This window comes from Budorcas taxicolor, chromosome 5 (genome assembly GCF_023091745.1).
Source record: "Budorcas taxicolor isolate Tak-1 chromosome 5, Takin1.1, whole genome shotgun sequence".
Taxonomy (NCBI): Eukaryota; Metazoa; Chordata; class Mammalia; order Artiodactyla; family Bovidae; genus Budorcas; species Budorcas taxicolor.
In genome coordinates, this window is record NC_068914.1 from 143346570 (window position 1) to 143418658 (window position 72089).

Below are 72089 nucleotides of genomic sequence, written 5' to 3' on the forward strand. Positions count from 1 at the left end.
TAGAGATTGATTGTTACATAAATTACCTCTTTTTGAAAAGTCTTTATTGAATTTGTTACAATATTGCTTCTGGTTTGTTTTGGTAATGATGGATAGAGGATGTGTAAAAAAGAAAGAAGGAGAAGCCAGAAGAGGAAGAGGGAGTCAGAAAAGTTATGGCAGAAAGTGAAGAGGAACTAAAAAGCCTCTTGATGAAAGTGAAAGAGGAGAGTGAAAAAGTTGGCTTAAAGCTCAACTTTCAGAAAAACGAAGATCATGGCAACCGGTCCCATCACTTCATGGGAAATAGATGGGGAAACAGTGGAAACGGTGTCAGACTTTATTTTTTGGGCTCCAAAATCACTGCAGATGGTGACTGCAGCCATGAAATTAAAAGACGCTTACTCCTTGGAAGAAAAGTTATGACCAACCTAGATAGCGTATTCAAAAGCAGAGACATTACTTTGCCAACTAAGGTCCGTCTCATCAAGGCTATGGTTTTTCCCAGTGGTCATGTATGGATGTGAAAGTTGGACTGTGAAGAAGGCTGAGCGCCAAAGAATTGATGCTTTTGAACTGTGGTGTTGGAGAAGACTCTTGAGAGTCCCTTGGACTTCAAGGAGATCCAACCTGTCCATTCTGAAGGACATCAGCCCTGGGATTTCTTTGGAAGGAATGATGCTAAAGCTGAAATTCCAGTACTTTGGCCACCTCACGCGAAGAGTTGACTCATTGGAAAAGACTCTGATGCTGGGAGGGATTGGGGGCAGGAGAAGAAGGGGGCGACAGAGGATGAGATGGCTGGATGGCATCACTGACTCGATGGATGTGAGTCTGAGTGAACTCCGGGAGTTGGTGATGGACAGGGAGGCCTGGCGTGCTGCGATTCATGGGGTTGCAAAGAGTAGGACACGACTGAGCGACTGAACTGAACTGAAAGTGAATAAGTTAAGTAATGCGTAATTATCAGATGATAACTGTAACAGAGCTTTTGTTTACACACAACAGAGAAAATGAAAGGGGGAAAATGTATTAGATCACCTTCCCAACACTGACTGAGATGTTCATCACGCACGTGTGTGCAAAATCCCTGTAAGAACATTAGATAACCATCAAATGGAATGTACATGCTAAGGCACTTCAGTCATGTCCGACTCTTTCTGATCCCATGGACTGTAGACCATCATGCTCCTCTGTCTGTGGGATTCATCAGGCAAGAATACTGGAGAGGGTGGGCATGCCCTCCTCCACATCTTATCAAATGAAATAGATAAGATTTGAAGAAAAGGCACAGGTTGCATATGAAAAGATAAGGAAAGGGGAATGTTTATCCGAGGGGGCACACATCTGACGCAAAGCTAGTGAAATTTGGAGTATGCTGATTCTGTGTTTGAGGGATGTGAACTGATCAAGCATACTTGAACTGAAAATTCATGTCATAGTATATTGGGATACAAGGCATCCTATTAAAATCACTGTAAAACTTCACATTTCAAGGACAGTTAACCAGTCAGTTGAATGTGTACCCACTGATCACTGTGTGTATGTCTTAAGCACTGTTCTATTTTCTGGGGGATTAAGTGGTAAAAGACACATATGAGAGTTGTGCTCTTTTTGAGGTTATGTTCTAGTGGAGGGTGGTGAATGCAGATAGCAAAAGAGGAAAGAAAAGAAAGAGCTAGACTATTTCAGATATCATAGAGGCTATGAAAAAAGTCTTATAATAGAGCCTTACTGGTGAGGCTTCTGGCAAACTCTGGTTGTGCTCATTTGAACTGATTTGTTTAAACTTGACTAGAAGAGGGCTGGAGAATTGCACCACATTTTTCCATTTTTTAAAATGAAGTTCAGTTGATTTACAATATTATTTTTTAAGGTGTACAAAATGGAGATTCAACGTTTTTATAGATTATACTTATAATAAAGTTGTTACAAATTGATGTCTATATTTTCCTATGCTGTACAATATACCCTTGTGATTTATCTATCTTATACATAGAAGTTTGTATCTCTTAGTCCCATACCTGTAATGTGCCTCTCCTCTCTGGCTCCTCCCTACTGGTAACCGTTAGTTTGCTCTCTATATCTGCAGATGTGTTTCTATTTCATTATACACATTCATTTGAACTTTTAGATTGCACATACAAGCAATATCTTTTGATATTGGTCTCTCTCTGTCTGATTTATTTCACCAAGCATAAAACTTTCCAAGTCCATCCACAGTGTTGAAAATGGCAGAATTTTGTTCCTTTTTATGGCTGTAGTATTTCATTTTGTGTGTATATATACATGTATATATAATGTGGTATATATCATATGTACCTAAATTGAAATGTATATATATATATACACACACCACATCTTTGGGCTTCCCTGGTGGCCTAGTGGTAAAGAATCCACCTGCAGTGCTGGAGCCTTGAGAGGCGCGGGTTCAATCCCTGGGTTGGGAAGATCCTCTGGAGAGGGAAATGAGAGCCACTCTAGTATTCTTGCCTGGAGAATCACATGGACAGAGAAGCCTGGTGGGCTACTGACCACTGGGTTGCAAAGAGTTAGATATGACTGAAGCGACTTAGACACGCTCGAACCACATCTTTATCTATTCATCTGTTGATTGACTCTTAGGTTGCTTCTATATCTTGGCTATTGTAAATAGTACTGCTATGAACATTGGAATTCTGTGTCTTTCCAAATTAGTGTTTTTGCTTTCTTCGATATATTCCCGAGTGGAATTGTTGGATCCTGTGGTAGTTGTATTTTTTAGTTTTCTGAGAAACCTCTGTACTGTTAGTGGCTTCACCAATTTGCATTTACATTCCCACCACAGTGTAGGAGGGTTCCCTTCTCTCCACATCCTCACCGACATTTCCTATTTGTGGTCTCTTTGTTGATAGCCATTCTGACAGGTGTGAGGTGATATCTCACTGTGGTCTGATTTGTATTTCCCCTGGTGACTAGAGGTGTTGAGCGTTTTCATGTGCTTGTTGGCGATCACTGCATCTTCTTTGGAAAAATGTCTATTCAGGTCTATTCTGTCAATTTTTGAATCAAGTTGTCTCTTTTTAAATATTGAGTTGAAAAAATAAATAAATAAATAAATATTGAGTTGTATGAGCTCTTTATATACTTTGGCTATTAACCCCTTATCCATCACCAATATTTCTCAAGTATTTTCTCCCACTTAGTAGCCTGTCTTTGTGTTTTGTCACTGGTTTTCTTTGTTGTGCAAAAGCTTCCACTTTTAAGAGCATCCAGAATAATTTAAGGTTAATTCTGGTATAATAGTGATACCATTTGTTATTACTCCTATTTGCCTTACTTAATTACCCTCGTGGTAGATTTTATGCCAATTTTACTAATAAGAAAAATAAAGCACAGAGATTAAGGGACTTGCCAAAAGTCACTGGACTTTTGTAAATGTTGATCAAATGTTCTGGATTTGAATCAATCAGTCTGTCTTCATAGCCCTTTACTGCTGCTGCTGCTGCTGCTAAGCCGCTTCAGTCGTGTCCGACTCTGAGCGACCCCATAGACCGCAGCCCACCGTCCCTGGGATTCTCCAGGCAAGAACACTGGAGTGGGTTGCCATTTCCTTTTCCAATGCATTAAAGTGAAAAGTGAAAGTAAAGTCGCTCAGTCGTGCCCGACTCTTCGCGACCCCATGGACTGCAGCCTACCAGGCTCCTTGTCCATGGGCTTTTCCAGGCAAGAGTACTGGAGTGGGTTGCCATTGCCTTCTCCGCATAGCCCTTTAGTTTAAACAAAATATTTTATTACCTTGATTGGATAAATATACATTAAAATAAATTCTTTCCAATATTCATCCTTTGGCTCCACCCAGTGGTCATTTTTGTTACTGTTGCTTTTGCTTTATCTTTTCTTTAGGTCTGATACCTCCAGTTTAATTTTCACTTTAGTCCATTCCTTTTTGTAAATAATTTTGAATTAATTCCTATTCTACTCATTCTCTGGTCATTATCCAATATAGGCCCCTCTTTAAAAGCGTACTCTGAAAAAAGAATAATATATGGGAATGGAATGATCATGGAAGAATGAACACAATTTTCTGTCATGTAAACTCATTATTTCTTTTAATGTATTCCAAGTGAACAATACTTCTATGTTTAATGCCTATGTTCCCTTATTTTCTGCAATGAACAGTATTTTCTCATGGGTTTAATTCATCTGAAAGCCACAGGGGAAGTCAAAGGTGATTTTAAGTTTTTGGCTGAGAAACCGTTAAGTGTAAAGTTTTCATTTACTGAAATGGAGAAGTAGTGAAACAGCTGGGAAAGGGCTGTTCATTTTTTGTGTGTGTTCAGCCTGAAAATTCTATCTGAATTATAACTAGAATGACTAAGGAAATGAGTTTTTTATTTTAATTCACAGAAGTTTATACTGTCATATGTGGCTAGTAACTACAGTAAAGAAAAGCATAGCTTTAATGTATGATCACCATAATGAGTGACTAATTTGTGGGTGTGGTCAAGGTTATTGGAGGTAAATCCAGTATCTGAGCGCACAGGGTATTGGAATTTCACCTACAAGAGCCCTGAAATTACTGATGATCATGACAGGAATAGAGGTGAACGAAGAGATTTAAGACAGTCGAAAAATGGTAAAAAAAAATGAGGAGAGATGTCCTAGAAATTGTAGATGATTGCCACAAGCAGTGTTATTTGCTAGTATAATCTGGCACAAAGTGCTATTGAGAGGCAGGAATTTTTTTTCTGTTGTTGTTTAATCGTATTTATTTCATTTACTTATTTTTGGCTGTGCTGGTTCTTCGTTGCTGCATGGGCTTTCCTTTAGTCGTGGTGAGTGGGGGCAACTTTCTAGTTGCAGCGCACAGGTTTCTCAATACAGCGGCTTCTTTTCTTGTGGAACACAGGTTCTAGGGCACAAGGGCTTCAGTAGTTGCAGGACATGGACTCAGTGGTTTTGGCTCCCGGGCTCTAGAGCGCAGGCTCAACAGTTGAGGCCCAGGGTTTAGGACATGTGGAATCTTCTTAAATGAGGGATCTAACCCATGCCTCCTTCGTTGGCAGGTGTATTCTTTACAATTGAGCTACCAGGGAAGGCAGAGATGCTGGAAATTTTTAAGGGAGAAAAGTATAGGCAGTAATTTCTAAAATCAATGAATAATAGATAATATAGCATTTAAGGATCATAATAGTAGAAAGTGTGTAGGATCAATCTTCATTATAGAAATAATTCAGAACCAGGTGAGATTCTTCATCACTGTTTTACCAAACTATTGTTTCATATAAGATAGTAAAAAATTAATTACTTTTTAAGGGAACTTTAAGGCATATGAAAGAATTAGGGAAATGAAAACAAGAACTCCATCTTTGCAAAATTTAATGAAAGTCCAAAACAAAGAAAAACAACCTTGAGCTCTCCCTTTTTTTAAATTGGTCAGCTAGTATTTATTTATTATTATTTATTTATTTATGGCAATGCAGCTTGCAGAATTTTATTTCCCAGGATTTCAGTTCCCCAACCAAAGATGGAACCCAGGTGCACAGCAGTGAAAGTTCCAAGTTTTAACCTCTGGACCATCAGGGAATGCTCAAGTTCTCATTTTTGTAATCACTTGTTTGATTTAACTTTTGCTCATATTAATGGTCTGTGCCTTCACCTAATTTACCTAGAACAGAACACGAATGTAGATTTATTATTCATTTCCACATTCTTGGCAGTGGGATTTAGAGCTGCTGCATGTTTCCCGGGTGGCTCAGAGGTTAAAGCGTCTGCCTCCAATGTGGGAGACTCGGGTTTGATCCCTGGGTTGGGAAGATCCCCTGGAGAAGGAAATGGTAACCCACTCCAATATTCTTGCCTGGAGAATCCCATGGATGGAGAAGCCTGGTAGGCTACAGTCCATGGGGTCGCAAAGGGTCGGACAAAACTGAGCAACTTCACTTTCTTTCACTTTCATGTCTTTTAGTTTGTTAGCTTGCTTTGGACTGAGCACTGCATAAGTTTGAAAAAAAAAATAAACAAGAACTATATGTACATTTATGTATTTAGAGATCATGCCAAAGTGTTACTGAAGAATAATTGGTTGCATTTCTGCAGCCTGTTGGATATTAATTCACACCCCGAAAGTGGTTGCCGCTCATTCTGGAGACCTGTGACTAAGCTAATCTTCACACAGAGCTGAACCTTGAGAGCTTTCAAACCACTCCCCAAGTCATCTGAAAACAGAACCCTAACCCACATTCTCTTCCTGAGAACAGTTACCTAAACTCCTCCTTACCCCAAAGGAAGTCTTTAGAAATGATTTCTTTGTTTCCTTCCTCATGTATAGTCTCCAAATATTTTTAGAGTTTTGTATTTGCTGCTTTACCAAATTACACAGATACAACAGCTTAAACAATACAAGTTTATTGTCTCACAGTTCTGTAGGTTAGAAGGCCAACCCCGATCTCGGTAAAGTCAAGGCTGAACTGCACTCCTTCTGAATGTTCTGTGGGAAGAATCCATTTCCTCGAGTTTTCATCCTTTAGCTTCTTTGTATTCCTTGGCTCCTGGCCCCTTTTCTCAGTCTTCACCCAGAAACACTGTATCTCTCTGACCCGTCTTTGGGTCTCATGTCTCTCTGATTCCATCTAGGAATGATCCCCCACTTTCCTAGGATTAAATTGGGAGCACTCAGAATGTAAACTGGTTCAGCCACTATGGAGAACAGTATGGAGGTTCCTTAAAAAACTAAAACAGAGGTATCATATGGCTCTGCAATCCTACTCCTGAGCATGTATCCAGAAAAAAACATGATCTGAAAGGATCATGCACCCCAGTGTTCATTGCAGCACTGTTTACAATAGTCAAGACATGGAAGCAACCTAAATGTCTATCAACAGAGGAATGGTTAAAGAAGATGTGGTACATTTATATAATGGAATATTCAGTTCAGTTCAGTCGCTCAATCATGTCTGACTCTTTGCAACCCCATGAACCGAAGCACACCAGGCCTCCCTGTTCATCAACAATTCCCAGAAATTACCCAAGCCCATGTCCATTGAGTCAGTGATGCCATCCAACCATCTCATCCTCTGTCATCCCCTTCTCCTCCTGCCCTCAATCTTTCCCAACATCAGGGTCTTTCAAATGAGTCAGCTCTTCACATCAGGTGGCCAAACTATTGGAGTTTCAGTTTTAACATCAGTCCTTCAATGAACACCCAGACTGATCTCCTTTAGGATGGGCTGGTTGGATCTCTGTACAGTCCAAGGAACTCTTAAGAGTCTTCTCCAATATTACAGTTCAAAAGCATCAATTCTTCAGTGCTCGGTTTTCTTTATAGTCAAACTCTCACATCTATACATGACCACTGGAAAAACCATAGCCTTGACTAGACGTACCTTTGTTGGCAAAGTAACGTCTCTGCTTTTTAATATGCTGTCTAGGTTGGTCATAACTTTCCTTCCAAGGGGTAAGCGTCTTTTAATTTCATGGCTGTGATCACCATTTGCAGTGATTTTGGAGCCCAGAAAAGTAAAGTCAGCCACTGTTTCTGCTGTTTCCTCATCTATTTGCCATGAAGTGATGGGACCGGATGCCATGATCTTCGTTTTCTGAATGCTGAGTTTTAAGCCAACTTTTTTACTCTCCTCTTTCACTTTCATCAAGAGGCTCTTTAGTTCTTCTTCACTTTCTGCCAGAAAGGTGGTATCATCTGCATATCTGAGGTTATTGATATTTCTCCTGGCAATCTTGATTCCAGCTTGTGCTTCCTCTATCCCAGCGCTTCTCATGATGTACTCTGCATATAAGTTAAATAAGCAGGGTGACGATATACAGCCTTGACATACTCCTTTTCCTATTTGGAACCAGTCTGTTGTTCCATGTCCAGTTCTAACTGTTGCTTCCTGACCTGCATATAGGTTTCTCAGGAGGCAGGTTAGGTGGTCTGGTATTCCCATCTCTTTCAGAATTTTCCACAGTTTATTGTGATCCACACAGTCAAAGGCTTTGGCATAGTCAATAAAGCAGAAATCGATGTTTTTCTGGAACTCTCTTGCTTTTTCGATGATCCAGCGGATGTTGGCAATTTGATCTCTGATTCCTCTGCTTTTCTAAAACCAGCTTGAACATCTGGAAGTCCATGGTTCACATATTGCTGAAGCCTGGCTTGGAGAATTTTGAGCATTACTTTACTAGCGTGTGAGATGAGTGCAATTGTGCCGTAGTTTGAGCATTCTTTGGCATTGCCTTTCCTTGGGACTGGAATGAAAACTGACTTTTTCCAGTCCTGTGGCCACTGCTGAGTTTTCCAAATTTTCTGACATATTGAGTACAGCACTTTCACAGCATAGTCCTTTCTCTCAGAATGAAATAATGCTATTTTCAGCAACGTGGTTGGACCTAGACATTGTTATACTGAGTGAAGTAAGTCAGACAGAGAAGGAGAAATATCATGTGGCATTCTTGTATGCAGAATCTGAAAAGAAATGATACAAGTAAACTTAGTTACTAAACAGAAAGAGATTCACAGAGAATGAACTTATAGTTGCCTGTATACACTACTATATTCAAAATGGATAACCAACAAGGACCTACTGTGTAGCAAATGGGACTCTGCTCAATGTTATGTGGCAGCCTGGATGGGAGGAGAGTTTAGGGGAGAATGGATAGTGTATATATATATATCTGGCTGAATCCCTTCAATGTCCACCTGAAATTATCACAGCATTGTTAATTGATTATGCATGCATGCTAAGTTGCTTCAGTCATATCCGACTCTTTGTGATCCTATGGACTGTGGCTCACCAGACTCCTCTGTCCATGGGATTCTCCAGGTAAGAACACTGGAGTGGATTGCCATGCCCTCCTCCAAGGGATCTTACAGATTGATGGATTGAACCTATGTCTCCTAAGGCTCCTGCACTGCAGACAGGTTCTCTACTGCTGAGCCACTGGGGGGAGGGAAGTGGGGGATTTGGAATTCTCCAGGCTGGACTGGAGTGGGTTGTCATTCCCTTCTCCAGTGCATCTTCCTAACCCAGGAATTGAACCTGGTCTCTTGCATTGCAGGTAGATTCTTTACTGTCTGAGCCACCAGGGAAGCCCAATAGGCTATTCCCCAATACAAAATAAAAAGTTAAAATTAGGACCACCCAGATAATACAGGATAATTTCCTCTTTCAAAAATTCGTTATCTTAATCACATTTGAAATGTCCCTTTTACTATGTAAACTAGGCTATTAAAGGTCCTGGGGACGAGGACACAAACATCTTTTGGGGCTTTTCTTCTGCCTACCACAGGTTCTTAACAGCAATTTACTTCCTTGTATAAATGAGAATGTTTTAAAAAGTTCGATGAGATTGGAAAAATGCAGTCCTCTAAAAACTGTTAAGTCCAATGCTTGTTGTGACTAAATGACAAACCACACATGTGGTGTGCTATTTTTTCTCATATTCACCCCAAAAAAACAGCCAGAATGCTTTCTATATAAATTGTCAGCTCTTTATTTCTCACTGGGGTATTGCTGAAACCTGTAGTCCCAGCTGTGGGTTAACTCCAGTTTTTGTGCAGTGGGTTTATTTCAGTTTTATTGGAAACACCTTTTCAGAGCATTTTTAGGCCTAAGAAAAGATAGAGGTTGGTTATTTCATCAAGTTTTTTTTTTTAATGGAATGTAAGTAAATTGTAGCTGAAAGAGAAACCCGGGAGAGACATAAAAACACACTGACCATTTCCCCATTATCAGTGTTCCTTATGAATATCCAGCACTATCCATCCCTGTGGTTTCCCCAAACTCTATCTTCCGATTTTTCATACCTAGAAGACCACATGTTTTCCATAGGAATTTCACCTGTCCCTCAACAATGACTGTGGGCTGCCTTTGGGCTAAAAGCCAAGCAAACAAACACATTAAAAACAGAAACAAAAGCATTTTCCCATGTGCCAGCCTCATTCTCTCCCCAACCTGCCTGCTTTTTTTCACTCTCCTAAACATCAAGCAATCGTTTTTAAAATCTTGTTCTTAAGTGTTAGCTGTTATCTAAAGGAGCATTATTCCATTAAGAACATAGTCATGTAGAAAGGAAACTCCCATAATGTCCCATTTCAATAGCTGTTCATTTCTTCTCTGAGCCCATTGCCAACACCAGCTGTCGGTCTGTCTCTCACCAACATTTCTTTCTTTCTCTTTTTTAATCAGCAGCCATCTGTGGGTGGTTTTCAACTGTACAGCTCTTCCTGTTTCAGTATGTGTAACTACAGAGCTCTTGCTCTCTTATGTGTGTCTCCTTGATACCCCATATGAATGAGTGTAAACCAAGATCCAGGGCTTCCCTGATGGTTTAGTGGTCAAGACTCTGCAGTTCTACTGCAGGGGGACATGGGTTCAATTCCTGGTCAGGGAACTAAGATCTCACATGCACAAAGCACTTCCAAAATATATATTTTTTAAAGAGCATGTAAACCAGATTCACAGAATTAGCTGATCTTAGACACAGGAGAAGAGGACAACCTGTGTCATTATTAAGACACCCAGAGCAGCCTGAACTGGGAACACTCAGTCCCCAGCCTCTGTGCTGAGAATCATGGGAACTTACCCACAAAGCCATCATCCCTGCTCCACTTCCAAGTATCCCTTCTTTGCTTCAGCAAGAAACAATGCTGAAGGAACAGTCAGTTGAGATCTATAGTATTTTGATTGCTAAAGGCAACAGTTGCTTTCTCTCACTTTTTCTGCAGAAAAACTGGTCTTCATTCCCCCCTAATGAGGGGATGGCGGGATGTGTCTTGGGTCAGTTGGGTGTGGACATAAGAACTCCCATCCTTGCAAAGAACATTGTGTTCCTGGGTCTGATGATATTGAAACATTAATTACCCATAAAGCAGAGCTTACTTCTACAATGCCTGAAGACGTAACCTACGCAACACTCACCTTTCAGGATTCTGTTTCAGCAGGAAATAATCAGGATAGAAATAACCTAAGAAAAAGAGGTAAGGGTTCAGAGATGGCAAGATGTGATCTTGGGGGATGGACAGGTGTTAGATACCCTGAGGTGCTGGCTTTGACACTGATGCTGTTTGAGAGGTCTGCTGTGGAATTCTCAAAATGGAGACAAAGTTGGAGAAATTTTTGGTACAGTGGTGTGCTCTACATTGAGGAGGACATGTGTGGCTTCCAGGACTTTTTAAAATTAGGAGATATTGCTGTGTGTCACCAAGCTCTGTGTTATAATGAATTATTTCAGCTGAGGATGCCAGAGATTGAGTTTGGGGACTGAGATTTCTTTTTATAAATGTAGTCCTTGATATTTATACCTTGTGAGAGATGCCAAGGGAAATATCCTTTTAGAGTCCAGTTTGGAAACTTCTAAACTAGAGAAATCGGAGGGATTTTTTTTTTTTTTTTGTAGAGTTATCTGAACTTTATCTGAAAAGATAAACTGGAGGATGAGTGAGGTAAAAATAGACAAGAGCTTGCTTCTGTCTTATAAGTACTTACAAATTTTTCAAAGGGAAGTTGAATTAGTATAATTAGTATAATTATATATTATACTAATATTAGTATATTAGTATAATTGGACTAATTAGTATAATTAGTCATGCTGAATCAATATTGATATGTGTGTAGTATTTTGTATACATGATATCATGCCTTCATCAAACTAAAATTATGAAAGAAATGGAACAATAGTAGTACTTTCTCTGAAGTATTAATGAGAAAACTGAGCTGAAAAACATTAAATGACTTAACCAAATTCACACAGTTGCTACATGGTAGAGTTGAGACTCAGTTCTTATCCGCTGCTCATTCTTTTGTACCAAATTGAAAGAAATAGCTGTTTCTGTGATCAGGAATCCAATTTAATGAATCAGACTACATTCTTTACCTGCAGGAATCTGCTGATAGTTTAGGACAGTTTGTTGTCCTGAGTCATCCACAACTTTCTCCTGCTTTTTAGATTTGTTTTTATTTTAAGCATGTATGTGTATATAAGTGTATGTGTGCTTTGGGGGATGAGATACAAAAAGATGGTAGGATAGACTTTGCATGTGTCTAATAAAGGTGGTTATGCATTTCTGTTTTGTTGTTTAAAAAAAATCTAATACTTAAGAAAAAGGGAGTGGTGAATATGGTGCATATGTTAGGGCACCTGGAGATTGCATTAATCTATCTGAGACACTAAGCTAGATGCCCCTAGATCCAGAATTAAGGAATAGGAAGGTGAGGGAAGTATAAAAACTATATATATATAATATATATACATACATATACATATATATACATACATATATAGGTAAGTTATTACATTTTGAAGAGTTATCCTCTGGCTTTGTGGTCTGTTCTGCTGTTGGTAGGTTATCTTGTATATTCACTCATTCTCTCACTCAGTGTCAATTCATTATCTACTAGGTGAAAAATAGTATGCATAGTAGATATAAGCAGATTTCACAAAACACCTGCCTTGTGGAGGTTTGCGGTTCTAAGGGTTTCTTCCATTGTCTAAATCATCCAGGGAGTTTTCCACAATATCTCATTCATGAATTCAGTCATCTTGAAGAAGAAATATGTGTGGTGATGTAAAACAAAAACCTGAAAATTAGGAGACTCTTAAAGCAACGGAGGATGGTGAAGAAAAAAAATGGAGAACTGTGGCGGGGCCCTTGTTTTGTATCATTTTAGATATTTTGGAGATAGAGGATTTGAAGCAGCAAGAGAGAAATTTTAATACCTGGATGGTTGTTAAGTAGGAGAAGTAAACAACTCAATGTGTGACAACCACAAGGCAGTTCTGTTTGCTAATCTTTGTGTTGGCTTTTTTCAGGGTATCCAGCTCCATCCTCTATATGGCGTCAGGCTGCCCTGGGTCTGCTAACTCTTTGTCTGATGCTGCTGGTGACCTTGGGAATTATGTGTAAGTGTGCTTGCATCAAACTCAGAGCAGGGTGTTAGGAAATATAGCTGTAAACTATATAAATTTAGGTTAGATTATATTAATATGGTGGGTGCTAGCATCATAAACCCTCTAATACTTTCTGCCACCTCAGCTGTCTCTCGTTCTCTGTGTATCTAAGATAAACTTGAAAAAGATGTACTTCATTGTTACGAGGATTTTGCCCTGAATACATGGTTTTCTCTTGACAAACTAGACTATGAAGACGATTTTTGTTTTTTTTTATTCTTTTTCCTAAGAGTTGAAATAAAAAGGCATCAGTTGTGTTTTTCCATGATACCTGGATTATTAGAGACTACCAATAAGTATTAAACCTAAGCAATATTTCTGTGTTAAGAGAATTATCTACAGCTGTCATAAGGAATGGAAGGGTATATATGAGTTTGTCTTCTGTCTTGGAGTTTTGCAGATGTCCAGCGAAATTAACTCAGATTCAGACAAACTGACTCAACTCCAGAAAATCACCCACCAACAGCAGGACAATTTATCCCAGCAGCTGAGTGAGTACAGGACCTTTCCTATGGAGGAGGAGTCTCTCAAATCACAAATCTCCAGTCTATTGAACAGGCAGGGACAAATGGCCATCAAACTCTGTCAAGAACTAATCATTCACACTTCAGGTAACCAGGACTTGCTGACCAGTCAGATCAAATCTGTTGCTCTGGTTTAGATTGATGATGTGCACCACATCAGAATATGAGAGAGTGTTACCAATGACTTCTAATGATGCTGCCATAAATTTACAGAAGATAGTTTTTCTTTTTTTGTTTTTTTAAACATGGAGCTGAATTTGGGAAACATCTTGGGATGATATCAATCGGATATTTCAGGTCCTCATTTTATGAACTATTTTTAGGTGATCTTGTTGTTATAAGGAATTAAAAAATATAGCTGGTATTTCTGAGGCCAGAAGATTGAGTCCTGAAAAGAGTATTTCAGTCACCACTGTCCCAACACATAATCTTGGGTGACTACTTCCGGGGGCTCCTAAAGCGATTTGTTTTTAGTGTGCTGGTTTTGGAACCGTATTATCAATTTGAATGATTTATTTTCCAGGTCCCGGTCTCTTCAGAGTTGTCGAGTTTGTGTTACTGGGTGTAATTTCTTTTTCAGACCACAAATGCAATCCTTGTCCTAAGACCTGGAAATGGTACCAAACCAGCTGCTATTATTTTGCAATAAATGAGGAAAAAACCTGGCCTAATAGTAGAAAAAACTGCATGGACAAGAACTCCACATTGGTGAAGATAGACAGCCTAGAAGAAAAGGTCAGGTTGAATCTCCTTCCCTGGTTAGAGAAATTATTCATGTATTTGAAAGTAAATAGAATTCCTGAGTCACATGGTAGGAATTCAGTGCATTTTGAGTAAGAATTTGGCTTCCCTGGTAGCTCAGCTGGTAAAGAATACGCCTGCAATGCAGGAGACCCTCAGTTGATTCCTGGGTTGGGAAGATTGCCGGGATAATGGAATGGCAACCCACTCCAGTATTCTGGCCTGGAGAATTCCAGGTCACAAAAGAATCGGACACAACTGAGGGTCTCAAAGAGGGACACAATTGAGCAACTTTCACTTTCACTTTTCACGTGACTCTGATGACTGGTCCCATCTCTCTTACTCCAGCAAACAGGAATGTGCCCCTCACAGAACTTTTTCCTGCTTTCTCTTTCAGGATTTTCTGAGGTCACAACCATTCCCCGAGTTTCCTCTCTCCTGCTTGGGACTGTCTTGGGACCCATCTGGCAGAAGCTGGCTTTGGGAGGATAGCTCTAGGCCCTCTCCATCCTTGTAAGTCTCTGACTGTTGGGGAAAGAAACAAGCAAAAGATATTAAAAATGGAATATAAAGAAAATGAATGTGAATTATAAGAATTACACATCTAGATACAAAAAAGTACAACCTCCAACAAAAGAGAGCAAAAGATATTAAAAATGGAATATAAAGAAAATAAATGTGAATTATAAGAATTACACATCTAGATACAAAGAAGTACAACCTCCAACAAAAGAGAGCTTCATTAATGCAGATGGAAATGAGGAGGACCTCATTTCATGTGTGAGATAAATTCATGGCAGGACACTGAATTCCGTCTATTAGTTTAAGCTTATTTCTCTATTTAACAAACACAAGTAATACTTATGATGTTCAAAGTATTATTATCCCTATGATAAAAGCACTGTTATATTCCCATTTTATAGATTAAAAAATTGTCATGGAGTAAACAAAAGTGTATACATCGCAAGTACGATTTAGTGAGCTAAGCCTTGAAGCAAGAAAAGAATATGATAGTGTAGTGCAGATCATTTGAATAAAAGCAGTCCAGGGCACATGGAAGATTTAGACATGATCATCATTTTCTGATGACATGACTTAAGAGTTATCATCAGTTCTTTAGCAGAAGAACTAGGAACCAATATCAGAACTACATCTATGTTGTCATTCATTTCCTCTAACTTGTTTTATTCTTTTTTCACTCCCCACATATATATAATATACACAAAATGATATTTGTGCACAGTAAAATGTAACATATTTTTATACAGAATGTGATTGTATTTTTCTGTTTTTCTTCAGTTCCAGAGTAAAGGAATTCTAGTTCTTTTAATATATACTCTGCATTGCGTAGTTTCTATCATGTTATGAAGAGAATAGAAACTCTCAACTCCTGGTTTAAGCTTACTTCTTAGTTCTATCTGAGATCATGAGTAATTGGAAATTTTTAAAAACTGAAATATGCAAGCTTTAGGGATTTTGATGGTTGCTGGCCACAGAAGTCTTTCAACATTCACACACATGAGTGTCACTGTCAGGGAAGCTAAAAACACTGAATTGTGATTGTTTCAAATGTGATATTTGTAGTTAATTTAAAATTGATTCTCTTTTTCAGATTTAGTGCAAACGAATATGCTCAGATCAATGAATCCAAGGGATGTGCCTATTTTCAAAATGGGAATATTTATATACCCCGCTGCAGCGCTGAAATTTCTTGGATTTGCGAGAAGACAGCTGCATTAGTGAAGATTGAAGACTTGGATTAATATGCTTCCTCCAAGATGTAAGGGACTTATGATTAAGGTGATATGAGGAAGGAAAGAGCTTTACTATTAAAGGGGAAAAAAAAAGAGATTAAATAGTGACTGTCTGTATATTTAAACCATCAGGCAACAGGCAAATAAACTTGCTACACAGAACACATTCCACATCATTGTCTGATGCCTTCTGATCTGATGTTTTTGTTATTTCATCTCAAGGTCACTGGAAACCTACAGGAATAGCTGTCCTATGACCATCTTCAATCTCAGACTCATTTCACTGAATTTCCTTTCTCTCAAATAACAGACTTTCCTTGCTTTGTTGTTAAATAAGCCCAAGTGAACAGGGGCAATGTTGAGATGACCCAGAGGGATGGTACTAGGGGGGAGGAGGGAGGAGGGGTTCAGGATGGGGTACATGTGTATACCTGTGGTGGATTCATGTTGATGTATGGCAAAACCAATACAATATTGTAAAGTAATTAACCTCCAATTAAAATAAATAAATTTATATTAAAAAAAAATATTTAACAACCAGAACTGAGACAGGCCACAGCAGTGGAACAAGGTCCAGGAAACCCTGTTGTAACAGTTGCTGGATCATGTAGAAATCTGGGAGATCCTGGAGAAGGGGTATATGGGCTTCCTGGGTGGCTCAATGGTAAAGAATCCAGCTGCCAATGCAGGAGACACAGGTTCGATCCCTGGGTCGGAAAGATTCCCAGGAGAAGGAAATGGCAATCCACTCCAGTATTCTTGCCTCATAGTTCAAGTAAACAGGTTTACTATTCTCATATAGGACTGAAATGGGAGTCTCATATACACAGATTTAAAAAGCAACTTTATCATTCTTTTTAAAAGTAGCCTATTGTCACTGTCATTCCCAGAAAGATAAAATTATTCATTGAAGGTCAAAAACGCTGCACTTGACCCCCATACACTGGGTTTTTCTTTATTCTCATGGGAAAGCTAGTTTCTTCTATTGTTCCTCTCCAGAGAAATATCTGCTATTAATAATTTTGATATCTTTGTTGGCTATTTTGTTCACAAAAAGAGGTTACAGTTCTTTTCCTTGAAATCTTGTATCTTTTAATTTTTATTTCATGGACTCTCTTTCATATTCACTAAAAATGACTATTTTTGTCTCCTACCTTGGAGTGACTATGAAATTTGATCAAATTCTATTGCTCATAGTCCTCTCCCTGCTGCCCTGCTATCATCATGTTATCCCTGGCAGCCTCTAGAGCATAGGAGTAAATCCAAAGGTCTTCTTGAGGATATATTAGCTTCTTGTATCAGAATAGTTTATCCCCCATTGCTTTTTATGATAGCTTGGCATATGAGACACAGTGTATCTCAAGAATCTCAACCAGTCTCTCTCTGTCTGCTATCTCTTTTTCTCCTGCCCTGGTTAGAACTCCTGGGAGCTATTACACACACACACACACACACACACACACACACACACTGCCTTGGGAGAGCCCAATTTTGTATTTATTTTGGATAACTCTTTCCTCATTGAATAATTACATGATTTCCAAACCTGTCTTCACACCAGATTTATGTGGAGAGTCCCCTTAAAACTTTACATTTATTGATTTATTTGTTTCTCACAATAACCCTAGGGCTTCCTGGGTGCCACTAGCAGTAAAGAACCTGTCTGCCAACACAGGAGATGAGGATTTGATCCCTGGGTCTGGAAGATCCCCTGGAGTTGGCAATGGCAATCCACTCCAGTATTTTTGTCTGGGAAAATCCATAGACAGAGGAGCCTGATGGGCAACAGTCCATGGGGTTGCAGAAGAGTCAGACACAACTCAGCAACTAAATAACAACAACTCAGTGAAGGAAGTATCCCATGCAGAAATTGTTTTTGGGAAAATGTTTGACATAATTTAGTCTATTCATTGATCTTGTTTGGATGAGCTGTCATCATCTTTGCAGAACTTTTCTTTAACATTTTCCTCATAATTTTGTCAATTACAGTTTAGGTTTTCCTGCTCTGGTAGCAACTCTTATGTATTTTTCTACTCCTGGGCCTCTGCTCCAGGAGGCTATGATTCTACTTATCGGTCTCTTCAATTTTACAGTGTGGTGATTTGCCCTGTGACCTCAGTTCTCTGATGGAGAAAGGTTGCTTATTTTTAATTTTTTTTTTAAACTTGTTGGGTGAATGGGCATGATCATGTCTAGACTCCTTACATGACAGACTAAAAACCACAAATACATCATTTATTGTGTATCTTGAAAGATAAAGGCAAAAGGAGAAGCAGAGAGCAAAGGATGAGATGGTTAGATAACATCACTGACTCAGTGAACGTCAATTTGTGCAAACTCTGGGAAACAGTGAAGGACAGAGGAGCCTGGTATGCTACAGTCTATGGGGTTGCAAAGAGTTGGACATGACTGAGCGACTGAACAACAACAACTGTTTCTGTGATTAGAGCATGCTCATTGATTGACTGGCTGGATAATGAATAAGTAAGTGAATACAGTAAGAGTTAAGTAAAAAAGAAGCAGCTAGAGTCATATATGACAACATGTTTTTACTCCCTTAAAAATATAAAATGAATCCAGAAAATAATCACTTTAGCTTTTTTTTTTTTTTAAATATGTAGGATTCCTTAGCAAATAGTCTCTAAAATTCTGAGATTTCTATGTAGAAAATTTAATGCTATATGTTCTTGATAATAAAAGCTTAGAGGGTAAGACAAGCAACACTGGATAAGGTAAAAGTTCATCCATACAACACAGTTGAGGACTAGGCCTCAGCTAATCCTATAGGGAGGAGAAGGCAATCGCACCCCACTCCAGTACTCTTGCCTGGAAAATCCCATGGATGGAGGAGCCTGGTAGGCTGCAGCTGATGGGGTCGCGAAGAGTCGGACACGACTAAGTGACTTCATTTTCACTTTTCACTTTCATGCATTGGAGAAGGAAATGGCAACCCACTCCAGTGTTCTTGCCTGAAGAATCCCAGGGACAGGGGAGCCTGGTGGGCTTCTGCCGGGAGCCAGCGTGAGGAATCCCGCCCATGGCAATGGTCATGAGGAAGGAAGCCAGACAAAACGCAAAGGCGTGATCTAGCTTCAGGGGTTCCCCCTGAGTTTTCCTGAACATCTACCCCCAAAAAACCAGAGTTAGCCTGGTTTTATTGTTCTGTGCTTTCCACTCTTCTGACACTCTCTGGAAAGAGTTAACTCAGGGCTTCAGTTAAGAGTCTCCTGCAAGAGGAGTGCCTCAGTTCAAACCCCTCTGATGGCTCTCTAACTTGCCTGACAGTTAGAGACTTTTACAATCTGTGGATTGTTTACAGCCCCCCAACCACAAGAGGCACAAAGCTTAAAGCATCTTAAGATACAGAGGCTTTTCTAAAGAGCTATGCACTCATCTCACACGCTAGTAAAGTAATACTTAAAATTCTCCAAGCCAGGCTTCAGCAATACGTGAACCATGAACTTCCTGATGTTCAAGCTGGTTTTCGAAAAGGCAGAGGAACCAGAGATCAAATTGCCAACATCCGTTGAATCATGGAAAAAGCAAGAGAGTTCCAGAAAAACATCAATTTCTGCTTTATTGACTATGCCAAAGCCTTTGACTGTGTGGATCACAATAAACTGTGGAAAATTCTGAAAAAGATGGGAATGCCAGACCACCTGACCTGCCTCTTGAGAAATCTGTATGCAGGTCAGGAAGCAACAGTCAGAACTGGACATGGAACAACAGACTGGTTCCAAATAGGAAAAAGAGTACATCAAGGCTGTATATTGTCACCCTGCTTATTTAACTTATATGCAGAGTACATCATGAGAAACGCTGGACTGGAAGAAACACAAGCTGGAATCAAGATTGCCAGGAGAAATATCAATAACCTCAGATATGCAGATGACATCACCCTTATGGCAGAAAGTGAAGAGGAACTCAAAAGCCTCTTGATGAAAGTGAAAGAGGAGACTGAAAAAGTTGGCTTAAAGCTCAGCATTCAGAAAACTAAGGCCATGGCATCTGGTCCCATCACTTCATGGGAAATAGATGGGGAAACAGTGGAAACAGTGTCAGACTTTATTTTTCTGGGCTCCAAAATCACTACAGATGGTGATTGCAGCCATGAAATTAAAAGATGCTTACTCCTTGGAGGAAAAGTTATGAGCAACCTAGATAGCATATTCAAAACAGAGACATTATTTGCCGACTAAGGTCTGTCTAGTCAAGGCTATGGTTTTTCCAGTAGTCATGTATGGATGTAAGAGTTGGACTCTGAAGAAGGCTGAGTGCCAAAGAATTGATGCTTTTGAACTGTGGTGTTGGAGAAGACTCTTGAGAGTCCCTTGGACTGCAAGGAGATTCAACCAGTCCATTCTGAAGGAGATCAGCCCTGGGAAATCCTTGGAAGGGATGATGCTGATGCTGGAACTCCAGTACTTTGGCCACCTCATGCGAAGAGTTGACTCATTGGAGAAGACTTCGATGCTGGGAGGGATTGGGGCAGGAGAAGGGGACGACTGAGGATGAGATGGCTGGATGGCATCACTGACTCGATGGATGTGACTCTGAGTGAACTGCGGGAGTTGGTGATGGACAGGGAGGCCTGGCGTGCTGCAATTCATGGGGTCGCAAAGAGTTGGATACGACTGAGCAACTGAACTGAACTGAACTGAAAAATCATATTGGTGATGAGTTTTCACTGTTGACTCAATGACTGCTGCCAGGCCTCCATATTCTTTATCTTTTAGGCACCTGAAGGATATTAATCAATGTAATTGGGATCTAGAAATAGGAATATAGTAGTTTTGATGTTAACAACACTAGACTTTTGAGTTAATTACTTTTCTTTTGGTATAAATCACTGTACTCCTTTTGCCTGTTGTAAATTGTTGTATCTTTGCTATGTATGAATGTAACTTTATTTAGTGCTTTCTGAGAGTGGCACCAGACTTTGGGAAGAACAACATAAATAAGTCTTCTGGTTGACAAACCCTTATCAGAAAAAATGCTATAAAATGCTAATTGGCTCTCTGGCCAGAAGATGATGTAAATCACCTAAGACTTGTGTATACAACTAGGTATGCAGAGAGAAAAGCCTGGTTTTGATAAGAGGCAGGGCTGCTGATGCTGCATAATTTTATATTATCCATTGATGTCTATGTACAAAAAAGGTATAAAAGGCCCTTCTGAACAATAGGGGAGTGGCCAGTCACTGGACTGGTTTCCCCCGTGTCTTCTCTTTACTCTATTTTCTGGCTGAATTCCCATCTGGGGCTTGGAGGCTCACCATGTCTACTTACTTGCCCTGGCTTCTGAGATCCACGTGAGAGGGAGCCCAAGATGGGGCACCCCCCACTATTCAAGAGGATGCCAGTGGCCTAACGTAGATGGTGCAAGCTCCTTGTCTGGAACTTTATTGGCTTTCCACATAAACCAAGTCATTCAGCCTCTTTTCTCACTAAATTTTCCTACTACACTATTTCTTCCTAATCTAATCTTGTATCTCTAAGTAAATAAATAAACTTTCCTTGCCTTTGCCGTCCACGCTTCAAATTCCCTGGATCCACCGGGGCTGGACCCCGGCAGGCTTCCATCTGTGGGGTCACACAGAGTCAGACACGACTGAAGTGACGCAGCAGCAGCAGCAATCCTATAGGGAACTCTGGAGCTAGGCTGGTCCTTCAGATTTGCATCTCTGGAGGTCAGAAGTCTGAACCTTTATACCCCCCACCTGTTACCTTGTCCACTCATTTGATGTAGGCTGTCCCTGAGAAGGGTGACTCACTTTAGCAGACAGCAATTCCAAGAAAAAGACTCAGTAGAGAATTCAGTTGCCAACATTCTCAGTAGCTTGGGAAATACATCAGTCTTGATGGGAGAATCTTGGTAGCAAACTAGAGTACTTGCTATACGCTGTACAAAGTACTTGCTATACTCACTGCTTGATTTGCTTGATTAGTATGTGACTTTCCTTTACCAGCCCCTCCAGCGTTCTTTTCAGTCTCTTTTCTTGGTGAAACTCACAAAAATGTTAGTGGGACTAACTACACTTCCAATCGTTGCAATCTGTCCTGAAACTGCAACTAATATTCATCATCTTCCTATCCCACTACAATTCTAGTTCCATGACCATTGACAACACCTTGAACTAGACTAGACGTTTCACCTGATAAGGTGACCAAGGTACTCATCACTAAGGGGTCTAAGCCCCTGGATATAATGCCCCATTTCTACTGAACTTACCTATTTGCTGTCAAAACTTAATAGGGGACTATCAAGAGATATCTAGTGGATCAGCTTGGGGTCAAATATATGCTTCACTTCCTGTCTTAGACAACAGCCCTACATTCTCCTGATAAACAGGTTTAATGAGCCCTGTTACGACTGTGACTCATTTTCTTTCCTGCTGGGCTCCTGGCATAAGAAGTCCAGAGGAGCAGACATAGCTTAAAATTTAATGAGATTCTCACCATGTTGCCTGAGAAAAGAATTTGCACTCAGGAAACCAGAGCTTCTGACAAATCCTAAAATGGTGAGGACATAAGCACAAATTCCCCTTTTACTAACATAATCATGCATTTCAGAAAAGGAAATAATCAGACCTTTCAGAAAATACTAGTCTCTGGCTCTGAACCTATACTAATGCCAGGAGACCCATAACATCATTGTGACCCACCAGGCAGAGTAAGAGCTTAGGGAGGTCAGGTGATCAGTGGAGTTTTAGTTTAGTTTAGTTTAGTTTTAGTTTAGGTCCATCTCATTGTGGGCCCAGTGTTTCCCCAAACACTGGTTTGTGGTTATTTTCCATTTCCAGATTGTACAATTGGAATAGATTAGCTGGCAGAATTCCCCCTTACCAGGCATTTGGTCCTGTCCAAAACATCCATAAGACCCATACTGAAAGGTCTTTGATACTTGGTCATATTTGGTCTTGTCTAAAACCATTTGGCATGAACCAAATATGTTCATGGGCTTTTTGGATAGATCATCTGGTAAAGAATCCATTTGCGATGCAAGAGACCTCAGTTCCATTCCTGGATCCAGAAGTTCCTCTGGAGAAGGGATAGTTTACCCACTCCAGTATTCATGGGCTTTCCTAGTAAAGGATCCACCCACAATATGGGAGACCTGGGTTTGATCCCTGGGTTAGGAAGATCCCCTGGAGGAGTGCATGGAAACCCACTCCAGTGTTCTTGTCTGGAGACTCCCCAAGGACAGAGGAGCCTGGTGGGCTACACATGGGGTCACAAAGAGTTGGACATTACTAAGCACATGAAAAACAAAGGAGAAAAGGAAAGATATAAACATCTGAATGCAGAGTTCCAAAGAATAGCAAGAAGAGATAAGAAAGCCTTCTTCAGCGATCAATGCAAAGAAAGAGAGGGAAAGAACAGAATGGGAAAGACTAGAGATCTCTTCAAGAAAATTAGAGATACCAAGGGAACACTTCATGCAAAGATGGGCTTGATAAAGGACAGAAATGGTATGGACCTAACAGAAGCAGAAGATATTAAGAAGAGGTGGCAAGAATACATAGAAGAACTGTACAAAAAAGAGCTTCACGACCCGGATAATCACAATGGTGTGATCACTCATCTAGAGCCAGACATTCTGGAATGTGAAGTCAAGTGGGCCTTAGAAAGCATCACTACGAACAAAGCTAGTGGAGGTGATGGAATTCCAGTTCAAATCCTGAAAGATGATGCTGTGAAACTGCTGCACTCAATATGCCAGCAAATTTGGAAAACTCAGCAGTGGCCACAGGACTGGAAAAGGTTAGTTTTCATTCCAATTCCAAAGAAAGACAATGCCAAAGAATGCTAAAACTACCGCACAATTGCACTCATCTCACATGCTAGTAAAGTAATGCTCAAAATTCTCCAAGCCAGGCTTCAGGAATACATGAACTGTGAACTTCCTGATGTTCAAGACGGTTTTAGAAAAGGCAGAGGAACCAGAGATCAAATTGCCAACATCTGCTGGATTATGGAAAAAGCAAGAGAGTTCCAGAAAAACATCGATTTCTGCTTTATTGACTATGCCAAAGCCTTTGACTGTGTGGATCACAATAAACTGTGGAAAATTCTGAGATAGATGGGAATACCAGACCACCTGACCTGCCTCTTGAGAAATCTGTATGCAGGTCAGGAAGCAACAGTCAGAACTGGACATGGAACAACAGACTGGTTCCAAATAGGAAAAGGAGTACATCAAAGCTGTATATTGTCACCCTGCTCATTTAACTTATATGCAGAGTACATCATGAGAAACGCTGGACTGGAAGAAACACAAGCTGGAATCAAGATTGCCGGGAGAAATATCAATAACCTCAGATATGCAGATGACATCACCCGTATGGCAGAAAGTGAAGAGGAACTCAAAAGGCTCTTGATGAAAGTGAAAGAGGAGACTGAAAAAGTTGGCTTAAACTCAACATTCAGAAAACGAAGATCATGGCATCTGGTCCCATCACTTCATGGGAAATAGATGGGGAAACAGTGGAAACAGTGTCAGACTTTATTTTTCTGGGCTCCAAAATCACTGCAGATGATGAGTGCAGCCATGAAATTAAAAGACACTTACTCCTTGGAAGGAAAGTTATGACCAACCTAGATAGCATATTCAAAAGCAGAGATATTACTTTGCCAACTAAGGTCTGTCTAGTCAATGGTATGGTTTTTCCAGTAGTCATGTATGGATTTGAGAGTTGGACTGTGAAGAAGGTTGAGCACCGAAGAATTGATGCTTTTGAACTGTGGTGTTGGAGAAGGCTCTTGAGAGTCCCTTGGACTGCAAGGAGATCCAACCAGTCCATTCTGAAGGAGATCAGCCCTGGGTATTCTTTGGAAGGAATGATGCTAAAGCTGAAACTCCAGTACTTTGGCCACCTCATGTGAAGAGTTGGCTCATTGGAAAAGACTTTGATGCTGGGAGGGATTGAGGGTAGGAGGAGAAGGGGACGACTGAGGATGAGATGTCTGGATGGCATCACTGACTCGATGGACATGAGTCTGAGTGAACTGCGGGAGTTGGTGATGGACAGGGAGGCCTGGCGTGCTGTGATTCATGGGGTCGCAAAAAGTCGGACATGACTGAGCAACTGAACTGAACTGAAGCACAGCACAGCGCAAATATAGTCATGGACAGTTTGGATAGAAGGAAAATGTCAAGAATCTTTTGGCATGGACCAAATGTCTCATGGACCTTTTGTCAAGGATCCAAAGTCTGCTAATCTCCTAACCTGCAAAGCTATTTCTGGGACTTTTGGTATACTGACCGTAGCCATCAATATGCATACTCCCTGGTATGGTTTTATTTTAGATCCCTTAGTATATTTTTTGTTATTAGGGAAACTAGGCACTCCTTGGCCCTTTTAGGCTATTCTGTACCTGGGTATCAGGGTGTAGAGGTGAGGCTTTCCTTTTTTTTTTTTTTTTTTAAATTATTCATCTATTTGTATGGGCTCTCAGTCACCTCACATGGGATCCTCATTATATCATGCGGAGTCTTTCCTGGCAGTGCACGGACTATCTAGTTATGGCACATGGGCTTCTCTCTAGCTGTGGTGCATGGCTCCAGAGCATGCAGGTTCAGTAGCTGTGGTGCGTGGGCTTAATTTTTCTGCAGCATGTGGAATGGGTGGCTCAATGGTGAAGAATCCATCTGCCATACCAGAGACGCAGGTTAGAGCCCCTGGAGGAGGAAATGGCAATCCACTTCAACATTCTTGCCTGGGAAATTCCCATGGACAGAGGAGCCTGGCAGGCTACAGTTCGTGGGGTTGTAAAAGAGTCAGACATGACTTTGGCAACTAAACAAATGTGGGATTTTAGTTCTCTGACCAGGTATTGAACCCATGTCGCCTGTGTTGGAAGGTGGATTCTTAACCACTGGACTACCAGGGAAGTCCTGGGGTAGGGCTTTTGCTCTCCCTCTCTCTGCACATGTGTGATCTGCCAGCTAAGCAAATCTATTAAGACCCTTGCCAAGACACATATAGAATATCTATGCCAAGTCACTGCTGTACACTAGTGAGAGTTTGAGGGTCGTGTCCTTTCTGTTATTTTTTTCCTTGAGAGTTTTTCTCCAAGAAACTCCATGTTATATTTACACCATGCTGATCTGTGCCCCTTTGCACAATGCTAGTAATACCCAAACACAATTTTAAAAACCACTTTCTGTGGTCCGTAGATTCAGAGAAATGAGAAAGGGAAGAGATAAGAGGAAGAAAGATGCTCTCTGTTCTTCTCTGAGGTCATGTATAGCAGCTCATTTCCGGAGCTGTGAGTGACTGGTACTGTGGATTTAAAAAACAGAAGTTTAAAGATATGTTTAAACTTTGGCTTATGAACAGACATTGAAATTACAGCTGTTTATCAGCCAACTCTATTACCTTGTCCTCTCCTTTTTTTCCAGTTTATTGGGCTTTCTTTGCATAACATCAATGTCTGAAGAAGTTACTTATGCAGATATAAAATTCCAGGACTCCAGTCAGACAGAAAATATCCAGAAGTTTGACAAATTTGAGAAAGAAGGTAAGATTTTGAGCTATAGATGTGTTGTAGTGTGGTCAGGGTGTACAAAGTGGCAGAAGTGTTGAGTAGATTCCCCTTGGATGTTAGTGAATTGGCAATGATCTATTTGAATTTTTAATTGTGCATCTTAATTTTACCCAAAATACCAAAAATGTCCATACAAAATGACTGTAAAGTTTTTTTTAAGACAATGATCAATGTACTGGACACTTAATCTTTTACAAATTTTGTTTTTTTTTATATCACAATCAACATAATTATGATAGGATAATATTTTCATATGACTAGATTGTGAAACATTTTTCCCCCATGAAAGGAAGCCATGGAAAAATGAACATGCGCTGTCCAAGAAAGTCAAGGCTTTGTACCTTCTTTTTTCTAAATAAATGCTAGTGTGTATGTGTGTGCGTCTGGTGCACAAGATATCAGAGACAAAGAGAGAGAGAGAGAGGAACTTTAGAGGATTTCATCTGAATTTTTTTTTTTTACCAAACTGAGTCTAAACTCTAAAAATTTTCTACTTTTTTTGGAGATCTTTTCCCAATTTACTAAAATATAGAAGAGGTTAAATTAAATGAAAGGATACATCAAGTATTAAAGGAAGAAAAGATAAAGAAACATTAGAAGAGACATTCAAATTCATCCTGTGCCAGGAAATTTGATATTTTTTAAATCTTAATTTATTTCTGAGATAAATGGACTGTTGTGTTTACTTTCTATACTGTAATTTCCATCTTATTCACAATCCTGTATTTCTCCAGTTGTACGTAGCTTCTACTTCCTGGCTTTTAATCTTTTGGATGAAATCTGTCCCAGAATATGCAAACTTAAAATCAGTGTGCATAAATTAAACAGTTCAGTTCAGTTCAGTCGGATATGGATAGCACGAAAAGTTGGTAGAAGCAGTGAAATTAGGAGAGGGAACTAATAGAAAAATTCTCATGTAGTCTTTAAGTGTTCTCCCCCTCCCCAAAATGTAGCATTCTTTGAAGTTCTAACTTTATTGTGAACAGCATCTTCATTGTTGAATCTTGGGTCTATTTATCATCAGCGTTGTAAATCCTGAGAAGGGATAACAGCTTAATTCTGTGGCCTTTTCCTCTAATACAAACTTTTTTTTAAGGTCTGGAAGTTAAGGATTTACAATACTTTCTGTCAACTTCCTTGTTGGTATTTCTCCTTTTATATGGTTTGAGAGGAACAGAACATATCATGAACTTAATATACCATAATTGCTCTTAACATATCTCATCACATTCTGTCTCATTTTCTGTCCTACTAATTGTCCTTATTCTAAATTTCCACTTCAGAAATTGACTCGAAAAAAATCTTGAATCCATGTCTTGTTGTCTTTCTCAATTTTGTCTAATTTTCTTATTATTCAGCTTAAAATTTATATAGTATTATATAAACTTTGTATTATTTAACATCTACCCCTTAGTCTCATATGCTCTCTCCCTGTGCTTTTTCCTTGAAAAATTCCAATTCTTAAATATCTACCCACTTTGTGCCCCATCTGAGCAGCTGAACATTGCCACATAAAAAATGCACAAACTCTCAAACCCAGTTTACTCTCATTTGCCAATATATGTATATGTGTGTTCAGTAGTGTCCAACTCTGTAGCCTCTGTGCAACTCTATGGGCTGTAACCCACCAGGCTCCTCTGTCCATGGAATTGTCCAGACAAGAATCCTGGAGTATTCCTACTCCTATTTAAAAAAAAATAATCCTCACTTGACCACTTAAGTCTCTCCATTTTCCCTCCATTTCTTCATCTCCTTCCACAGCTCAACTCGTTGAACCCATTGTCTTTGGTCACAGACTCCTAGTTATCCCTCTCTCTCTTCTCATCTAACTCTACCAGGTTTCTACCAGTGTTCCATGGGGATTATCCTTGTTTCAGTCATGGATGACCTCCTCCCTGACCCACTGTGACAGTCACATCTCTGCTCTAATCTGTCTCCTGACTTCTCCTTTGACCACTTCTAACATCATTTTTCATGGAAATAGTATCAGGCTTTATTTTGGGGGGGCTCCAAAATCACTGCAGGTGGTGATTACAGCCATGAAATTAAAAGATGCTTACTGCTTGGAAGGAAAGTTATGATCAACCTACACAGCATATTCAAAAGTAGAGACATTACTTTGCCAACAAAGGTCCATCTAGTCAAGGCTATGGTTTTTCCAGTAGTCATGTATGAATGTGAGAGTTGGACTGTGAAGAAGGCTGAGCGCCAAAGAATTGATGCTTTTGAACTGTGGTGTTGGAGAAGGCTCTTGAGAGTCCCTTGGACTGCAAGGAGATCCAACCAGTCCATTCTGAAGGAGATCAGCCCTGGGTATTCTTTGGAAGGAATGATGCTAATGCTGAAACTCCAGTACTTTGGCCACCTCATGTGAAGAGTTGACTCATTGGAAAAGACTCTGATGCTGGGAGGGATTGGGGGCAGGAGGAGAAGGGGACGACAGAGGATGAGATGGCTGGATGGCATCACTGACTTGATGGACGTGAGTTTGAGTGAACTCTGGGAGTTGGCGATGGACAGGGAGGCCTGGCGTGCTGCGATTCATGGGGTCACAAAGAGTCGGACACGACTGAGTGACTGAACTGAACTGAACATCATTTCTCACCTTGGCCACAATTCTTTAGTCACTCTGAATCTTTTCTGTTTTTTCCAACAGGTAAAACTTTTTTCCAAATTAGAGTTTTTGAATTAGGTGTTCTTGCTATCTGCAGTTTCTTTGCTCTGATTTCTCATTCCCAGTGGACATAAGTTCTGAACTAAATGCTCTTTATAATATAGCTCAGTTTCAAACCTGAGCATACCATTTAACAGAGATATCTCTCAGCTCACTCACAATTAAAATTTGTCTCCTATGAAAGCAGGGACTGGTATGTCTTGTTCACTTCTGTATTGTTAGTATCCAGACTAGTGTCCAGTGTACAGAGATATTCAATAACTTTTGATTAACTGAATATATAAATAAATTAGAAAAAGTCTGTAAAAATAATAGCACTTGAAATCATGCTTCTGACCTTAGAAATGATCTTGACTATGTAATTCTTTCACTGTTAACTATTGTCCAAGGTCTAAAAACATTGTTTCACATTTCATTTTCAATTCTCTCTATATTTCATAGTATCATGGTCTCACCAACTGTGATATGAAGGACACAGGTACAGTATAGTAATTATAGTAAGGTTATGTTATCTCTGAATTATATTTTCAAGAAATATCTAGTATCCATTTATACAAGTAATGATTATTTAAATCACATAGTAATTTAATAGCAATTAATTTATAATATAAAGTTTATAATTTCTTGAGTTTTTTTTTTTTTTTAGGTAGGGAAATGATCTTTTCAACAAATGTTCATAGTTCAACAAAAAAGAAACATTAATCAAAGTTTGCTGCTCAAAGCATGAAAAAATTCTGAGGAAACTATTTGGTCTAACCTAAGAACTGGCTGATGGGAGAACACCCAGAGACACTACAGGGACACTTTCTCATGTATGCTCCACAGCCAAACTGTCAGTATTTTCTGGGGAAAACATAGACAAGGAAATTTCTTTATCTGATACCCTACATTTGTCAACTCAAGGAAGGAGCACTTAAATTGACTTTGCTGTTAGCCGCTTGTTGCTCAGTTTCCCCAATTTTGTACAGACAAGATACATCTTTTTTCAGATTAATTGGTCTTCTCGCTTCTTTTTCTTTCTCTTTTTCATAGATTTATTATTTATTTTTATTGGAGTGAAATTGCTTCCACTGTGGTGTTAGCTTCAGGTGTTACAGCAAAGTGAATCAGGAATACATATACATATGGTCCTTTTTTTTTTGGATTTCCTTTCCCTTTGTTGTTGTTGTTTAGTCACTCAGTCATGTCTGACTCTTTTTTGACCCCATGGACTGTAGCCACCAGGCTTCTCTGTCCATGGTATTTCCCAGGCAAGTATACTGGAGTGGGTTGCCATTTCCTTCTCCAGGGGATCGTCTCAACCCAGGGACTGAATCCGTAACTCCTCACGCATCTCCTGCTTGACAGGCAGAGTTTTACCATCGAGCCACCTGGGAAGCCCTTTCTTGCCCCTTTGGGTCAGCACATTTTCACTTGTTTTGCAGCCCCATTTTTGCTTCTGTTTCTTGAATCAGCCTATCAATCCCAATCTTCTGCTTTGAAAACCAGTTTGCATGCAAAACAATTAACAAAACGTTTTTGACTTCTTGACTTACTTAGTCTTTAAAAAGTTACTTTTAAATGCCCTGAGTTTCTAGCAAAACACATTCCTTTACCACAGACCTATGAGGAAAGAAATAAAGACAACATAAATGAACACATGAATCAAATTAAAATGTACACCATTCTAAGTGTCTTTACTAATTTTGCTTCCCACAGAGCCACCTGTTCCTTCCCATGCATGGCGTCAAAGAGCCTTGGCTCTGACTCTCCTGTGCCTTCTGCTGCTGATTGGCCTGGGAGTCTTAGGAGGCATATGTATGTATTCCCTATGTTTTTACTGCCAGGGAAAACACTTAAAAGTGAGTTTTGCTCTTTGAATCGAAGTCTTGGAATAGGTGATATGTCCACAAAGGGACTTAAAACTAGGCAGTTAAAACATGGTACTTAGTCTATTTTAAAATTTTACAATTAAAATTTTTTAAGTGTAAAATTTTATTTCTAATTGGAGGATACTTGTTTTACAATGTTATGTTGGTTTCTGCTGTACAACAGGGTGAATCAGCTATACATATGCATATATCCCCTCCCTCTTGAACCTCCCTTCCAATGCCTCATCCCTCCCCTCTAGGTTAGCACACAGCATCGGCTGAGTTCCCCATGTTATATATAGCACTTATATGTAAATACCTGTTTATTTTACATATGGTAATGTATATGTTTCAATGCTACGCTCTCAATTCATCTCACCCTTTCCTTCCCCAGGTGTGCCCACAAGTCTGTTCTCTATGTCTGCGCCTTGATTCTTGTCCTCTAAATAGGGGCATATGTACTCAGTCTCTTTCCCTTAATTCTGTGAAATAACTGCTTCCCTAGACATTTAATACTCTTAATTCAGCAGAAAGGAGATGATGGTTGTACTGAGGGACTGCAATTTTTTTTATCATTTCTTTTTTTTTTTAATCTGACATTCACATAACTTTGAAGACAGGCATGGAAAAATTGAATAAGCTACAAAATTTCAAAGAAGAACTTCAAAGAAATATGTCTCTACAACTCATGCAAAACACAAATAGTTCCCAGAAAATCAGGAACCTTTCTATCAAACTTGAAGAAATAGCCACCAAATTATGTCGTGAGTTATATATAAAAAACAAAGGTAATCCTTATTTCTTTCTGAGTTATTTATTAGACAATGAACTAAACCTTGGAGTCACTTGATCACTTCATCAAAAGCTAGTAGCCTTTCCCAGGAAATTATTATTTGGAAAAAACAATTAAATGTGGTTGATTGAAGACCCATTGATGTTTCTGTGCAGTTAGAAGAAAAACAGAAAAATTACTATAATTCCCAGATTATCAGGATATACTTACTAAAATATAATATGGTCTGCAGTTTCTGTAATCTGACATTTACCACTACTATTTTGGGCACTGAAGTCAATAGAATCTAGGGAGAAAGGATAGATAACCTCTTTAATTTATTTTTCTGTGGGGTTCAGTGGCAAAGAATACACCTGCAATGCAGGAAGTGTGAATTTGATACCTGGGTAGAGAAGATCCCCTGAAGAGAAAATGGCAACCCACTCCAGCATTCTTGTGGGGAAAATCCCATGGACAGAAGAGCCTGGCAGGCTACAATCCATGGGGTTGCAAAAAGTCAGACACAGCTGAACACGCATAAGGCCCATCTGAGCACTGTATGATTTTTAGCTACACTGAGTCTTTGCTGCTGTGTGCTGTCTTTCTCTAGTTGTGACAAACAGGGGCTACACTCTAGTTGCGGTACATAGGCTTCTCATTGCAGTGGCTTCTCTTATTGTGGAGCCTGGGCTTCAGTAGTTGTGGTGCACAGGCTTAGCTGTTCCATGGCATATGGAATCTTCCAGGACCAGGAATTGAACCCATGTCTCCAGCATTTGAAGTTGGATTCTTAAACATTGGACCACCAGGGAAATTAGATCACCTCTTTATGTTTTTTAAAAAGAAGAGCGATAGAAGATATGTCGCCTTTTTACAGATGACCTTGTTCCCAAATGTCACTCAATGTTTGATAAGAGATAATAGAAAAAAAAAAATTCAAGTTTAGTCTTACTTTTGGAATTGGGAGGCACTAGTCTTTTAATATCTCTAACAGTTTCTATAGTTATTATAACTAAAACATATTGTCATCTTAAGAAGTCTCCCGAATGTTCAACAAGTCAAGAGCTGGAAATGCTGTAGTTGGAAAAGGCAGTATATCTTGTGATTGGCCTTTATTGCCATGTAGAAATACACAAAATGACAAAGGGAAAGAAGGAGATGAATTAATTGCTAATCAGGGCTCCTGAGACTGGAAAATAGACTGAAATCCAAGTGTTTAATTTCAAATGTGTTCAAGTTATGTTTTTGACACGTTGTGGTTGTACATGGGAGCCTGGAATACAAGATTTACTTTCTTCACTTTTGGTGTTAGAAGAAGAAAGACAAGTAAATATGCTTTATTTTTGTAAACTGAGAGAACAATGGGAATAGTAAGAATTATGAAGATATCAACACAACCAAACCAAAGTATGCTTTTCTTCCAGGGAACAAATGTAAACCTTGTCCAGAGGAGTGGATGTGGCATGATGACAACTGCTACCTTCTACTATCTGGCTACCAACGTCAGAAAACGTGGCAAAAGAGTGATGAGATTTGTTCTGACTACAATGCCAGCCTGTTGACGATTAAAAGCAAAAGTGTGTTGGTAAGATCGCATGGATCTCTGCCTGTAAGGGAAGAAGTCACTTTCCCCAACATAGAATAGAGGGGGGAGACATGCTGGGGATGATTTGTATTAGTCCAGACATGAATCTGGCTTATTTTAGTTGGGGTATGAGGTGAATGGAACTTAGTATACTCATATCGAGCCAAGACAGGCCATGTGAAACTCTAGCTTAGCACCTTAGCATCAGTGGATTCTCAGAGGCTGATGGGCAGATGGTAGACATGGAGCCCCCAGAATCTTTAGGTCTGTAAATATTTCAAACTAGAACTTTAGAACCAATTCTCAGGACATAGGTTTTAGCATTTATCTAAAAACAGAAGATTTGTAATTATTCCTGAGTCTTACTAATTCTGTAAAATTACACAGAAGTAGGTTCACTGTTTCCACCCTTTTGCATTTGCATTTTTTTAACTAAGAGGAAAAGGCTACATATACTAGAATAATGATGCCTTCAAATTGTGGTGTTGAAGACTCTTGAGAGTCGCTTGGACTGCAAGGTGATCCAACAAGTCAGTCCTCAAAGAAAGCAACCCTGAATATTCATTAGAAGGACTGATGCTGAGGTTGAATCTCCAGTACTTTGGCTACCTGATGCAAAGAGCTGACTCATTGGAAAAGACCCTGATCCTGGAAAAGATTGAAGGCAGGAGAAGGGAAAGACAGGATGAGTTGGTTGGATGGCATCACCGACTCGATAGACATGAGTTTGAGCAAACTGTGGGAGATAGCAAAGGACAGGAAAGCCTGGCATGCTGCAGTCCATGGGATCACAAAGAGTCGGACCTGACTGAACAACTGAACAAAAGAATTAAGATTAGGTGGCAAACAGGAATCCCCTGGAGGTCCAGTAGTTTAAAAAGACTTGGCTCTTTCACTGCTATTGGCCCAGGTTTGATCCTTGGTTGATCAGGGCCAAGTAAGTAAATAAAAGAGAGATGGCAAAGGCAAGTGCCAAGCAGATATATTGCACTGAGTTCCTGGGTCCTAGGAAAAGTGAATTCTCTGAAAGATTTAGTTATTTATTTATCTTATTTTTTCTAATATTTAAATTATATCTCTATATTTTGGAGAATATAAAGAATCCCATGGAAAGAGGAGCCTGGTGGGCTATAGTTCATGGGATCTCAAAGAGCTGGACACAACTGAGCGACTAACACACACACACACACACATATTTTGGGCTTTCCTGGTGGCTCAGCAGTAAGGACTCCACCTGCCAATGCAGATGTGGGTTTGACCCCTGGGTGGGAAAGATCCCCTAGAGTAGGAAATGACAATCCACTCCAGTATTCATTCTTGCCTGGAGAACTTCATGGACAGAGGAACCTGATGGGCTATAGTCCGTGGAGTCGCAAAAGTGTTGGGCGTGACTTAGCAACTAAACAATAACAATAACAACTCTCTAGAGTTTGCTTATTCATTGGCATTTGTGGTTTTTCGGATAGTAATCCCATATTTATTTTAAAACAAAAATATATTTTTTTCAAAAGTCTCAGCTTCCTTACTGTCAGAATTCTTTTTCTTCTTTATAAAAGGGGGGAAATCAATTTAGTTTCTGCCTAGTCTTATTATTCTCAAATGATCCATTCATAATTATTTGCTTAACAAATAACTGGCATATAAGAAAAGAAAAAAAAAACACTATTACTTTGGCTACAAATCTCTGAACTGGGTTTGAATTCTAGTCTATAACCAACCATTCTCCTCTGACCTTATTACATTTTTCTCATACTCATGTTTCTCTTAACTTGGGTTTTTGACGATGAACCATCTCTTTGTCCCAGATAGTAACTGAGGTATAAATGTTGAAAGACATCTTTCAGTAAGGGGCACTCTGTCTCAATTTATTTTAATAGCATAGAAAACAGTAGAAAAGTGTCAAAAATGTCACCTTGACATAGTAATTTAAAAAAATTACACTGTGAGGTAATTTACAGAAAAGGGAGACAATGGTTTTAATAAGTCACCTCTGTTTCCTATAGGAATTTATAAAATCTCTGAAGTTAGTTAACTATTGGTTGGGATTACCTCCCAGGAAAGATATCACAAAATACAAGAACTTGGATACAATTATCTCCTTCAACTGGTAAGTCTTTATTCTTGTTGAATTTTAATAGCTGGCTTCAGTAAAGGTGAATTTTCTCAGGAGCACTGTAGCTTCTACTGAAATTGGGTCCTCAAGGAACCCTTTTCCATCAGACTTCTATGATGTGTTTAATAATGAGAAAATTATTGCAAATGTCTTCCCATTATCTTGACAACTACAAGCCAAATAAGGGAGGATTTCTGTGAATAATGCTTTTATCTAAGAAAACTATAGAAGCCAACAAGTCACTGGGCTTGAATATGTACTTAAAATGGTGCAATGCTAGAATTCTAAAACAAGTGAAATATTGATTCTTCCTTTTGTTACTTAACCATTGATTGGATGCACAGACAAATTAATTCCACAGATGAAAATAATAAAATGTGTAAACACTTCAGCAAGAATACACAGAATAAAAAAAAAATAGATTTTATCTTTGAAATTTATGTTATAACTGAAATTTGAAATGGACATTTTTGAATAAAAACTTTAGAGATTGACTAGAAGAGCATTTCTGGTAAAGAGAATAAAATGAACATGGGCATGATATAAAAAATATTTTGTTGCACAACATAGTGAAAAAATTAGTTATAAATATGCCAGTATAAATGGACTCATATGTTGTATTTGTTCTGCTTATATTGGGTGGGGGCAAGGCATATATGAAAAGAATGCCAAAATTCATTTGTGTTTTATAATTCCTTAAATTTAGGAAGCAGGCAGGATTCAACTAAAGAAAGAAACAGCCTCAATCTGCTAGATGTTGTTTAGTCGCTAAGTTGTGTCTGATTCTTTGTGACCCCATGGACTGTAGCCTGCCAGGCTCCTCTGTCTGTGGGATTTCCCAGGCAAGGATACTGGAGTGGGTTGCCATGCACTACTCCAGGGGATTTTCCCGACTCAGGGATTGAACCCAGGTCACCTGCATTGTAGGTGGATTCTTTATCACTGAGCCCTCAGGGAAGCCCACTGGATGCCCTTACAATCTCACAAATTTGTACAGATTTGTTTGTTGAGGACACATGAAGCTGGAGTGAGCTCAATACATATGTGCTGAGGTGCTGCCACTGTGAATCTAACCCCGAGATTTCTCCATATACACAACGTTGGGCAAGGCAGCAAATAGAATCTTTGGTTGTGTTTTGATTATTGTTTTGTTGTGTCCTGCTTGTTTTTTTTTCCATCAGATAGAAATAGTATGTGTAGGAATATGGGTCATAAAGATACTGCAGCTCTATCTTTGTCAGTCTGCAGTGATAGCACAGAACAGGGGATGTGCTTAGTTGCTCAGTCCTGTCCAACTCTTCGTAATCCCATGGACTGTAGCCCGCCAGGCTTCTCCATCCATAGGATTTCTTCAGGCAAGAATACTGGAGGGGTTGCCATGCCCTACTCCGAACAGGGGATAGGATCTGTACAAAGAAGAGAAAGATGTATATTCTAAAGATCTCATTTGGAGTAAAATTCTAGAACTAAAGGTAGTGTGAACATAAAGGGACAGTATAGATGGAATCTTGTTTCAAAAAATAGAGTTTCCCTGTGCTTACTTGTAATTATTGCTAATGGGAAAGTAAACTATAATGGGATGGAAAATGCAGTAGCTATTTCAAATCACAAGAAATAATATAGAAATAGAAATATATCCTATTATATGTATATAATACACTTTTATATGTATCATTATATATAGTATATGTAATTCCTTTTTTAAAATCTTTGATGTTATTTTGGGATTTGTTCCTGGAAATGAGCTAGGATTAATAGAATCTGTGTTCAGTTCAGTTCAGTTCAGTCGCTCAGTTATGTCTGACTCTTTGTGACCCCATGAATTGCAGCATGCCAGGTCTCCTTGTCCATCACCAACTCCTGGAGTTCACCCAAACTCTTGTCCATTGAGTTGGTGATGCCATCCAGCCATCTCATTCTCTGTCGTCCCCTTTTCCTCCTGCCCCCAATCCCTCCCAGCATCAGTCTTTTCCAATGAGTCAACTCTTCGCATGAGGTGGCCAAAGGACTGGAGTTTCAGCTTTAGCATCAGTCCTTCCAAAGAACACCCAGAACTGATCTCCTTTAAAATGGACTGGTTGGATCTCCTTGCAGTCCAAGGGACTCTCAAGAGTCTTCTCCAACACCACAGTTCAAAAGCGTCAATTCTTTGGCACTCAGCTTTCTTCACAGTCTCACTTTCACATCCACACATGACCACTGGAAAAACCATAGCCTTGAATGGATGGACCTTTGTTGGCAAAGTAATGTCTCTGCTTTTGAATATGCTATGTAGGTTGGTCATAACTTTCTTTCCAAGGAATAAGCATCTTTTAATTTCATGGCTGCAATCACCATCTGCAGTAAATAATCTTTTTATGCTACTTCAAATAGAAAATTAAAGTTATTTGAAGAACTTATTTATTAATAATCATTAGTTACTGATCCAAGTGGTGATGCTACATTTTTTCCCCAAAGATAATATATTCAGTTTACAAGTTTGTCTTTAATCTATAGTCCCTCATCAGTCATCTTATGTTAGGAGCTGGCAATCATTCAGGGGTTCATCATAAAATTTCTGGAAAATGCCTGAGGGAAATGTTACTTGGAGATGATGCTGAGCTTAAGGTATCAAAGATGAGGTTAATTTCTGATTTTGGTGATTATGAAAAACATTTGAGGAGGACAGCCTCAAAATTTATTACTTGTCCAGTTTTCCCAGAGAATCGAATGGAATTGCATTACTTTACTCATACCAGGTACTGTGGAAGGGAGGTGCTAGGTCTGGAAGAAAAGGACAACAAATACTCCAGCTGTGAGAAACTAGAAAAGCCTGAGATAAATCAGGCAGTGTGCGACACTGCACATTTGTCCATAAAAACAAGTAACTTGGACACTTGCCATTCTAAATAATGATTAAAATTTATTTTAGACAACACAGACCATAGGAGCAGTGATCTGTTGGAAAAGTGATTTTTTTTCCTGGGACTGTGTTTCAAATGTTTGACCTGCCAACTGTAATTCTTTATTTTCTCTTTCAGGTTCACAAGAAATACAAGTGTCATAAGTGATGAGATGTATTGTGGATACATATATTATGCATCCTTTTCTTATACTGAGTGCACTGATACTAAAAATATTATATGTGAGAAGCTTGCTCAAACAGTGAAATTTGAAAGTATACTAATGAGTGAAGTCTTGGATAGAAGAAAGTAGTTAGTGCAATTATTTTGTCCCAAGTATTATCCTGCACTTAAAGGACACTTTGGGGACCATACATCTTGTTGACCACCCCAATAGAATAAAGATACAGTAAGACTACATTTCTGCCTCCCTCCTAACAATTTACATTTTCAAACTTTCTTCTTTTTCTTCATTTGCTGAGTGAATGGAGCCTAACGTCAGAGTTATAATTTATGTTTCATTCACTCAATCCAGATACTGCTGAACATAAATACAGTATTTTGGGTGAGAATAGAGAAAACTGATGGAGGAAATGGCAACCCACTCCAATATTCTTGCCTGGATAATTCCAGTGGACAGAGGAACCTGGTGGGCTGCAGTCCATGGGGTCACAACAAGTCAGATACGACTGAGCATACACAGAATACAGAAGCTAATCAAATAAAATGAAATCTTGGAATATACAAAGAAGATAATACCATCATGACCAATTAGGACAATACAGGTTGATTTACTTACTTTTGGGGGGAAAAAATTAAAAAGAGAATACAGTGCCATTTCAATAGATATAGAAAAAATGTTGGATAAAGTTCAACACCAAATCTCTTAGAAAACTAGAAGCAGAAGATATCTCTAATCTGATAAAGAATGTTAACATTAAAAAGAGAAAAGAAAAGAAAAAAAAAAAAAACACTAACAAAAGAAGCAACAGAAACCCCTAAGTGTAACATTTTTCCAGTAAAACAGTGGAAGCTTTCTTTGAAACCTGGAAGAATATAGAAATAATCAGTTATTCTATTCAACAACCTCAACTGTCTATTGGAGGTCCTGAAAGTGAAATAAAGTAAGAAAGAGATTAAAAATATTTAAAAAACATACAGAAATAAGATTTTATTTGTAGATAATTTAATTATTTACATAAAACCAATATAATTTCTCAGTTCAGTTCAGTTCCGTTTTCCAATGAGTCAACTCTTCACATGAGGTGGCCAAAGTACTGGAGTTTCAGCTTCAGCATCATTCCTTCCAAAGAAATCCCAGGGCTGATCTCCTTCAGAATGGACTGGTTGGATCTCCTTGCAGTCCAAGGGACTCTCAAGAGTCTTCTCCAACACCACAGTTCAAAAGCATCAATTCTTTGGCACTCAGCTTTCTTCACAGTCTCACTTTCACATCCACACATGACCACAGGAAAAACCATAGCCTTGACTAGACAGACCTTTGTTGGCAAAGTAATGTCTCTGCTTTTGAATATGCTATCTAAGTTGGTCATGACATTTCTTTCAAGGAGCAAGCGTCTTTTAATATCATGGCTGCAGTCACCATCTGCAGTGATTTTGGAGCCCCCCAAAATAAAGTCTGACACTGTTTTCACTGCTTCCCCAATCTATTTCCCATGAAGAGATGGGACCAGATGCCATGATCTTCGTTTTCTGAAAGTTGAGCTTTAAGCCAACTTTTTCACTCTCCTCTTTCATTTTCATCAAGAGGTTTTTTAGTTTCTCTTCACTTTCTGCCATAAGGGTGATGTCATCTGCATATCTGAGGTTATTGGTATTTCTCCTGGCAATCTTGATTCTAGCTTGTGCTTCTTCCAGCCCAGCGTTTCTCATGATGTACTCTTCATAGAAGTTAAATAAGCAGGGTGACAATATACAGCCTTGATGTACTCTTTTTCCTATTTGGAACCAGGCTGTTGTTCCATATCCAGTTTTAACTATTGCTTCCTGACCTGCATATAGGTTTCTCAAGAGGCAGGTCAGGTGGTCTGGTACTCCCATCCCTTGAAAAATTTTCCACAGTGTATTGTGATCCACACAGTCAAAGGCTTTGACATAGTCAATAAAGCAGAAATAGATGTATTTTTCTGGAACTCTCTTGCTTTTTGGATGATCCAGCGGATGTTGGCAATTTGATCTCTGGTTCCTCTGCCTTTTCTAAAACCAGGTTGAACATCTGGAAGTTCACAGTTCACATATTGCTGAAGCCTGGCTTAAAGAATTTTGAGCATTACTTTACTAGCGTGTGAGATGAGTGCAATTGTGCGGTAGTTTGAGCATTCTTTGGCATTGCCTTTCTTTGGGATTGGAATGAAAACTGACCTTTTCCAGTCCTGTGGCCATTGCTGAGTTTTCCAAATTTGCTGGCATAGTGAATGCAGCACTTTGATAGCATCATCTTTCAGGATTTGAAATAGCTCAACTAGAATTCCACCACCTCCACTAGCTTTGTTCATAGTGATGCTTCCTAAGGCCACTTGACTTCACATTCCAGGATGTCTGGCACTCGGTGAGTGATCACACCATCGTGATTATCTGGGTCGTGACGATCTTTTTTGTACAATTCTTCCACATATTCCCACCACCTCTTTTTAATATCTTCTGCTTTTGTTAGGTCCATACCATGTCTGTCCTTTATTGAGTCCATCTTTGCATGACATGTTCCCTTGGTATCTCTAATTTTCTTGAAGAGATCTCTAGTCTTATCCATTCTGTTGTTTTCCTCTATTTCTTTGCATTGATTGCTGAGGAAGGCTTTCTTATCTCTTCTTGCTATTCTTTGGAATTCTGCATTCAGATGCTTATATCTTTCCTTTTCTCCTTTACTTTTCACTTCTCTTTTTTTCACAGCTATTTGTAAGGCCTGCCCAGACAGCCATTTTGCTTTTTTGCATTTCTTTTCCATGGGGATGGTCTTGATCCCTGTCTCCTGTACAATGTCATGAACTGCAGCCCATAGTTTCTCAGTCTATCTATCAGATCTAGTCCCTTAAATCTATTTCTCACTTCCACTGTATAATCATAAGGGATTTGATTTAGGTCATACCTGAATGCTCTAGTGGTTGTCCCTACTTTCTTCAATTTAAGTCTAAATTTCATAATAAGAAGTTCATGATCTGAGCCACAGTCAGTTCCCGGTCTTGTTTTTGCTGACTGTATAGAGCTTCTCCATCTTTGGCTGCAAAGAATATAATCAATCTGATTTCGATTTTGACCATCTGGTGATGCCCATGTGTAGGGTCTTCTCCTGTGTTGTTGGAAGAGGGTGTTTGCTGTGACCAGTGCATTTTCTTGGCAAAACTCTATTAGTCTTTGCCCTGCTTCATTCCCCATTCCAAGGCCAAATTTGCCTGTTACTCCAGGTGTTTCTTGACTTCCTACTTTTGCATTCCAGTCCCCTATAATGAAAAGGACATCTTTTTTTTGGGTGTTAGTTCTAAAAGGTCTTGTAGGTCTTCATAGAACCGTTCAACTTCAGCTTCTTCAGCACTACTGGTTGGGGCATAGACTTCGATTACCGTGGTATTGAATGGTTTGCCTTGGAAATGAACAGAGATCATTCTGTCGTTTTTGAGATTGCATCCCAGTACTGCATTTCGGACTCTTTTGTTGACCATGATGGCTACTCCATTTCTTCTAAAGGATTCCTGCCCGCAGTAGTAGATATAATGGTCATCTGAGTTAAATTCACCCATTCCAGTCCATTTTAGTTGCCTGATTCCTAGAATGTCGACGTTCACTCTTGCCATCTCCTGTTTGACCACTTTCGTTCCTATGCAATATTGCTCTTTACAGCATCGGACCTTGCTTCTATCACCAGTCCTATCCATAACTGGGTATTGTTTTTGCTTTGGCTCCATCCCTTCATTCTTTCTGGAGTTATTTTTCACTGATCTCCAGTAGTATATTGGGCACCTACTGACATGGGGAGTTCCTCTTTCAGTATCCTACCATTTTGCCTTTTCATACTGTTCGTGGGGTTCTCAACAAAGAATACTGAAGTGGTTTGCCATTCCCTTCTCCAGTGGACCACATTCTGTCAGACCTTTCCATCATGACCCACCCGTCCTGGGTTGCCCTGCAGGCATGGCTTAGTTTCATTGAGTAAGACAAGGCCATGGTCCTAGTGTGACCAGAATGACTAGATTTCTGTGATTATGGTTTCAGTGTGTCTGTCCTCTGATGCCCTCTTGCAACACCTACCTTCTTACTTGGGTTTCTCTTACTTTAGACATGGGGTATCTCTTCACAGCTGCTCCAGCGAAGAGCAGCCACTGCTCCTTACCTTGGATGAGGGGTATCTCCTCACTGCCGCCCCTCCTGACCTTGGAACGTGGAATAGCTCCTCTAGGTCCTCCTGCACCCGCGCAGCCACCACTCCTTAGACTTGGGGTTGCTCCTTCTGGCCGCCATCCCTGGCCTCAGGCATGGGCTTACTCCTCCCCACCGCTGCCACTGACCTCAGACGTGGGGTAGCTCCTCTCAGCTATTCCTGTGCCATCACAGCCTGGCACTCTCGGCTGCCACCCCTGATCTTGGACGTAGGGTAACTCCTCTTGGCCACCACCCCTCGGGCATGGGGTCCTCCTGGCTTTAAACTCAGTGATAAATTATATATAGTGTATTCTCAATGTATGCACATCAATCATATTTCTATATATTGGCAATAAGTAGTGCAAAATAAAATTTACAAAAGCAATGCCATTAATAATAGCATCCCAAAACATAGTAATAATAAATATAAAGATTAAAATGTGGAAAATCTCTACATGTAAATATTATATGCAGTGTGATCCTAATACCTCACCTAAAGTTACATCTTCTAACGATCTGTAAATCCAGCAACTGGTAATAACAGCATAGCAAGGGCCAGGACTCCACTGTCATGCCTCAAAGAAAACTATAAGCTGTTTGCTGCCAAATTAGCTAATATATACCCATTCCACAATGGAAAGAGCATTGACAGGAATAAATGCATATTTGGGTATGGAATTCTTGTCCTGTCCATAAGGTTCATCCAGAACCAATATCCACAAACTGGAATAGGACCTTATATAACATCATGTCTGATGCTGTCTAGCATTTAGATAAGGGAGTGGAGCATTGACCATGGGATCCACTAGTTACATAAAAACAGAATCAACACACAGCTTCAAGTCAGACAGAGCAATGGAAGGCTAAAGGTCCATTGAAAGCACAGTTGGAGATCCATCTCAAGAGTTAATACTACAACATGATGCCATCTTCCAAGTTATAGTGTATCCTTTAAACCAATAACCTTTATATGGTTCTGTGTCTTCAACAGATAGAATACATGGGTCTGGAAACCAAAGGGAGAGGCAGGAGTGACCGTTCTTACCATCATTGCCAGTAACCAACTTGGGAGATGCATGCCTTCTGTCAGAGTAACTCTGGGTTTAAGAAAATCTTGTCTGTAAAGAAAAAAAGCTTCCACCAAGGGACACAACATCTCTTTAGATGAATCGGGATGAGGTATTTACTCTGTCCAACAGAACAGGGGGTTGTTTTCACACCATAGGGGGACAGGAAGAAAGATATTTGGCATCCAGTTATGCCACTTGAGGACATCTTTATAATCCACCCTCTATTTTGATGGTATAAAGGCAAATTCTGAAGTCTCAGCTTGAGAGTGGTATGATGGGCTCAAACCCCTGGTAGGTGAAGGTGACTAAGATCAGCAGACATGTGGAGAGTGAGAAGAGTAGCCAAGTCCCTTTGTTGTTCACCTGAAACTATCATAACATTGTTAATCAGCTATACTCCAATATAAAATAAAAAGTTGAAGAAAACTTTTTTTTAAAATAGGAGAGAGAGACAATGAATGTCAGTTGTGACTCTGAGCTCAGCTGCAGGGTTGGGGGCTAGAATTAATGCCACACACCTTCCACTTACAAGCTTATTCCAAGAGAAGAGACATACCTTTAACCTCAACTTGCTTCATTTCCATGAAGAAATACATCTAGGCTGAAGAAAGTTAAATTGTACTGGACTCTATGATGTGATATACAGATTCCTCTTCAGGACTGAAGGGCTTATTCTCCTAGGAGCCGGGAGAGCTATCAGCATCCAACTATCAAGTGTGAGCCCTTGCCTCTGTTGAAGGGAATGAACTCAATCAAGGTTATGTTCCCTTCCCAGGGCAGCTCGTATCTGCGATGTGGGGATATGAAGGCCTTGATGCCTTGGCCTAATTGGGGAAAACCCAGAAGCTCTATTCTAGGTTCAGAGCTCCAACTTCCCTTTCCCCAATTCTGCTCTCTTCTGTTCTTTTCCACAAGTGGACACACCAAGGATGTCCCTGATAAACCTCCATCATACTAATCTTGACTTCAGAATCTGCTTCCCTGGAAATCAAGAATGTAGGGGTTGCTGACAAAATTAAAGAAAACCTCCATAAGTGGAAAGATAACTACATACTTGGATTAGAAAAGTTCATAGTTGGGGGATGTCAACTTTCCCAAATTTACCTCTAGATTCAATACAATCCCTGAATTTTTCAGAGGGATTTTTAATTTTGTTTTTAATTTTTAAAATTTAAATTTATTTATTTTAATTGGAGGCTAATTACTTTACAATATTGTATCAGTTCTGCCACACATCAACATGAATCCACCATGGGCATACACGTGTTCCCCATCTTGAAACCCCCTCCCACTTCCCTCCCTGTACCATCCCTCTGGGTCATCCCAGTGCACCAGCCCCAAGCATCCTGTATTAAACCTGGACTGGCAATTCATTTCTTATATGATATTATACATGGTTCCATGACATTCCCCCAAATATCCCACCCTCTCCCTCTCCCACAGAGTCCAAAACACTGTTCTATACATCTGTGTCTTTTTTGCTGTCTTGCATACAGGGTTATCATTACCATCTTTCTAAATTCCATATATATGTGTTAGTATACTGTTTTGGTGTTTTTCTTTCTGGCTTACTCTATACTCTTACTCTATTACTCTATAATAGACTCCAGTTTCATCCACCACATTAGAACTGATTCAAATGTATTCTTTTTAATGGCTGAGTAATACTCCATTGTGTATATGTACCACAGCTTTCTTATCCATTCGTCTGCTGATGGACATCTAGGTTGCTTCCTTGTCCTGGCTATTATAAACAGTGCTGCGATGGACATTGGGGTACATGTGTCTCTTTCAATTTTGGTTTCCTCGGTGTGTATGTCCAGTGGTGGGATTGCTGGGTCATAAGGCAGTTCTATATCCAGTTTTTTAAGGAATCTCCACACTGTTCTCCATAGTGGCTGTACTAGTTTGCATTCCCACCAACAGTGTAAGAGGGTTCCCTTTTCTCTACACCCTCTCCAGCATTTATTGCTTGTAGACTTTTTGATAGCAGCCATTCTGACTGGCATGAAATGGTACCTCATTGTGGTTTTGATTTGCATTTCTCTGATAATGAGTGATGTTGAGCATCTTTTCATGTGCTTGTTAGCCATTCGTATGTCTTCTTTGGAGAAATGTCGATTTAGTTCTTTGGCCCATTTTTTGATTGGGTCGTTTATTTTTCTGAGATTGAGCTGTAGGAGTTGCTTATATATTTTTGAGATTAGTTCTTTGTCAGTTGTTTCATTTGCTATTATTTTCTGCTATTCTGAAGGTTGTCTTTCACCTTGGTTATAGTTTCCTTTGTTGTGCAGAAGATTTTAATTTTAATTAGGTCCCATTTGTTTATTTTGGCTTTTATTTCCAATATTCTGGGAGGTGGGTCTGCTAAGGGGAAAGTCATAGCAATACAGGCATACCTCATGAAACAAGAAAAAAGTCAAATAAATAACCTAACTCTGCACCCAAAGCAACTAGAAAAGGAAGAAATGAAGAACCCCAGGGTCAGTAGAAGGAAACAAATCTTCAAAATTAGGGCAGAAATAAATGCAAAAGAAACAAAAGAGACCATAGCAAAAATCAACAAAGCCAAAAGCTGGTTCTTTGAAAGGATAAATAAAATTGACAAACCATTAGCCAAACTCATCAAGAAACAAAGGGAGAAGAACCAAATCAACAAAATTAGAAAGGAAAATGGAGAGATCACAACAGACAACACAGAAATAAAGGATCCTAAGAGACTACTATCAGCAATTATATGCCAATAAAATGGAAAACATAGAAGAAATGGACAAATTCTTAGGAAAGTACAACTTTCCAAAACTGAATCAGGAAGAAATAGAAAATCTTAACAGACCCATCACAAGCACGGAAATTGTAATCAGAAATCTTAAAGCAAACAAAAGCCCAGGTCCAGATGGCTTCATAGCTGAATTCTACCAAAAATTTAGAGAAGAGATGACACCTATCCTACTCAAACTCTTCCAGAAAATTGCAGAGGAAAGTAAACTTCCAAACTCATTCTATGAGGCCACCATCATCCTAATACCAAAACCTGACAAAGATGCCACAGAAAAGAAAACTGCAGGCCAATATCACTGATGAACATAGATGTAAAAATCCTTAAGAAAATTCTAACAAACAGAATCCAAGAACACATTAAAAAGATCATACACCATGACCAAGTGGGCTTTATCCCAGGGATGCAAGGATTCTCCAATATTTGCAAATCAATCAATGTAATACACCACATTAACAAATTGAAAAATAAAAGTCATATGATTATCTCAATAGATGTAGAGAAAGCTTCTGACAAAATTCAATATCCATTTATGATAAAAAAAAAAAAAACTCTACAGAAAGCAGAAGTAGAAGGAATATATCTCAACATAATAAAAGGTATATATGACAAACCCAGAGCAAACATTATCCTCAATGGTGAAAAATTGAAAGCATTTCCTGTAAAGTCAGGAACAAGACAAGGGTGCCCACTTTTACCACTACTATTCAACATAGTTTTGGAAGATTTGGCCACAGCAACCAGCACAGGAAAAGAAATAAAAGGAATCCAAACTGGAAAGAAGAAGTAAAACTCTCACTGTTTGCAGATGACATGATCCTCTACATAGAAACCCTAAAGACTCTACCAGGAAATTACTAGAGCCAATCAATGAATATAGTAAATTTGCAGGATATAAAATCAACACACAGAAATCTCTTGCATTCCTATACACTAATAATGAGAAAATAGAGAAATTAAGGAAACATAGAGAGAAAATAGAGAAATTAAGGTCAGTTTTCATTCCAATCCCAAAGAAAGGCAATGCCAAAGAATGCTAAAACTACCCCACAATTGCACTCATCTCACATGCTAGGAAAGTAATGCTCAAAATTCTCCAAGCCAGACTTCAGCAATATGTGAACCATGAACCTCCTGATGTTCAAGCTGGTTTTAGAAAAGGCAGAGGAACCAGAGATCAAATGGCCAATATCCGCTGGATCATCCAAAAAGCAAGAGAGTTCCAGAAAAAAACATCTATTTCTGCTTTATTGACTATGCCAAAGCCTTTGACTGAGTGGATCACAATAAACTGTGGAAAATTCTGAAAGAGATGGGAATACCAGACCACCTGACCTGCCTCTTGAGAAATCTGTATGCAGGTCAGGAAGCAAGAGTTAGAACTGGACATGGAACAACAGACTGGTTCCAAATAGGAAAAGGAGTACGACAAGGCTGTATATTGTTACCCTGCTTATTTAACTTCTATGCAGAATACATCATGAGAAACGCTGGACTGGAAGAAACACAAGGTGGAATCAAGATTGCCGGGAGAAATATCAACAACCTCAGATATGCAGATGACACCACCCTTATGGCAGAAAGTGAAGAGGAACTCAAAAGCCTCTTGATGAAAGTGAAAGAGGAGACTGAAAAAGTTGGCTTAAAGCTCAACATTCAGAAAACGAAGATCATGGCATCCGGTCCCATCACTTCATGGGAAATAGATGGGGAAACAGTGGAAACAGTGTCAGACTTTATTTTTTTGGGCTCCAAAATCACTGCAGACGGTGACTGCAGCCATGAAATTAAAAGACGCTTACTCCTTGGAAGAAAAGTTATGACCAACCTAGATAGCATATTCAAAAGCAGAGACATTACTTTGCCGACTAAGGTCCGCCTAGTCAAGGCTATGGTTTTTCCTGTGGTCATGTATGGATGTGAGAGTTGGACTGTGAAGAAGGCTGAGCACTGAAGAATTGATGCTTTTGAACTGTGGTGTTGGAGAAGACTCTTGAGAGTCCCTTGGACTGCAAGGAGATCCAACCAGTCCATTCTGAAGGAGATCAACCCTGGGATTTCTTTGTAGGGAATGATGCTGAAGCTGAAACTCCAGTCCTTTGGCCACCTCATGCGAAGAGTTGACTCATTGGAAAAGACTCTGATGCTGGGAGGGATTGGGGGCAGTAGGAGAAGGGGACAACCAAGGATGGGATGGCTGGATGGCATCACGGACTCGATGGACATGAGTCTGAGTGAACTCTGGGAGATGGTGATGGACAGGGAGGCCTGGTGTGCTACGATTCATGGGGTCGCAAAGAGTCGGACACGACTGAGCGACTGAACTGAACTGAACTGAACTGAAGGAAACAATCCCATTCACCATTGCAACGAAAAGAATAAAATACTTAGGAATACATCTACCTAAAGAAACTAAAGACCTACATATAGAAAACTATAAAACACTGGTGAAAGAAATCAAAGAGGACAGTAATAGATGGAGAAATATACCATGTTCATGTATTGGAAGAATCGATATAGTGAAAGAGTATACTACCCAAAGTAATCTATAAATTCAGTGCAATGCCTATCAAGCTACCAACGGTATTTTTCACAGAGCTAGGACAAATAATTTCACAATTTGTATGGAAATACATGCAACCTTGAATAGCCAAAGCAATGTTGAGAAAGAAGAATGGAACTGGAGGAATCAACCTGCCTGACTTCAGGCTCTACTATAAAGCCAGAGTCATCAAGACAGTATGGTACTGGCACAAAGACAGAAATATAGATTAATTGAACAAAATAGAAAGCCAAGAGATAAAACCACACACCTATGGACACCTTATCTTTGACAAAGGAGGGAAGAATATACAATGGAGAAAAGACAATCTCTTTAACAAGTGGTGCTGGGAAAACTGGTCAAACACTTGTAAAACAATGAAACTAGAACACTTTTTAACACCATACACAAAAATAAACACAAAATAGATTAAAGATCTAAGCATAAGACCAGAGGGATTTTTTTAAGTTGACGTGCTAATAGTAAGATTAATACAGAAATGCATAAGATTCAGAATAGCCAAAATAATACTGAAAAAGAAGAATATTTGCATAAATTACAATCTTCAATAACAAGACTTACTCTAAACCCACAATAATAAAAACAGTTTTGACTTGATACCAGGATAGGTATACATCAACAAGCCCAGATCAAGAGTCCAAGAAGAGAGGATATGGAATGAGGTGGTCAGAAAGTATAAACTTCCAGTTATACAATATAGTTATTGTCCTGGGGATCTAACATATAACACAATGACTATAGTTAATACTGCTGTGTGGTACAATTGAAGGTTGTTAATAGAGCAAATTCCAAGAGTTCTCATCACAAGAAATTGTTTTCCTTTTTTCATATCTATATGATATGATGGATAACTAAATTTATTACAGTAATCATTTCATAATATATGTAAGTCAAATCATGATACTGTATACCTTAAGCTTCCACAATTCCATGTGCCAATTATATCCTAATAAAATTGGGGAACAAAGAGTTTTGTTTGTTCGATATCTTCAGCAAGACTGATATACGTCTTTCTGTTTTTTATTTTTTTTATTAACATTCTAATAGTTATGTAAGGGTGTCCCTTGTTGGCTATCTTTTCTTGTGCTTATTTGACATTTGTATAACTTCTTTGATAGTGTCAGTGCCAATCTTTTGCCCGTTTTGTAATACTTTTAGTGTTGAGAGTTCCTGTTGAGAGATATAGTCTGAATATCAGACATATCAATTATGTGAATGGCAAATATTTTTTTCCTAGTGTTTGATTTGTTTCTAGATCTTTTCAAAAAGTGGAAGTTCTTCATTTTCATTGTCTAGCTTTTTATTTATTTTGTTATTTTTGGATCATGCTTTTGCTGTTGTGGGCTTCCCTTGTAGCTCAGATGGTAAAGAATCTGCCTGCAATGCAGGAGACCTGTGTTTGACCCCTGGGTTGGGAAGATCCCCTGGAGGATAGAATGGCAATCCACTCCAGTATTCTTGCCTAGAGAATTCCAAGGACAGAGGAGCCTGGTGGGCTACAGTTCATGGACTCACAAAGAGTCAGACATGACTGAATGACCACACTTTCAGTTCACTTTGTTGTTGTAACTAGAAAATCTTCCTCGCCCCCAAATTGTAAAGATTTTCTCCTTTATGTTGTTTTTGAATTTTCATCATTTCAGATTTTACCTTTAGGTCTGTGGCCCATTGTGAGATTTTGTTGTGGGGCTGTTTTTTTTTTGTTGTTGTTAGCTATTTTCTTTTGTTGTGGGGCTGTTTTTTTTTTGTTGTTGTTAGCTATTTTCTATGGTGCAAAGCATGGTTAAAAATTCATTTTTTTTTTTCATAGTGATAGTCAGCTTTAGAAATTAATATGCTTTCTTCACTGAATCACCTTGGCATCTTAGTGAAAATAATCAGTCGACCACATACATAACAATCTATTTTGGACTTCAATATTTTTCACTGAATTATTTCCTTGACAATAACATCACACGGTTTTACATGTGATAGTTTTTTTAAAGTCAGGTAGAGATTAAGTTTTCCAACTTGTCTTTTTCAATACGTTTTTCATTATGTTTCAATACATCTAACTATTCATCATTAGTGCTATAGGATGTCAATTAGGCCAAATTAATTGGTAGATTTGCTCAGGTATACTATATACTGTCAAATTAATGTGCTTCATTTCAAATGAAGCCTGGCAATCTGTTGATTGAATTGCCTCTTTAACAAACTATTTTGTTGAAATAGTTCTCATATGTCAAATACTAGAATGAGAACAGGATGCAGGGGATAAGTTGGATCAAAAAGCCAATGACCTGGCCAATGTAAAAATCAATGATACGTAAGGAGATTCTGTTCTCTGAGACACTTTCAAATCCTATTTCTGCAATACTTCTGTAGTACCTTGAGACAGTTAAAGAGAAAGGGTCTATTCATGGGTATAATGTATTAATTTATCCTATACCCATATTGTGAATTAATACATTTTCACTTGGGAAAGGATGTCCCAAGTTTTGAGATACTGTGTTTTGGTGGGAATTGTTTGCCAATTTTTTTTTTGCAATTGTTTGCCCCATATTTTCCCCCCAAGATAAAGTACATATTGCTACATGGAAAGTAGCCAAGGAATGACTTTTGCTTTTGCCCAAATGGCAAAGTGAAGCTTTGTTTTTTTATGAAATCTCTTGACACTTGTGGGCTATCCTGAAATGAGACACGTGATAGTGAGTTAGGAATAATGCCAAATTGTGTTTAATTATACCATTTCCTCAAGGAAAAGTTCCAAGAGAGTAAAACTAAAATTGAGCATTAGAATGTTTAGTTTTACTACATCAATGTTAACAAGATATTTTAACTACTCTGAATTCCTCTCTCAAGGATATGTTGTAAGTTGGAAAATCACCTCTGAATATCCAAAACTTAATAGGTCAGTAATAAATGATTCTCCTTCTGTTGACTGAAGCTTTTTCCATATTTGCCAATTTTTGAAGTCAATTAATAAAACTCAAGGCTAAACTTTCATTTGATTTTTAAAAATAACTTGTCTGTAAAAAATATGAGTCAAATTCTATCATAAGCTATCTTTTCCAAGTATAGCCAAGCCTCATTTTATAAAGTATTTAATAATTTTTAATTTCCATTAATAGAGATAAATTATATGCTGGTTGTTTAACAGAGTAGATTACAATAGGACAATATATACATTTTTTGGCAATTTCATTATATATGTTGGAAAATTTGACCATGAACTTGATTCATACATGTGTATACACACACACACACACACACACATATATATATATTAAACACACACACAACTATTTGGTAAAATGCAGTGCCTTAAGTTTTATACTGGACCTCATTTATATCTGGGCTTCCCTGAGAGCTCAGTTGGTAAAGAATCTGCCTGCAATGAGGAAGACCTGGGTTGGGAAGGTCCCTTGAAGAAGGGAAAGGCTACCCACTCCAGTATTCTGGCCTGGAGAATTCCATGGACTGTATAGTCTGTGGGGTCACAAAGAGTCAGACACGACTGAGTGACTTTCACTTCATTTATATCTTGGAATCTTATCAACATTTTGCCTTGCATGATTAAAATAAGAAGCAATGAGAATAGCATATTGATTGATTACCTTGCCTTTATAACACAAAAGTGTATAAATTAATTTTATTAGGTCTACATTATTCTAAATGTGATTTAACAGTTTTGATGTCATAAATGTAGCTCAATATATTTTTAGTGGTTTTAATGCATTTCTTAAAAATGTGTATTGGCTGTTAATATGACTAAGAATAAGGTATTTTCTGACACTGAATAAGTCAGATTGGATGATTTGATAATGGTTACTGATTTTGCCAACAGGATTAGGAAAAATATTTTTCATAAATTCATTGCACCATGTGCCTATCCTTTATTGACACAGACATATTTAATACAATAAAAAATTTTGTTTTAAAAATACATTCATGGAGTATAGTGAAATTAATAGGGTTTTGATATTTCAATATATTATGTGTATATTGGGTTAAAGAAGTAGTCTCTAAGTGAAAAAAATGTTAGACTTGTCATAGAGAAATTTTAAACTTTATATAATATATAGTACTTTCCTCCCAAACTTGAGAAAATGGCTCTCTCTCTCTCTCTTTAGTCGCTAAGTCATGTCCAGCTCTTGCGACCCAATGGACTGTAGCCTGCCAGCCTCCTCTGTCCACGCGATTCTCCAGGCAAGAATGCTGAAGGGGGTTGCCATTTCCTTCTCCAGGGATCTTCCCTACCCAGCAATTGAACCTGGGTCTCCTGCATTGCAGGCAGATTCTTTACCAAATGAGCTATAAGGGAAGCGCAATTCATCTCTAGATTACATATAATCCTTGGTACAAAGTAAATGTTAGGTAAATAGTTGCTAATACAGCAAATTTGTGTTCCTTTTTGGAACTTTCTAGAAAATTTTTATTTTCCTGAATGTTTTTTATTTCATTTGGTTGAATTTTTGGATGTTGAAGGTGAGGATACTGAGGGCTAACTATACTACAATTATAATGGTTTTCAAGAAGTTAATTTTTAACACAATGCTCCCACAGAGTAAGTCATATTTTGTAAAGTACGTTTCTAAGTTAGCTTCTGATACAATTACAAACTAAATCTAGTATCTGATATGCTACTTTTTTATTTTATTTTTTGTATAAATTATTTTATTCATTATTGTAATTAGATCTACACAATCAAAGTTGTCTTTTCACCGTCTGTGTTTTGTTAACGTGAAATTGTAGTTAAAAGCAAAAGTTGATTGCCTAGGGAACAATAATTGTATATTCAGTTTAACAGAAATAAAAGAATATTTGCCTTAAAATGCAAGATTGTTTGTTACATAGCCTTGCACCATGCAATTACTTTATATAAAAAATTTCAAAAGTGAAAATGACTTGTGGTTTAAGGGGTAATGTTTAAGTGCAACATCGGCTCCTTAAAGAAAAAGCAAAGTGACAAGATATGTCTCCCCTGTAAGAGAGAATTTAGATTTACAATTAACATGAAGATCATGTATCAGACTTTTGCAGGAGACTCTTCAGCATACCTTATCCAGCTCTTATTCGAGTCCAAATGTATTGCTTTGAAGAGACCTGGTGAGTGTACCTCTTGGAGCCTCACTTTCCCATATCATGGAAGTATAGATTCGCACACATACATAACATGATGATAGAAAATAAGATATAGTAAATAAGGTTTCTAAATTTCGGTTCTAAATCTCCTTGTCGATACCAGTAGATAAGTATGCAGGCAGTGATACTACTCAAAGAGATGCAGACAGCAAAAAAATACAGTCAACGGTTTTGGAGGTAGTTGAGGGAAAACAAAAGCACTGATCAGCTTTACTAGGATCAATAAAGATGTTCAGCTGCCAACAACTAAATTGATGATTCGATCCTTGGCAGATGTCTCTCCGAACAGAGGTCTGTTGTCCAGGCCACTTGTGCCGTAGGTCCTGGTGGAAAAATCCTCCATTTCAGGGTTTCTTCACTGTCCCCGAGTCACTCCAAGCCGAGCCAGCATTGCTTCCCTGAGTCCCGGGTCTACGACTCGCCGGCGCCGCCGGTCATAGAGCGCTCATCCCGGAAGCCCAGGGAGGCCAGAGTCCCGGCGGCGGGGGTGGGCGCTCAGACTCGCAGGACGAGGCCGCTTTGCCCGAGCCTCGCTCCCCTCCTCATCGTGAGCAGCTCGGCGTCTCCAGCCGCCCGCACGCTGGGGTGTCCTGGCTGCACTGGAGAGAGCGGGTCCCGGTCCACGCCGGTGCGGGTGTGCGGTGCCAGGCGTCAGGGAGAGAGAGAGACCTTCCGCGCGGGCTGCGAGAGTGTGCTGCGCGGCGGGTCCCCAGTCCCCTCCCACGGCCGGGACCCGCGGCCACTCTTGATATGCTACTTTTTTAAACAAAAGTAGGAAGCAAACTAGTTTTGCAATTCTCATGGTTTCTAATTCTTTCATCAAAATTGGGAGATTTAATCACGTATTGGGTAATTAAGTGATATTTGCCATTAAATAATTATGTAACCTTAGAAGGCAATGCAGAAGAAATCCAAATAGCTGAGTGGCATTGTTAGAATGAATTTTTTTATTTCATCTTTTTAGTTGTATGAACAAGAATTTTCTTAGTTTATATATCTATAAATAATAAACAATATAAACTGCTGAAAACTGTTTCAATCAATATGTAAACATACCTGAACAAATTATAGAATATACTAGTGTCTTTAAAGAAAACATTTCTAAACAATATTATGTTTGTGTTCAAACGTTATTGAAATGAGTAATACATTTATTCCGATTTCCAACTTGGGAAAGAAGTACATCAAGGCTGTATATTATCACCCTGCTTATTTAAATTATATGCAGAGTACATCATAAGAAACCCTGGGGTAGAGGAAGCACAAGCTGGAATCAATATTGCCAGGAGAAGTATCAACCTCAGATTATACAGATGACACCACCCTTATGGCAGAAAGAGAAGAAGAACTAAAGAGCCTCTTGATGAAGTGAAAGAGGACAGTGAAAAAGTTGGCCTAAAACTCAACAATCAGAAAACTAATATCATGGCATCTGGTCCCATCACTTCATGGCAAATAGATGGGGAAACAGTGGAAACAGTAGCAGACTTTATTTTGGGGGGCTCCAAAATCATTGCAGATGGTGATTGCAGCCAGGAAATTAAAAGACGCTTGTTCCTTGGAAGAAAAGTTATGACCAACCTAGATAGCATATTCAAAAGCAGAGACATTGCCAACAAAGGTCTGTCTTGTCAAAGCTATGGTTTTTCCAGGAGTCATGTATGGATGTGAGAGTTGGACTGTGAAGAAAGCTGAGCACCGAAGAATTGATGCTTTTGAACTGTGGTGTTGGAGAAGACTCTTGAGAGTCCCTTGGACTGCAAGGAGATCCAACCAGTCCATCCTAAAGGAAATCAGTCTTGAGTGTAGATTAGAAGGACTGATGTTGAAGCTGAAACTCCAATACTTTGGCCACCTGATGTGAAGAACTGACTCTTCTGAAAAGACCCTGATGCTGGGAAAGATTGAGGGCAGGAGGAGAAGGGGATGACAGAGGATGAGATTGTTGGATGGCATCACCAACTCAATGGACATGAGTTTGAGTAAAACTCTGGGAGTTTGTGATGGACAGGGAGGCCTGGCATGCTGTAGTCCATGGGGTCGCAAAGAGTTGGACATAGCTGAGCAACTGAACTGAAATGAATACATCTATATTGTTTTTATAAATATCTACTAATTATTTAATTGCAAAGTTTAATTCTTAGAGGTTACATTGATATATATATAGGAATAAAACAAATATAAAATTCATTTCTATCTATATATTACTGCAGAAAGTTTAATATGCTAATCAGTGGATTTTAAATTGAGGGCAGAATCTACAGTAATGAAATCTACTGGGACAAGGTCAGAAGAAGGCAAATTATGAAATGGAGATAACCTTGCTTAATAGATGTGAATATACACAATTGCTATTATTTTCATTTTTTAAAAGGAATATTTTTAAAACAAAATAGACCAGAACAGATCAATGGAACAAAATAGAAAGCCTAGAGATAAATCCACACACCTATGGACACCTTATCTTTGACAAAGGAGGCAAGAATATACAGTGGATTAAAGACAATCTTTTTACCAAGTGGTGCTGGGAAAACTGGTCAACAACTTGTAAGAGAATGAAACTAGAACACTTTCTAACACCATTCACAAAAATAAACTCAAAGTAGATTAAAGATCTAAATGTAAGACCAGAAACTATAAAACTCCTAGAGGAGAACATAGACAAAACACTCTCCGACATAAATCACAGCAGGATCCTCTATGATCCACCTCCCAGAATACTGGCAATAAAAGCAAAAATAAATAAATGGGATCTAAATAAAATTAACAGCTTCCGCACAAGAAAGGAAACTATAAGCAAGGTGAAAAGACAGCCTTCAGAATGGGAGAAAATAATAGCAAATGAAGCAAATGACAAACAACTAGTCTCAAAAATATTCAAGCAACTCCTGCAGCTCAATTCCAGAAAAATAAACTACCCAATCAAAAAATGGGCCAATGAACTAAAGAGACATTTCTCCAAAGAAGTCATATGGATGGCTAACACACACATGAAAAGATGCTCAATATCACTCATTATCAGAGAAATGCAAATTAAGACCACAATGAGGTGCCACTTCACACCAGTCAGAATGGCTGTGATCCAAAAGTCTACAAGCAATAAATGCTGGAGAGGGTGTGGAGAAAAGGGAGCCCTCTTACACTGTTGGTGAGAATGAGGAGAGTGAAAAAGTTGGCTTAAAGCTCAACATTCAGAAAACGAAGATGATGGCATCTGGTCTCATCACTTTGTGGGAAATAGATGGGGAAACAGTGGAAACAGTGTCAGACTTTATTTTTTGGGGCTCCAAAATCACTGCAAATGGTGAGTGCAGCCATGAAATTAAAAGACTCTTACTCCTTGGAAGGAAAGGACCAACCTAGATAGCATATTCAAAAGCAGAGACATCACTTTGCCGACTAAGGTCCGGCTAGTCAAGGCTATGGTTTTTCCTGTGGTCATGTATGGATGTGAGAGTTGGACTGTGAAGAAGGCTGAGTGCCGAAGAATTGATGCTTTTGAACGGTGGTGTTGGAGAAGGCTCTTGAGAGTCCCTTGGACTGCAAGGAGATCCAACCAGTCCATTCTGAAGGAGATCAACCCTGGGATTTCTTTGGAAGGAATGATGCTAAAGCTGAAGCTCCAGTACTTTGGCCACCTCATGTGAAGAGTTGGCTCATTGGAAAATACTGTGAAGCTGGGAGGGATTGGGGGCAGGAGAAGAATGGGACGACCAAGGATGAGATGGTTGGATGTCATCACTGACTTAATGGACGCGAGTCTGAGTGAACTCCGGGAGTTGGTGATGGACAGGGAGGCCTGGTGTGCTGCGATTCATGGGGTTGCAAAGAGTCAGACACAACTGAGCGACTGAACTGAACTGAACTGAACAGCCACTATGGAGAACAGTGTGGAGATTCCTTAAAAAACTGGAAATAGAATTGCCTTATGACCCAGCAATCCCATTGCTAGGCATACACACTGAGGAAACCAGAATTGAAGGAGACACGTGTACCCCAATATTCATCGCAGCACTGTTTATATTAGCCAGGACATGGAAGCAACCTAGATGTCCATCAGCAGACTAATGGATAAGAAAGCTATAGTACATATACACAATGGAGTATTACTCAGCCATTAAAAAGAATACATTTGAATCAGTTCTAATGAGGTGGATGAAACTGGAGCCGATTATATAGAGTGAAGTAAGCCAGAAAGAAAAACACCAAAACAGTATACTAACACATATATATGGAATTTAGAAAGATGGTAATGATAACCCTGTGTGTGAGACAGCAAAAGAGACACAGATGTATAGAACGGACTTTTGGACTCTGAGGGAGAGGGAGAGGGTGGGATGATGTGGGAGAATGACATTGAAACATGTATACTATCATGTAAGAAATGAATCGCTAGTCTAGGTTCGATACAGGATACAGAATGCTTGGGGCTGGTGCACGGGGATAACCCAGAGAGATGATATGGGGAGGGTGGTGGGAGGGGGATTCAGGGTTGGGAACTCATGTACACCTGGGGTGGATTCACGTCAATGTATGGCAAAACCAATACAGTACTATAAAGTAAAAAAAAATTAAAAGATAAATAAAAAATAATAAATAAATAAATAAAATGTTAACTTGGGGTGGGGGGGTGGGGTGGAGACCAGAACAGCTGATTACCAATAAAAACATCTCGCCTCAATGTGTATTTTACTCCTCAGTGGAAATTGTTTTTAATAATTTGTCTTTATTTTTTATGGTGATTGTAGCTTTAATATTTGTACTATGTTATATAGATTTATAACTTTAGAAATTGTCTACTGGCTTTTGTTTTGATAAATGAATTCTTTTATTTCAAGAATTCACTCTCTCAATTCTTTTCCCTGACCCCCACATGTGAGTGAAAGTCACTCAGTCGTGTCCGAATATTTGTGACCCCACGGATTGTAGCCCACCAGGCTCCTCTGTCCATGGAATTCTCCAGGCAAGAATACTAAAGTGGGTAGCCATTTCCTTCTCTAGGAGATCTTCTCCACCAAGGGGTTGAACCTGGGTCTCCTGCCTTGAAGGCAGATTTTTTACCACCTGAGCCACCAGGGAAACCCCCTCATACAAACCTTTATTTCTTATTGTCACAGCCATGTGTGTCTTAAAAATATATATATATTCAGTTCAGTTCAACACTCAGTTGTGTCCGACTCTTTGCGACCCCATGAATCGCAGCACGCCAGGCCTCCCTGTCCATCACCATCTCCCAGAGTTCACTCAGACTCGTGTCCATCAAGTCCGTGATGCCATCCAGCCATCTCATCCTTGGTCATCCCTTTCTCCTCTTGCCCCCAATCCCTCCCAGCATCAGAGTCTTTTCCAATGAGTCAACTCTTCGCATGAGGTGGCCAAAGGACTGGAGTTTCAGCTTCAGCATCATTCCCTACAAAGAAATCCCAGGGTTGATCTCCTTCAGAATGGACTGGTTGGATCTCCTTGCAGTCCAAGGGACTCTCAAGAGTCTTCTCCAACACCACAGTTCAAAAGCATCAATTCTTCAGTGCTCAGCCTTCTTCACAGTCCAACTGTCACATCCATACATGACCACAGGGAAAACCATAGCCTTGACTAGACAGACCTTAGTCGGCAAAGTAATATCTCTGCTTTTGAATATGCTATCTAGGTTGGTCATAACTTTTCTTCCAAGGAGTAAGTGTCTTTTAATTTCATGGCTGCACTCACCCTCTGCAGTGATTTTGGAGCTCCCCAAAATAAAGTCTGACTAAATTCCACTGTTTCCCCATCTATTTCCCATGAAGTGATGGGACCGGATGCCATGATCTTCGTTTTCTGAATGTTGAGTTTTAGCCAACTTTTTCGCTTTCCTCTTTCACTTTCATCAAGAGGCTTTTTAGTTCCTCTTCACTTTCTGCCATAAGGGTGATGTCATCTGCATATCTGAGGTTGTTGATATTTCTCCCGGCAGTCTTGATTCCAGCTTGTGTTTCTTCCAGTCCCAGCGTTTCTCATGATATATTCTGCATAGAAGTTAAATAAGCAGGGTAACAATATACAGCCTTGACGTACTCCTTTTCCTATTTGGAAACAGTCTGTTGTTCCATGTCCAGTTCTAACTCTTGCTTCCTGACCTGCATACAGATTTCTCAAGAGGCAGGTTAGGTAGTCTGGTATTCCCATCTCTTTCAGAATTTTCCACAGTTTATTGTGATCCACAGAGTCAAAGGCTTTGGCATAGTCAATAAAGCAGAAATAGATGTTTTTTTCTGGAACTCTCTTGCTTTTTGGATGATCCAGCGAATGTTGGCCATTTGATCTCTGGTTCCTCTGCCTTTTCTAAAACCAGCTTGAACATCAGGGAGTTCACAGTTCACGTATTGCTGAAGCCTGGCTTGGAGAATTTTGAGCATTACTTTCCTAGCATGTGAGATGAGTGCAATTGTGGGGTAGTTTTAGCATTCTTTGGCATTGCCTTTCTTTGGGATTGGAATGAAAACTGACCTTTTCCAGTCCTGTGGCCTCTGCTGAGTTTTCCAAATTTGCTGGCATATTGAGTGCAGCACTTTCACAGCATCTTTCAGGATTTGAAACAGCTCAACTGGAATTCCATCCCCGTCACTAGCTTTGTTCATAGTGATGCTTTCTAAGGCCTACTTGACTTCACATTCCAAGATGTCTGGCTCTAGATTAGTGATCACATCATCATGATTATCTGGGTCATGAAGATCTTTTTTGTATAGTTCTTCTGTGTTTTCTTGCCACCTCTTCTTAATATCTTCTACTTCTGTTAGGTCCATACCATTTCTGTCCTTGATCGAGCCCATCTTTGCATGAAATGTTCCCTTGGTATCTCTAATTTTCTTGAAGAGATCTCTAGTCTTCCCCATTCTGTTGTTTTCCTTGATTTCTTTGCATTGATCCCTGAAGAAGGCTTTCTTATCTCTTCTTGCTATTCTTTGGAAGTCTGCATTCAGATGCTTGTATCTTTCCTTTTCTCCTTTACTTTTCACTTCTCTCCTTTTCAAAGCTATTTGTAAGGCCTCCCCAGACAGCCATTTTGCTTTTTTGCATTTCTTTTCCATGGGGATGATCTTGATCCCTGTCTCCTGTACAATGTCATGAACCTCATTCCATAGTTCATCAGGCACTCTATCAGATCTAGGCCATTAAATCTATTTCTCACTTCCACTGTATAATCATAAGGGATTTGATTCAGGTCATACCTGAATGGTCTAGTGGTTGTCCCTACTTTCTTCAATTTCAGTCTGAATTTGGTAACAAGGAGTTCATGATCTGAGCCACAGTCAGTTCCTGGTCTTGTTTTTGTTGACTGTATGCAGCTTCTCCATCTTTGGCTGCAAAGAATTTAATCAATCTGATTTCGGTGTTGACCATCTGGTGATGTCCATGTGTAGAGTCTTGTCTTGTGTTGTTGGAAGAGGGTGTTTGCTATGACCAGTGCATTTTCTTGGCAAAACTCTATTAGTCTTTGCCCTGCTTCATTCCATATTCCAAGGCCAAATTTGCCTGTTACTCCTGGTGTTTCTTGACTTCCTACTTTTGCATTCCAGTCCCCTATAATGAAAAGGGCATCTTTTTTGGGTGGTAGTTCTAAAAGGTCTTGTAGGTCTTCATAAAACCATTCAACTTCAGCTTCTTCAGCATTACTGGTTGGGGCATAGACTTGGATAACTGTGATATTGAATGGTTTGCCTTGGAGATGAACAGAGATCATTCTGTTGTTTCTGAGATTGCATCCCAGTACTGCATTTCAGACTCTTGTTGACAATGATGGCTATTCCATTTCTTGTGAGGGATTCCTGCCCACAGTAGTAGATATAATGGTTATCTGAGTTAAATTCACCCATTCCCGTCCATTTTAGTTCGCTGATTCCTAGAATGTCGATGTTCACCCTTGCCATCTCTTGTTTGACCACTTCCAATTTGCCTTGATTCATGGACCTGACATTCCAGGTTCCTATGCAATATTGCTCTTTACAGCATTGGATCTTGCTTCTATCACCAGTCACATGCACAACTGGGTATTGTTTTTGTTTTGGCTCCATCCCTTCATTCTTTCTGGAGTTACTTCTCCACTGATCTCCAGTAGCATATTGGGCACCTAATGACCTGGGGAGTTCCTCTTTTGGTATCCTATCATTTTGCCTTTTCATACTGTTCATGGGGTTCTCAAGGCAAGAGTACTGAAGTGGCTTGCCATTCCCTTCTCCAGTGGACCACGTTCTATCAGACCTTTCCACCATGACCCGCCCGTCTTGGGTTGGTTTCATTGAGTTAGACAAGGCTGTGGTCCTAGTGTGATTAGATTGACTAGTTTTCTGTGAGTATGATTTCAGTGTGTCTGCCCTCTGATGCCCTCTTGCAACACCTACCATCTTACTTGGGTTTGTCTTACCTTGGGCGTGGGGTATCTCTTCACCACTGCTTCAGCAAAGCACAGCCGCTGCTCCTTACCTTGGACAAGGGTTATCCTTACCGGTGCCGTTCCTGGCCTTCAACGTGGGGTAGCTCCTCTAGGCCTTCCTTCACCTGTGCAGCCACTGCTCCCTGGGTTGCTCCTCCCAGCCGCCGGCCCTGGCCTCGTGCATGGGTGGCTCCTCAGGGTCACCGCCCCTGGCTCGGGCGAGAGGTGGCTTCTCCCGTCTGCCCCTGACCTCGGACGTGGGGTGTCTCCTCCCGGCCGCCCCTGACCTTGGACGCGGGGTAGCTCCCCCCAGCTGCTGCCCCGACCTCGGACGTGGTATGTTTCCTCCTGCCCGACATTGACCTCGGACGCGGGGTAGCTCCTCCAGGCCGCCACTGACCTCGGACGCAGGGTAGCTCCTCTCAGCCACGCTTAGTGCGCGGGCCAGCCCCCGCAGCCGCCATATATAACGTTTAATTTTGTACTAGAGTGTAGCCAATTAACAATGTTGTGATGGTTTCAGGTGGTCCATAAAGGGACTCAGCCATACATATACATGTATCCATTTGCCTCCAAAAACTTCTCTCCCATCCAGGCTGCCAATAACGTTGAGCAGAGTTCCCTATGCTGTACAGTAGTTCCTTATAACCATGTATCTCAAAATTCTTCACTTCCTCCTATTTCTTCTGTCTTCCCTCCCACTGTCTCTTAATCTCTGTAATTTGATCCTTTCCTTTTATCTTGATAATATTTCATTATTATGAATACTATGCCTATGCACCATAGCCATAATTATATCATGATTTTACCCATGGTTGATTTTAAGAGTGAATTTTTAAAATGCATTTATTTATCACATTATTATTGCATAATGATTAATTTCAGTGAAGTGACTGCAAATCTTTCCCTGCATCCCCACTAAGCAATTCAGAAGACAACATTCTTAACATAAATTTCAGATTGAATACTATTACCATGTCTCACACATGCTGAATTTGTCTTTGCCCCACATTTGGAAAAGGTATTCCTGTATTTGCTTTTGCTCTTGATTGTTCAGTTCCCATTCTTCTTTCATTATTTTTAAAAATATAATTATCTCCATATTTTTGGATTGTCTTATTGCATATTCTGTGGAGTGTCCTGTTCTCTCACTCTGCTCCTTCTCAGGGTTCCTAGTCCTCCAAGCTCATTTTGCACTAGCATTTTGCAAAAACTGTTGCAGTAATCAGTCTGGAACATGTTACTGCTCTTGGGAGGATTGTGCACTGTTAGCCAGATTCCATTTGTCAGGTTTTCGTCACTGCTTTCTTTTGCTGGCTCGTTATTTTTCAGATAGTACTATGTTTGTGAATCAGTCATTGTGGATATATCTGGTGATGAAGGAGATCTGATTCAGGCTATCAGGATAAAGAATCTTTGGCTGTGAAACACTCCCAAAAGTCAATGTGCATCAAATTTCTGGGACTGGATCAGTGGATCAGAAACTGAGAACATGAAGTTATTCTTATTCAGGAGAGATGAAAACCAAATATTTGACATACTTCTCATTGTCAAATTTGTCAAGGGAGTCAGAAGTTGAAAATGAGGAACATATTATGAAGAAATTAAAAAGAAAGGGGAAATTTAAAAGGAACTGAAACCTTTGAAATTGAAGAATAAGTAACCTCTGACTTTTAGATTTCAGAAACTGAAAAAGTTAGTAGGTATTACAGTATTAAATTAGCATGTTTTCATAGGATAATATTTTTGTCATTGCTATTCTCTGGTTGTTTTAAATGACAACCCCACAGAGAAGTCTTCCATAAATCCTCTATTTAGCATAAGCCGCCTCTCCTTTCTCTGTCACACTTTCTTCTACCTTACTTTATTTCTATTCTAGTATTTTTGACTACCTTATATTATATTGCTTATACATGGGTACTGTAAAAAATATCAATATAAGCTATATATTTACAAGTAAACTACCTTAAGAAAATAAATGCTTCTATCAGATGCTCTGGAATATTGCTTACCTTACAGTGGGTACTCAGTCTGTTGAATAAAGGAAAGAATAAATGGATGAATAAACTAATGTTTCTGAATGACCAAGGAAAACTATTTATTAAATTTTTCAAAGTTACATAGGCAGATCTTGTTTAGTCTCTAAGTTGTGCCTGACCCTTTGCAGCCCTATGGACAGTAGCTGCTCTGTCCATGGGAATTCCCAAGCAAGCTTACTGAATTGGGTTGCCATTTCCTATGCCAGGAGGTCTTCCCAATCCAGGGATCAAATTTGCGTCTCCTACTTGGCAGGCAGATTTTTTTTACTGCTGGGTGACCTGGAAATCGGCAGAACCCACTTATAAAATAAAATACATTGCATTTATATTTATGTAGGGAAAGTTTCTTAAATTTAGGAAGTCAACTACTATTCAAGTTTTCGGTCAGTTAGAATAGTGAATGAGTTCTTCTCAGGTAGTAGGCTTTGTTCTTATTCAGTTGCTCAGTCGTGTCTGACTCTTTGAGACCCAATGGTTTGAAGCACATCAGGCTCCCCTATCTTTCACTGCCTCCTGGAGTTTGCTCAAACTCATGTCCATTGAATCAATGATGCCGTCCAACCAGCTCATCCTCTGTCACCTCCTTTTTCACTTGCCCTCAATCTTTCCCAGCATCAGGATCTTTTCCAATGAGTTGGGTCTTTGCATCAGGTGGTCAAAGTATTGGAGTTTCAGCTTCAGCATCAGTCCTTTCAATGAATATTCAGGGCTTATTTCCTTTAAGATTGACTGGTTTTATGTCCTTGCTGTCCAACGACTCTCAAGAGCCTTCTCCAACATCACAGTTCTAAAGCATTAATTCTTCAGCACTCAGCCTTCTTTATGGTCCAACTCTCACATCCATACATGACTACTGAAAAAACCACAGCTTTGACTATACTTGAGAATGTACATTTAGAAGGATGGTGAAAACATCTATTGCTCCAGAGTGAATTCAGGCCAGTGAAAATTCTGGTCTTCAGGGTAAGAGTTTTTGGGCTTTCCCTTTATATCAAGGTTTACATATCAGAACATGGTTTTCATATATACACTTACATATATATGTACATGTGCAAATATTGTCTTTCTCAACAATACATGAAATATTCCTTAACTTCTACTTTTATAGTGTTTTTATCTACTCCAGACATCATACTCCTTAAACATGTTTTCTGTTAAGAAGTGAGGTGCAAAATATCAACTTGGCTTCTGATCTCATAATCTAAATGGTCAAGAATGTCAACTTTTTCTTTTCTTCAATATTTAACTCTTTAATCATTTCTCACATGTATAAACTGACAACATGATGAGCATGCAAGTGCATAGATTGTTGTCTAATCTCTGCATCTTCTAAACAATGAGACTACTGGCTCAAAGCAAATGTATGTTTTAAGATCTCAGAGAAGCATTATATTCACTCTTGGAAGGAGAGGTAGAATAACAACATCATATGCATTTAGAAAAACAGTTAAAAACTTTAGGTTCATCTGTTCAGTTCAGTCACTCAGTCGTGTCCAACTCTTTGCGACCCCATGAACCACAGCATGCCAGGCCTCCCTGTCCATCACCAACTCCCGGAGTTCACCCAAACCCATGTCCATTGAGTCGGTGATGCCATCCAACCATCTCATCCTCTGTCGTCTGGCGGGAGCCAGTGTGAGCAACTCCGCCCATGGCAAAGGTCATGAGGAAGGAGGCTTGGCATACACAAAGGTATGATCAAGCCTCAGGAAACCCCCTGTTCCCGAGCATCTACCCCAAAACCAGAGTCTGTTTTATGCTCTCACCTACACCTCTGACTGTATGGGGGGCTCTCCCCCATAACCGTTTCTCTTGGAGAAGGAGTAAACATGCAGCTCCAAGGCAATAAAAATTCTTGGGCGTGACAAGAGTGTTTCAGCTTACGGACTCCTCTGAAAGTTATCTAGCCCACCTGTATAGGTTCGTCCGGCCACATGTGACTGTTTACAGCCTCCCAATCTGAGAGGCACGAGATGTTTTAGACTTACTAAAGGCAAATTCTTTTGGGGAGTTAGAAATTATTGGTAAAGTGGGTTGGTTAGGAATTATATTGGTGAAGGGTTTTTCATTTGTTGTGTCAATAATTGTTGCTAATTCCCTGCTCTGGGTGGGACCAGGATGTCTCAGGTCAAACCTCTCTGCTGACAGACTAGCTTGTGTGACAGGATTATCCATACTCCTGCCACATGATTGTTTACTACCTCTCAACCATAAACAGCACAGACAGTTTTGGAGTATTTTGAGAGTCTTAATTAGCATAGGGCTTTTTCTTCTTGTTGAGTCAATGTTTGCCGCCAGACCTCCATATCCTTAGGCACCTGGGAATATACTAATCAATGTATTTGGAATATAGCAAAGGAAATATAGTAGTTTTTGATGTTAGCAATACTAGACTTTTTGAGTTAATGGATTTTCTCTTTTGTAATAGATCACTGTACTTTGTTATAAATCACTGTGTCCTTGTTATGTAAAAATGTAACTTTATCACTATCTTAAGACTAAATAGATCTTAAGGGGAACATTGGTGAAAGGATTTTCATTTGTTGGGCTGCTGTTTGCTGTTAAATCTCCATGTTCCCTACCCTTATAATGAATATAACTAACATATAGGAGAAATAAGCATTAACCTTTAAGCATATAGGAGAAATAAGTGTTAACCTTTAAGATTAATCCTGTTAACCTTGGGTTAAATAAATTCCTTTCTTGATTGTAACTCACTACACCCTCACCCTATAGGAATGCAACTTTATTTGGAGGGTGGTTCCTGGTTTAAGAGAAAACACCCTTGGAAGAAATAAGTTTTTTGGTTATCAGAAAGAAAGGATCATAAAATGTCAGCAGGTCTCACTCATGGCCAGAAGATGATGTACCTTTTTTATGCATTTATGTGAAGCACCTGATTTTGATAAAGGTCAGGACTGCTGACCCCCGCGTGACTCTGTATTCATCCCTATGTGTAACAAGAGGTATATAAGCAAACCCAAAAATAAAGAAATCGGATCATTTTCCGGAAAGACTGATTCCCCCATGTCGCTTCTTTCTTGCTCCCGTTTTTCTGGCTGAATTCCCATCTGGAGCATGGATGCTATTCCACATAATCCAAGTTATTCAGCCTCTTTTTCTCCACTAATCTTCCTACTACACTATCCATTTCTAATCTCTATATATCTGTGATTAAATATGTATTTTTCCAAAGACGCCGACTCCGTCCCCACCTTCGAATCACCCTGGATCCACCGGGGCTGGACCCCGGCAGTCGTCCCCTTCTCCTCCTGGCCTCAATCTTTCCCAGCATCAAGGTATTTTCAAATGAGTCAGCTCTTCACATCAGATGGCCAAAGTATTGGAGTTTCAGCTTCACCATCAGTCTTTCCAATGAACACCTAGGACTTATCTCCTTTAGGATGGACTGGTTGGATCTCCTTGCAGTCCAAGGGACTCTCAGGAGTCTTCTCCAACACCACAGTTGAAAAACATCAATTCTTCAGCATTCCGCTTTCTTCATAGTCCAATTCTCCCATCTATACATGACCGCTGGAAAAACCATAGCCTTGACCAGACAAACCTTTGTTGGCAAAGTAATGTCTCTGCTTTTGAATATGCTGTCTAGGTTGGCCATAACTTTGCTTCCAAGGAGTAAGCATCTTTTAATTTCACGGCTGCAATCATCATCTGCCGTGATTCTGGAGCCCAGAAAAATAAAGTCAGCCACTGTCTCCACTGTTTCCCCATCTATTTGCCATGAAATGATGGGACCGGATGCCATGATCTTAGTTTTCTGAATGTTGATCTTTTAGTAAATGAGACAAATGAGACCTAGAGACTTCCCAACTTACTTAATATTAAATAAAACACTAAAGTTCATGCTACCTACATATTCCCTCCCCATCCCTGTCTCCACCCCAACTCCTGGTGGAGTTTCTCCCCTCTATCATGAAGAAAAATTTACTGTATTCATACCTTATTGCAATGAGTTCTGAGTATTTCTTATTGGATCTGAACCATTCTGTTTTTTAAAAAGTTCAAACTCTATAGGTTAAAGCAATTTCCTTTTTCCTTGAGTCAATTTTCAGAATACTTTTTTAAATTTACTCCTTACAGTTCTTTTTATTTCTTCTTTTAAATTCTGTGGTAGATATCTTCTGTTCATTGCACAATGCTCCAATTTTTCTTGAAAGTAAATAAAAAGGAGGATGAGGTACAATATTTAGTGTAGTTCATTGTATTCCTTTTCTTCTTGATTTTTGTTTTGATTCAGTAATATTTTGCTTTTAAATTCTCAGGAATCTGCAATCCACAAAAAATCACATAAAAATGGAATGAAAAATTTTGATTAGAATTAACTCACCTGTAGTTTTCTGGGAGTCAGCAGTGGGTTATGTACTTCATGCAATTCTAACAGAGTTCTCACAGGCACATGCTTTCTAAGAACTGATTATACATGCAGAAATAAATACATGTTTATTTGTATTTCCATAGGGTAGTGTTGAGTCTGGAGACCCAGATGTTTTCCCCTCTAGATGAAAAATAAAAGATTGTTTATGTTTAAAACCCACATTTTTCTCTTAGTCATTTCTTCAATTTGGTGTTTTAGTGGAGGAAGTTAGAAAAAGTGAGATAAGAGGGATGTACAGAGGTGAGAATAGTGCAGTTATGAAATTCTCAGGGGAACAGTTCTGTTTTCTGACACCACTTCTTTTGCTTGGTCTTTACAAAGATAGATCAGTCAACTCAGTCCCTGCATGCACAGGCCATCTAAGAGTGGCTTCTGCGAGTTCAAGGTGATAGGCACAGCACACTGGGTGACTGAACTGTGCTTTGCTAAATAATGTCTGAAGAAGTGACCTATGCAACTCTCAAATTTTCAAATCCTAAGACAAAGGAACCCCAGGAAAGCCACAGTCTCAAGAGAACAGGTAAGATTCTCCTCGAGGATCAAAAAGACCAGAGAAGAGGTTATCAGCTATACTGGTGGGTTCTCCTATCTTCAATTCAAGGCTGTTAGTCCCTTCTGAGATTTAAATTCTGGAGAACTAGTCCATATATCAGTCACTATGCCAGAGCCTAGTTATGTCTATCTTATTTAGTTTGAAACATCATCATTCGGGCTTCCTGATGGCTCAATGGTAGAGAATCAGTCTGCCAGTGCAGGAGACTCAGGAGACATGGGTTTGATCTCTGCATTGGAAAAATCTCCTGGAGAAGGAAATTGCAACCCACTCCACTGTTATTCCCTGGGAAATCCCAAGGACAGGAGAGCCTGCTGGGCTATAGTCCATGGGGTCGCATGAAAGTCAGACTTGGTTTAATGAATATACAATGACAACAACAATGTTCATCATAGTATGTGAAGAAAGACTGTGGTCTAAACCTCTGGAAATTCAGATTGCTGTTGCCACCAAAATAACATTTCTTATATTTTTTAGACATTTTAGGATGACTTTACATACAGGCTATTAGAGGAAGAAAAAGACAGCAATAGTGTGAACATAGCTATCCAATATTTTTATTTAATTGCTATAAGATAAGAAATAGGTATATGCTATGAGTTTCATAGGATCATGGGACACCCAGTCAGTGATTATGCATTAAACATTTATTTCTTTCTGAAAAAGAGTAAGACTGAAGGCTCCTTATCTCAGCACAATAGAACTGCAGTCTTCTTTATCCAGCAATTTAATTCCCAGACAGTTAATAACAATGAAGCAGTAGGAAGATATTTTTTTGAAACATGAAAGTCATATTCACTGAAATTTCTTATTGCTATGAGATATTTTATATTTAAATAATGCAGTAAAAGCCCGCTATGTGAACAAATCTCTGAGTAGAGAGGCATCAGGTTAGTGGATCATGTGTTCGGGACTAGTTTCCCTCCAAAGAGTCATTTTCTCTGTCTCTATAACATCTGATGAAAGAACTGCATGTATTTGGGGAAAATACTCTGTCTTCATCATACAACAAACACCATAGACCACTATGGTGGTATCTATAAAATTGGAGATGCAATTTATGTTCTGCAGTGCTGTTCTAAGTCGCTTCAGTCGTGTCTGATTCTTTGCAACCCTATGGACTCTAGCATGCCAGGCTCCTCTGTTCGTGGGATTTTCCAGGCAAGAGAACTGGAGAGGGTTGACATGCCCTCCTTCAAGAGGATCTTCCCAACCCAGGGATCGAACCCACTTCTCTTATGTCTCCTGCATTGGCAGGTGGGTGTCTTGCCATTAATGCCACCTGGGAAGCCCTTATGTTCTGCTACGTATTTTCTAATGTGTATTTCCTTATGTAACAATTTTATCCTTTTCTATATACCTGAGTAAACAGAGGATTAGGTGCTTGGATGGCCTCACTGACTCGATGGACATGAGTTTGAGTAAGCTCTAGGAGTTGGTGGTGGACAAAGAAGCCTGGCATGCTGCAGTCCATGGGGTCACAACTGAGTGACTGAACTGAACTGAAACTGTTTCAGTTTTATTTTTATAAAAGGTCACATCATGCTTGTCTATTGGAAAAATCTATCATCAGAATCAGAATCAAGCCACGAACACAGGACTACCTGCATAATTAGAAGGCAAAAAGATTTTAGAGAAAAGAATGATTTTCTAAAAATATTGCCACTGTTTATCTTTCCTGAAAAAGATAGCCATGAAACTCCTGACTTGGAGCTGGGCGGTGAAGCTGAAACTGGAGCAGGGAGCATCAAGGGCACAGCTGAGGCGACTGAGAGCAGAGCTATGAGAGGTGAGACCTACTGGAGCAAGGAGAAAAGTAAGAAGGACCTAGTGGGAGATGTTGCAGCAGAAAAAATAAAGATTTCCTTTGAAAATAAAAGATATTTTCTGTAGAGGTTGTGGAAGAAAGGGAACTCTACTAACTGTGGGTGGGAATGTAAACTGATGCAGCCACTATGGAAAATGGTATGGCAGCTCCTTAAAAACTAAAAATAGGGCTATCATATGATCCAGCAATCCCACTCCTGGACATATATCTGGAGAAAACCATAATTCGAAAAAATATTTGTAACCCCAATGTTCATAGCAATATTTACAATAGTCAAGACATATTAGCAACCTAAATGTCTACTGAAAGATAAATAGATAAAGAAAATACGGTGTATATATATACAATGGAATATTACTAAGCCATAAAAAGGATAAGATATTGCCATTTGCAGCAAAATGGATTGACCTAGAGATTATAACACTAAGTGAAGTAAGTCAGACAAAGACATGCACCATATGATATCACCTATACATGGATTCTGAAAATGATACAAAAGGAACTTAGCTACAAAACAGAAACAGACTCACAGCCATGGAAAACAAACTTATGGCTACCAAAGGAGAAAGGGAGGAAAGAATAAATTTGGAATTTAA

General features: G+C 39.4%; 2 protein-coding genes across 2 annotated transcripts; both read left to right on the forward strand.

Moving 5' to 3' along the window:
* The first annotated feature begins 10728 nt into the window (after positions 1–10728).
* On the forward strand, positions 10729–15937 carry CLEC12B (C-type lectin domain family 12 member B). Its single transcript, XM_052641192.1, has 6 exons — positions 10729–10939; positions 12772–12861; positions 13302–13520; positions 14014–14168; positions 14572–14687; positions 15787–15937. The coding sequence occupies exons 1-6, from the start codon at positions 10729–10731 to the stop codon at positions 15935–15937; spliced, it is 942 nt and encodes a 313-aa protein (XP_052497152.1).
* Positions 15938–26360: 10423 nt separating this feature from the next.
* On the forward strand, positions 26361–38667 carry CLEC12A (C-type lectin domain family 12 member A). Its single transcript, XM_052641182.1, has 6 exons — positions 26361–26451; positions 30851–30949; positions 31623–31790; positions 33199–33359; positions 35363–35466; positions 38493–38667. The coding sequence occupies exons 1-6, from the start codon at positions 26361–26363 to the stop codon at positions 38665–38667; spliced, it is 798 nt and encodes a 265-aa protein (XP_052497142.1).
* Positions 38668–72089: the final 33422 nt, after the last annotated feature.

Bases quoted from the DNA above. Each gene is read 5' to 3' on its own strand.
- CLEC12B (XM_052641192.1), top strand. From the start codon at position 10,729: ATGTGTCTTGGGTCAGTTGGGTGTGGACATAAGAACTCCCATCCTTGC. The intron at 12,862-13,301 runs GTAAGTGTGCTT...TCTGTCTTGGAG, and splicing joins GGTGACCTTGGGAATTATGT to TTTTGCAGATGTCCAGCGAA. The intron at 14,169-14,571 runs GTCAGGTTGAAT...TTTCTCTTTCAG, and splicing joins TAGACAGCCTAGAAGAAAAG to GATTTTCTGAGGTCACAACC.
- CLEC12A (XM_052641182.1), top strand. From the start codon at position 26,361: ATGTCTGAAGAAGTTACTTATGCAGATATAAAATTCCAGGACTCCAGT. The intron at 31,791-33,198 runs GTAATCCTTATT...CTTTTCTTCCAG, and splicing joins GTTATATATAAAAAACAAAG to GGAACAAATGTAAACCTTGT. The intron at 33,360-35,362 runs GTAAGATCGCAT...TGTTTCCTATAG, and splicing joins TTAAAAGCAAAAGTGTGTTG to GAATTTATAAAATCTCTGAA.